General features: G+C 38.3%; 1 protein-coding gene across 7 annotated transcripts; it reads right to left on the bottom strand.

The window, feature by feature from the left end:
* Window positions 1-267: 267 nt before the first annotated feature.
* Window positions 268-30,715, bottom strand: CHODL (chondrolectin). 7 transcript variants are annotated; one of them, XM_065063574.1, is made up of 8 exons: window positions 30,494-30,709; window positions 12,498-12,810; window positions 11,529-11,686; window positions 8,184-8,231; window positions 7,735-7,818; window positions 4,970-5,072; window positions 2,495-2,573; window positions 268-807 (listed from the first exon to the last, which is right to left on the bottom strand). In XM_065063574.1, the coding sequence occupies exons 1-8, from the start codon at window positions 30,588-30,590 to the stop codon at window positions 805-807; spliced, it is 885 nt and encodes a 294-aa protein (XP_064919646.1). In that variant the 5' UTR covers window positions 30,591-30,709; the 3' UTR covers window positions 268-804. The 7 variants fall into 7 exon arrangements, with proteins under 7 accessions (XP_064919646.1, XP_064919667.1, XP_064919670.1 ...); XM_065063595.1 differs by lacking the exon at window positions 8,184-8,231 and having other exon boundaries at window positions 30,494-30,714; XM_065063598.1 differs by lacking the exon at window positions 4,970-5,072 and having other exon boundaries at window positions 30,494-30,710.
* Window positions 30,716-72,089: the final 41,374 nt, after the last annotated feature.

The raw sequence follows: 72,089 nt of genomic DNA on the forward strand, positions 1-72,089 counted from the left end.
ACACCCATTAATGAGGTACCACTTGCCAAGTGATTTATGCTGACCTTGGACCAATATGTCAAAAAGTTATGGTCCTTCCCTGGCAAAGTGGATTCATTATATGACATCAAATGACTTTTATGCATCCTTGAATTTTGCCACATCAGATTGATGTCACAACACGGTGGCTGTCTCTGCTAGTGACCATGTTAGTCAGTAATACAATAATTTGTGTGCTTGAGGATCAAAAACTCTTAGGTGTACAAATAAATACTAAACAAATATTTTGTATCAAACATTTATGCAAAGATAAATAATTGTTACATTGTAAAATTGTCAGTTCCATTTACAGTACATCAACTACATTACAATGCATGAGAGACTAAAGGAAACAAAGAGGGTGTGTTTAACTACAAACAATTGTAAAACTGATATACATTGTAGATATTTTCCCATAAAAACTTCAAATGCTCTGTTCATTTCATTGCTCACAACCAGCTAACTTACATCTCTTAGCAAAATAAACACATACCCTTTATTTAGCATGGCATATTTTGTTACTGAATTAATAATCAAACACTATATAAAAACGATCTGAACATTTGCCTCAAGGGGGAGCTTACAGTTCATTCTTGTAGATCCTTTGCATTTTCAAGCCATTCCAAGCTAATGTTCTTTGATGACATTATAATACATCCTGACTGCAAAATGTTATTTTTGCTTTGTTTTCAGTCAGTAAACTGTTATACCTCCATGCTACTGTCCTTCCTAGGCGTCTTTGAAATCCATAGTGTGGACTGGTTTGGACTGGTTTTTGTTCTTCCTTTACTGAAAAATAAAAATATAAACTATTTTCAGTGCATGTGTGCCTTTGCAATCCTGATTTAAGTTTGTGATCAGACCAGGTATTTCATCCCGTGTTTGAAGGCCATCTTTGTTGCTTTCATAGCATCGGTTCCCCCTCCACAAAAGGGTCATGCCCACTCTGCACCAAGCATAGCACTGCAGTGGCAGGTCGAGGTAAGCAACTGTTACCAAAATTACCAGACCACCCTGCTTAACAGCGCTCCTCCCAAGAATTAAAATTACTTGGCCTGATTTTTTGTTTTGTTTTTTTTTGTTTTCAGTTCACATTTATCTAATCCACACCTACTCATACAGAGTGGCCTTTTCAGAGATGGGTGCAGACCCCATTTGACGAGGGTGGTGGGATGGTGGGTGCTTCCCTTGTCTGAGGGGACATATGGGGGACAAGAGCGCACATGCCCCTGAACCCACATCCAAGGTGGTCAGGGTGCAGCCCGCCCACCCCAGGGGGCTACTGCAACCCTGCTCACGTGCACCCCGGAACTGCACCCCTGTGACCATGGTACACCAACAGGTGCCAGCATGTACTGGCATGCCAGAAAGTCTCTCCCCTTCAAGGCTTGACCTAACTTCAAATGAAATAATGGCACATGAATCAGACTCCTAGCAATGAATGACTGGTAGAAAGCTTCCTTAGGCCTAGTTTTCATTCAAAACTGTCAATAGTAGTTTTCATGTCTGCTTTTATTTTTTTAAATTAAAAAGAGAAAACTGGTTCCAAAAGCACTTGCTCTGCAACACTGCAAAAATTTTCACTCTGATCTTCACAGGGAGCCCTGAGGTATCCAGCAAGTTGACACCAGTCCTTCCACATAAGTAGCACCTCTGCCATGACTGCCACAACACACCACCTTCCCTCCCTTAGTTGGTAGATGACAGTGCACTCAAGTCTACTGAAAAGGCACTTCATGAGCCACTGCAGCTGCATTTCAATCAAAATGTTTTATACTCTGGCTAGGATTTTTCCACTGCTTTGTTTTGTTTTGTTTTTCCAATTAAGTAAAAACCAAAGGAGAAGAAGTGGCTGTACAAAATTCTGCAAGGTGGAAACCTGAGAGCCAAGATCCCAACAGTCCTATGCATTCAGTTTTATTCTTTCCCTGGTGTGTAAATGTGAGCCTGAGTTGATTTAAAATGTACTTTGAGGGAGCTGGACGGTACAGTAGTTTTTAGTTCCTCCAGACTTACCTCTGAAGTCCTACCAAGTAATGCATTATGTACCTGAGCCCATTGGAGTAATTTAAGAGACTCCCAGTGGTTTCAGTGGACTTTAGATCAGGCCACAATGCTATAAACAAAGCAATTGCAATGGATCAAGTAGTTTCAGCACTTCTTTCTTTAAGAAATTGTTTCACTACTTACTTCCAGATTAATACAGCAAAATTAGGTATATTTTATAAATTAATGATGAAATGCTTTGAATGGAGACTGCTTGCCACACAGCAGGAACAATTTCTAAATACCTTGGATCAGAACTATAGCTGTATAAAATGAGCTTATCTCCAGCGAACCCATGCTGATTTTCAACAGCTATACATTCAGTTCAGGAAATAGGGTTTAGTAAGAGGGGTAAGGAAGATACAGGAAATAGCTTGAGCATATCACTGTTTTGACCATCAAATGCAATCATAGAAACTGAGACATATACCAGGTTGGAATTTAAACTTTCTGCAAGGCATTCAGATGATAATGGAGATGGGTCTTTGAAGCAGTTTCTCCTTGCTTCCCTGGAAGAAATGAAAGGGAGAGCATCTAAGCATGAATGAGCTGACCATTTCTGCTAGCTACAGGGAAGATGTTTTGCTTTGCCTTATTGCTACCCTTTAAGAGCCCAACGCCAGGCAAAATTAGTCATGACCTTTCAAGCTAGGCATGTCCTGGTTGGCCATGGATTGTGGCTTTCAGAGGAAAGGTCACCATGCTGTGGAAGCCTAAAAAAGAATGAGAAGTCAGGTTCACTTGGAAAGCTGGGGATCCCTCCTTCCCCAGAAGGACATAATACTTTTCCTAAAGCTCTACAATGTCCAGATGACCAGTTCAAGTAGTTGCCTTTGTTTGTTTTTTTTTCTAATTTGCTTTTTACCCAAGAAGTGTGAATTTGAGATGGACCAAAATGATTTGCAAGTTAGGTCATATGTGGAAATATAACTGAAACATATGGAGAAACATTTTTTTAAAAACAAAGTTCTGTTTCAACAGATAAAAAATAAAATACTTCATTTTTGGTGATACCAAAATGAATTTGAGAAAATTTGTTTTATTTTCTTTAAATAAAAGCTTTGGTGCAACCCAAAATGAAGGTTCTGGGGGAAAAAAAAAAAAAAAAAAGCTTTGATTCAAATCCATTTCTTCCTAATTTTTGTATCATTTAATCTACCAAACTAATCAGTTAACAGAAAAATACAATCTTCCAAGCTGAATTTCCAGTATCTGTGTCATACAATTTTTAAGTCTTGGAAGATCAGATGAATTACTTCTGGATGAACTGCTATAGCATCAAAGGCCTGATCAAAGCCCACTGAAGTCAACAAGGCTATTTCTATTGATTTCAGTGGGCCATGATTCTCTCATTTTTTCCCCAGGAGTTTTTGAGAGCTAAACCTTTTCTGGGGAGTGAAAGAGCTGCCAGAAAATGTATGAGCATGTATATCATACTTACCAAGAAATCCAGGTCCATTGTAGTAAGGGTTCCAGAGTTAGATTACCTTTATAATTGCTATATGGTTCCTTTATTACTCTTTTTGCTTTGTTTCCAACATTCTACAGCCCCAGCACTTAGGTTTGGATACAACCTTCCACAACAATGAATTTGCCTGCCATAAGACAGGTTGGAAAGTGCACATTTTCCTTTTCTTTATAGAAAAATATATAACATAAAGACACAATCTAGTTTATGATGCAGAGCTAAAAAGATCTTCTCCTTATGTTCACTTGTTTCAATGAGAGATCACTAAATAGTGCTGCAAATAGTGTACACTCACTCATAGAGCCATATGTAGACTTGACACTTGGAGTGTTTTCTCGCTTGAAATAAGTTATTTCAGCTATTTTCAGAAAGTGCTAAATAAAACCCAGAAAGAAAAAATAAAGACTAAAAGTAAGGAGGAATTTTTTTTTTCTGATTTCCTAAAATAGTGCTGTCATATTCCTTACTAGTATTCCTGCTCTTCAAGAGAGTTAACAGCTTGTGAATCTGTTTATTACTCTTGTTATTTTACCAAAATAGTGTTTATCTATAAAACACATTTTGGTTTAAACTTTTCTGGATTACATTAACTTGAGAATGCTTCCTGAAAAAAACCTGCAGTATGAAAAGCATCCTTGAAATTTTCAGAAAGATTAGTTCAGAAAAAAAAATAAAAATTACATGTTGTCATGTCTCGGTAAATCACATTTTGAGAAAGATAAAAAGTTCAAAGAATTTTAAAACATGAATGAAAACATATCCTGTATCACAGATTGAAATGTTTCCTATTTGCATAATAATATGTTTTATGCTACATCTGTGTGCACACGTGTATTTACTTTATGCATCTTCTTTGACAAATACATGATGTACAAAGGATTTGCACTGGTGTGTGGCTAAAGACATGTTTTTCCTTCTTTGTTTTCAATTTGTCTGCTCCAGTGGCCCATCTGTTGCTCATATGGGACATGCACTGAAACAGCATTAAACAGCTGCTGGCCCCTTAGATTTGTCCTGGGGAAAAAATACACTTTTGGTCAGAAACTGGGGGGACTCCTTGAGTTCACACTGTATCAGTGAGAACCCCACTGTTATGCCCCGAAGCCCACATTCTGTATAGGTGGTAATCATGATGGAAGAGGTAAAGTTAAAGTGCTGACAGGACCTCAGTATAAAAAATGGTCAGCAAAGATACCTTCTTCAGAAACAGGTGAAGTCCTAATGGCAATGTACTTTGTGAGACATGGAACTATTTCATTGTATTGTGGAAAAACCTAATGGTGAATGTTCAGCTGTAAACTACTTGGATTTTAATAGATGAAGAGATGCTTATTTGCATATTTAGAGACAGATGTAAGCAGTCTTTCAATATGAATAGCTTGCCAATGGAAACAAGAATTCTGCCTTATAAAACCATTCTGGATTAGAATATTTTACCTTTTATGAAGCATCTGGAAACAGCAAGTCCCAAAAGCCACCAGTATCAACAACAGTAGTGGTATAGTAGGTATTATGACGTAAATTAGGTTTGGAATTATACCTATAAAACAGAAAGTTCTCATTAATGTCTTCCATGTTGAAATACTCTTAACCACATGAGTAAACATCTGGAGTAAAATGTCAGAAATACATTAAATTACAAAAAAGAACATTTACACATTCCTTCTATAAGAAGAGCTCCAAAAAGATGACACAGCAATATCAAGAATGAAATAGTACTTCTTCAGCAGTGTGCAAAACATATCTTAAGGACTTTAAGTCTGATATTTTCTATGTGTGTCAATGCAAGCTTTCCAATTTTATAATAGAAAATTCAAATATTTAAAGACAGTGAATTTCACAGCCTATTATTTTTACGGTCCATATAACCTGTCTAGTCAGTGGCCCTTACATCTGGGATTCCCAGCCATTCAGGACCACAAGAGGAACAAACCTTGCTCTTGTCTCCCTATTCCCCTTAAAATACAAATTTACACTGTCCTTGGCTAATGTGAAGAGAGCTAAAGGTGCTCCCCTGCAAGTCCTTAGGCAAAAGGAGTGGGAAGTGATAGAAGATGGCACTCTATTATCTGCCCAGACTAGAGGGCAGGGTCTACCACTTCCAGAAAGTGACTTTTTCAGTAACCACGTGCCCATTTTATAAAAATATACTTTTATATGTACAAATTGTAGAGACTTTAACTGTTGTCCTCTTTTGAACAAATTTTCACTAGCAAGAATAAATGTGAATATTTGAGTTTGGTTTGTTATGAGTTTCAGGTAGAGAGTCTTTGCATTTTTTGTCAAAACAGTATTATCTGTTTTAAAATACAGTTCATCAGTATATCCATTTCTCTTGAGTTACAACAATGGGAACATCAGTTAGGAAAATGGCTCAAATCCAGCCAAGCATGGAAAGGGAACACCAGCTTTTCATAGTCCCATGTGGTAATCCTGTAAAATCCTGAGTTCCTCCTCAGAGATGTTCGAAAGAGTTATGGTAAACGGAGCCAAGTCCAGTTGGCAGTCAGTCACGAGTGGTGTTCCCCAGGGCTTAGTGTTGGGGCCGGTTCTGTTTAACCTCTTTATCAGTGATCTGGATTAGGGGATTGAGTGCACCCTTAGTAGTTTGCAGATGACACCAAGTTGGGTGGGAGTGTTGATCTGCTGAAGGGTAGGAAGGCCAGAGAGATCTGGACTGGCAGGATCATTGGGCTAAACCCAATTGTATGAGGTTTAACAAGGCCACTTGGGTAACAACAACCCCAGGCAGCACTACAGGGTCAGGAAAGAGTGGCTGGAAAGCTGCCTGGCAGAAAGGGATCTGGGGGTGTTGCTTGACAGCCAGCTGAACATGAGCCAGCAGTGTGCCCAGGTGGCCAAAAAGGCCAACAGCATTCTGGCTTGTATAAGGAATAGTGTGGCCAGCAGGACTAGAGAAGTTATCATCCCCTTGTACTCAGTACTGGTGAGGCCCCACCTGGAATCCTGTTTTGGGCCCCTCATCATAAGGAGGACATTGAGGTGCTGGAGAGAGTGCAGAGAAGGGCAATGAAGCTGGTGAGGTGCCTGGAGCACAAGTCTGATGATGAGCAGCTGAGGGAACTGGGGCTGTTTAGCCTGGAGAAAAGGAGGCTGAGGGGAGACCTTATTGCTGTCTACAAGTACCTGACAGCAAGTGGTAGCATGGAGGGTGTTGGTCTCTTCTCCTGAGTAGCATGTTATAGGGCAAGAAGAAATGGTCTCAAGTTGTGCCAGGAGAGATTTAGATTGAAAATTAGAAAAAAATTCTTCACAGAAAGGATTGTCAGGCATTGGAACAGGCTGCCCAGGGAAGTGGTGGAGTCACCATCCCTGAAGGTACTTAAAAGGAATTTAGACAAGATTCATAGGGACTTAGTTTAGTGCTTGAGTTTGTTTATGGTTGGACTCAATGATCCTGAGGGTTTCTTCCAAACAAAATGTTTCTATGATTCTATGAATCCTTTGAATTAAGGCTATGCTACATCTCTTCTTGAACCACAGGACTCTGTTCAGGACACGAGTTGCTCAATTAAGGAGCTGGGAGAACAACAGCAGGCTCCTAGGATGTAGGTATCCATTTTCAAAATATCAAGTGCCACCTCTGCTAGAAATCTCAGCAAAGCATTTAACTCCTCCTAGCATGTGATACTCCTTGAAACACAGGGTACGTATGGGAGGTATGGCACAGTGCTTATTCTGCAGAGAACTGAAAACTTCGCTCCCTGTCTGTTTTAGGAGTTATTTGTGCCTTTTGTTGTGGGCCCCAGTTATCTGATATAGTATAGTGTATACACCATGTGTTTGTTACATTGGTTGGGGAAGAGGTGGGTAGGAGATACAGAGAGGCAAGGCATGCAGTATAACAGCACAAGAGACCCTCCACAGATGGGCGAACACAAGCGAAATCCTGACAGACTCACTGGGGTCAGAGACATGGTGCAGATTGCAATGACTGCTAAAGTGTAGGTTTGGATTGAAGTTTGAGAGATGTGCAAATAATGTGTTCCCACAGTTAAGAGGACTGACTAAAACATGTGAAATGTTACTCAAAGCTATACTTTTTCAGGGCACTTCCTGGGGAAATAGACTGACAACAATGGAAACTGTTAAAGATTAATTTAACTGAGTCTACTGCTGATATTTTTTACTAGAACTGCTAATACTTTTACCAGAACACTTGATTCATATGAACACATTACCTGTTTCAGTAGCAATAACATGATACTGATCTTCTGGTTTGCTTGTGTCATAAGGATTTCCTGCTGGGACTGTTGGAAAAACACCTGTAAAGGAAACAGTGCATACAAAGTGTGGCTGTTATGTTGTTAAATAAATCAATAGTAATTACATCTTAATTTATATCGGAAAAGTGAACTTTTTCAGGGTTGATTAAACTGTTAGATATAAGCATTTAAACAGGATTTTATTGCAAAATTAGGATTACATCTGGAACAAGAATTATGAGCAGTGCTATTATGATCTACAGCCATCTATTCGTACCCATTGCTCTCTAAAGGGTTCATTTTTCCTATGTCCCAGTTTTAAACTATGGCTGTTAAACTTGAGTGATTTTGGGCCTTCTTGTAAGCTATCCTTAGAGTTATGTATTCACCGTTAAAACCCAATTTAATATTTTGAAATCTCTTACCATAATCTGGCTCTGCTCTGTCTCCTAATTCTTTTTCAAAGATGTTATCTGTTAAATCAATATTTGAAATCAATTGTTGAAGAATGAAAAGTGTGTGTAGTAAAACAGATGTTTTCATTATTTTTCATGCAGTATACATTCTCCAAAGCAATAATCGTTTAATTCTTCAGCATTAAATGTTTTTACTAGACTATTTGCAAACTAGTGTCAAATCGCTTCTAGTTTGTACTTTTTTTTCTCCTTAGGAAAGGGCTATAGTTTATTCTAGTTCCAGTGCTTGGTGGCTTCTGCTAGGTTACTGGATAAATCACTGAATCCCTTAATTTCCTGTGCTGAATAAAACTCCTAACATATTCAAAGATTCATTAGGGCAGATGACCCTAAGACAATAGAAAAGAAGTGTTCTTGATTAATACTTGAATCTTATTAACATTTTCAAAATAATGCTTACAGAATTTTGGCTATGGAGCAAAACAAAGCAGCACAAGTTTGTGAGGCTGGATGTCAGCTTCATATAGTTCAGTTTTCCAACCGGCAAATCATGGACAATGGGTTCTAACACAGCACATCAGGAAGTGAAGTTACCAACAGAGGAATGATAGTTTCATATTTCTTGTAATGCATCAGAAACTGGAGAACCACTTCACGGCTTTGAGCTGTACTGCAGAGGCTTGCAAGTTTACTTATTGTTACAACTAAGTGTTTGCAAAGATTATAGAAATAATTATCTCATATTGAAAGGATGGGCACAGGAGTGGAATCTGCATGACTGATAGAATACCATGCCTTTATCATAAGATTACATTAATATAGTGCTATTAGCCTGCAGTTCTGAGTCTCCTGATAAACACAAACTGCTGTAAATCAAAGGAGCAATAAAGCCTACTAGAACAAAGGCAATTATTTCATTTGCTCTGGTTAAAAGTGGCTACATTTGGCCATATATAAAGAAAGATATTAAAATACCAAAAAGAACTGAGTTCTGGCTCTAGACAGCAGAAGAGGAGATGAGTTTTTAATTTCATTGTACAATCAAACCTCCAGGAGTTGGACAGGAACTAAATGTGGTTGCAATTACCAACCTATAATTAAATTTAAGATCATTGAATGATCAATATCATGTAAAGCCAGACTGAACATTGCAACAGTAAATGCTGTCAAGGGAGGTACTATAAAAAGGGGTTACAAAAATGGAAGTGACTACCAGAACTGTAAATCCTGTTTGAGTAAGACTGCCTAATAAACACTGATACAATTTTATGCAAACTCAGCATGGTCACCTACAACCTCTGTGTTTCGGTCTATGACTGGTATCACATACCCTGTATTCAAAACATCCAGGAAAATTGTGAAAAACCGTATACTCAAATAACAATGTGAAATTCAATATGCATGTGGCACTTTAATACTCTTGGTAAAATGGATGGGTTTTGTATTGCAAATGGCTGATGTTGAAGTGATTGCAGTGATTTGGTGAGGGGGGAAGGTCATTTGCAAGTCTCACTAGGTTTTAGATAATAAATGTAATTTTCTTACAAACACTGTGGTACTTTCTTCAGGCAGTGAAAGAAATGTCATATACCTGTTTATATACATTTATGCATCTACTTTTCTCCATGTGATAGAAAAATGTATTTCTTGAAGAATAGCCTCTTTTCCTAAAGAGCACAATTCCAACAGCTTGAAAAGTAAATATCTACAATTCAACAACACTGCATTTAGCTGCATAACAATGTCAGTCCCAATAATAATCTATCTACATATTGTTTGCCTTATTATATACTAGCAATCTATTTCTACATAGTGAAAGAAATATAAATTAATTTTCATTGTTACTGTTATTTTGTTTTCCGCCCATCCAAAATACTCAGCATTTTTTCAGTGTGTGAAAGAAACAGGAAAAAAACAGTTATCACATCACATCTAGAATGGTAAGTCATTCACTATTACAAAATAATTATTTCATTTATATTTGTTTGCTTTTAAAGATATGAAATATACATCAAACAAAGTCTTCTTAATCAAACCTACATTTTCTGACATAAAAATGTTTTTAACAACTTAAAATATTTTTATTATGTTCTCTTATTTCAAAATAATTGTGATCAATTGGAAGAGTAACAAAATTTTATACATCACAGTTCCTTTAATGGCTTGTGTGACCAAGATGATAACAGATCACCATAAGACAATGATAGTCACTAATAATTTTAGGAGCAAGAACAGATTTGAAGAGAGGGATTAAATGTGTGAGTATAGCATGTGTGGGTATATCAAGGCTTCCAAGTATTTAATGCCTGCTTGAAGTATTAATTGCCATTAATACCTCCATTAAGATATTAAACAGTGAGAAAGCTGTCTACCCACCAAAACAGGAGGGAGAAAATAGCCTGGATCTGTACAGACAAATAGATGCCTACAAAGAGAGTCATTATTGCTAGATCATGAGGATAGGGAAAGCAGGTAGGAAACTGCAGAATTAGGTAGGCCAAATAGCTGCTAAGAGTAGGATTTCATATTCATTCTCTCAATTTATTTTTTTGAAAAGCAGGCACATCATTAATTATTTGAAAGCATTTGCATGATAGTGCTGAAAAACATGTTTGCATCTAATGTAAGTACCAGCAGAGGTAGAAACTGTTACAGACTCAGCTTGAAGGTTTACTTTTCACATTCTTTTTCTGTTTGCACCAAGTTCTAGTTTACAGTTCATGTTTCCTCTACTGACATATGCAGAACCTATGTCATGTCTGGAAGTACAGCCAAATTGCTTAAGATCTGGATTTTTCTGTCACCATATGAACTAGCGTGCATCTGCTTTTCACATCTATAAATCCACATGCACGAATGCAGGATTTTCTTCCTGCTGTTCTGGACTTTTTTTCTTTCTTCAAGTCAAAACTTTTAGAAACAGACATCACACAGAAGTTGGTATGAAATGTCAGAGGTTTGAAAGTGTAATGACATAGTAATTTTTTTTATAACAGGACCAAGAGATGTCTTGGTCATTCACTTGATAGCAAGAAGGGAAGAAGTAAATAGCCACTTGAAACACCTTGCGGAGAATAAAGTAACTAGTGAATGAGTTAAAGTATAGTAAACCTGGGGATGCATGACAGTAACGTTAACCTTGAAAATATTCTTATTAGATACAAATAGGTTTACTTAAATTACCACTATATTTGATATATTACAGCCCCTGTTAAGGTCAGCTCGGAGACTCACACATCAAAGGAATGAGGATCACGGGCCACAAGACATTTGCTGATTCCTTCACAAAACAAAAGGCAATTGTTTTTCTAAGGAAGTGTCCCACCTGTGAAGTATAACTTTAGTTTCACATACCTGGGCCATACTTGCAGATAAAATTGTGCTTCATGTTGCATCTATCATCATTCCACTGATAAAGGTATGGCCCTCCCAGACCAGGGTTTGCAGTTGGCTGATGATACATCACAACACAGGCTTCACTTCCACAGGAAGGCTCATCTGTATACCAATTTCTAGTGGTACACATAAAGACAAACTTTAAGATTTTGAAGGTAAGGTTCATAAAGATGCCAAGGAAAGCAGTTTACATGAGAAAACATGTCAACCTCAATGGTCCCATTCCCATTCTCTTCAGAGATATGCTGCATTTCCCACAACTCTTCTGTGAAAGGAGTTTAGAGCCTGTGCTCCATATCTCTGGATCTTAAATAAAATTCTGACTAAAGTACCTCTGCAGAAATAACACACTACTGCTCTGCTACCTGTTTTCCTTCCTATCTGACTGTTACTTGTTCTGTTCTTCTCAGAAGAAGAGAACAAGCTGTTCTCTTTGGTCTTTTGTTGTTGCTGTTGCTACTTTGAGCTGTTGCTACTTTGGTCTTTTACATAACCAGGAAATTAAGGGCTTTTCAAAAGACAAGGCAGAAACAGAGCAATTTACACTAAGTAACATGGATTAAATTACTTGGTATCTGTCTCCCTGATTCAAAGTGGCCAGAATCTTGCAGAATTTGTCTGTCCGATTTCAGACCATATCCGAAATCCTCTGTGTGGGGTAGAAATCCTCCAAAAGCCATACAGAGGCAAACTCATGAGATATGAGCAAAGGTAATTGTAGGTTGAAACCACACTATGCCATCCTTTCACAGCTTCAAATTCAAACCCCTGGTTGCCATCTTCCCGTTATCTGGGGAATTTAAGGAAGGATGCTACTAACTTAGTGTGGCTGCAAGCCTTCAAGCTTCTTTCTAGAAGACTTGCTGTGCATTTCACTCTCAATTTTTTTGCATGAAACCTTCTCAATAAGCAGTCTCATAGACTTACCTGAATGATGAAATACTTCCATCAGCCCATTGATAGAGGTCAGGACAGGCACTTGAGGTGGCTAGTCCATCACCACTTCTCCACAAGCCGATCCAGAAATCACCATCCGAAATCCCAGAGCCTGATTTAGTGAGGTTTTGCAACATGTTTTCTATTAGTTGCTGCTCAGCTTCACTTTCCAGGCTCAGTAAAGCCCCACCATCAATTTCACAAGCTTGGCGGGCCTCCTGAAAGCCCACACGTCTAGACAAGTCCTGGAAATACGCTAACTTGTAACAAGAACGCTTCAGTTCACCGTAGCACACCTTTTGACCTGAAAAACATATATGAGAGTGTTTACCATATGCTAATGAAGATCACAACTGAAACTAAAATACAGCACAGTATGCTTACAGTGACAGAGGACAGTACCTTTTTTCTTGTGCCTCTCTATGAAAGGACTCACAGTAATACAGTGACACTGTTGAAAACTTTAGCTGTAATTTAAATTGAAAATATCATACAGTTCATAGGAATCTATGGCTTTCTTCCCAAGGCCTGTGAAACTCTCACTAACTTGAAGAACGTTCCCTACTTTAATGACTGTACCACCAGGCCCGTCTCAAAGCCAGAATCTATTTGGAGAGTATTTTCTTAACTGTTTCATACTAATGGACCAACTTCACTTTATTTGGTAATCAAAGTTATTCTATCAGGAAAATGAAAAAAAAATAATAAGTGAAAAAGTGTCTAAAATTCTCAATTTTAGTGGCAAGAAGCAGCTAGCATTTTCTTGATTCTGCTATCTAACCTCGGAAAAGTGTATTCACAAGGACCTTGTAGCTACTCTTTGCTGTAATGTGTTTGAATACAACCTGTAAGGGTGTGGGGAAGGAGAGTGTCTGCTTCTTTAAGGGTATCTGGTCAATGACTTTTTCAGTACAAAAAGGGATAGTAAGAAAAGGAGGAAGCCATAAACAAAATATAGAGACACAACAGAAAAACTTAATGGAGAAAAAGACAAGAAATAAACCTCATCAGACACGCTAATTGGTGGGATATCAAGAAACTGCAGGTGAACCTGACTTCACAACTTCAGAAGGATGTACACCTGGGGAGCCAGGATGTTGGGGGGTTGGTGAGACTGTGCCATCTGATGAGGGACCATGCAGGGTTCGGGAATGGTAAGGAACAAAGAGGGAACAGACAGAAAGGGGCATTAAAGGGGCCAGTTGTGTAAAACAAGGGGAGTGTGTGTGGGTCTGGATGTGTGCCTTCCCTAGTGACCTTTTATCTCTACCAGTTGATGATGAGGGTCTTGGCTTTCGATGTTTATGTTTTATGTGGGTCCTGTTGAAAGCAGTGCCTTGTCCGTGCTAATCTGTGTGATGGACGTGTCATTGTCCTGTCTGTGTGACGCTGGGAAACCTGTTCAGCTTTGCTGCTGGTTGAACCAGCAAAGGAGAAAGTGGCAGCTACATCCCTCAGCTCAAAGAGAGAGGCCTTGCATACCGGGGCGGGCAACAGCGTTCAGGAAGGGGGAGACCTGGGACTGGAGGTGCTGGAGGAGGCAGTCACATCTTAACATCCCTTAGCACAGCCAACAGAAACTAGAGATATGAGCAGATATCACAGTGCTATCCAGATGCCAAAAAGAAGCCCTGTGAATCTTTCAGAAAGCACTAGATCTACTGCAGTCAAACAGTTTTTTACTTGCTCTTCAGAGTTATGTCTGCGGAAAGAATCAAAAGCTAAACGACAAAATAATGCTTTTTTCCTTCCAGTTCTTTGGCTAAGACACATGCCCTTTCTCTAAAACGGAAAAATAATTATCACGTCCTTCAGCTAGTGAAATTCTCTAGAGTTTACTCAACATATGCAAGATGTGGAATGAACAAACTTACTTATCAGGTGCAAGTGAACTCCAGTGTTTATGGGGAGAATGGAAAAGTGTTATATGTATATATACATACATATAAGAAAATAAGATTGCCACCTCTTAAAAGATCAAGGTTTTTTTCCCTATGTAATTTCATCATTGGAGATGAAAATGAGGATGGTTTCTTTTGCTATGTAAGAATTACCAAAGGATACCAAAATAATAAGAATTTCTAGGCATTATCTGGAATGTTTAGAAATCAACAGGTTTTATGATTTTGCTGAAAAATTTTGCAAGGAGAGTATTTTGTTGTACCATGTTAGTTTTGCATTTGAAAAACTTGGTTTTACTCCCAGTCTTAAGCAAATTTGGATACATGACTCACATAAATAACCCTTTGGCTTTACCTTTGAACAGGTTTTATCCTATTTTACCTTATAAAAACCTTGTCACTTGGAAACAGCAACATCATCTTATATCTTAAGCTGTAAGTTTTCTGAGGCAGTGTTTTTCTATACACAAAGAATAAACATAAAAGTGAACAAAGAAGCCTATAAGATACAAGAAAATTAGTTCTTTTCACTTCAGGGTTGCTCATTTTCATATTTAATGACAGAGTAACACACTTCCTATAGCATATTGCATACAGCACAAGATCTGACTGAAGACTTCTCTCTCTTTGTACAGAGCATAGTTCCAAGGTTTTCCAGAGAATAAGCAGACTGTATCAAAGCTGCACGAACACAGGAACATAAAATCAGGATCATCTCATACTTTTTGCTAAATCTGAAAACACCACTTATTTTGGGGATTTTTTTTTTATTGTGAAGAGCTATCTAAATTATAGGGTCAGTTGGGATAAATGGTGTCTAGTTTTCTAGTGTTTCGTATGGTTCTTATAACCTTCCTAAAACAACAACAAAAAAAATCTGAGACCTTTTCTTTATGACACCCAATTAAAGTTCATCTGGGAGAAATGCAGTCAGTAAAAGAAGTGTCTTTGTGGTCTCATTCTGATTTTGGCTTGGCAAACAGACTTCTGAAAAGCCACTTGTTTCAGTAATTAATCTGCCAAAATAATACAGGAATGAGAACAACTGAACATAAGGACAAGTTTGCGCCACAAATATCTGTGGAAAAAGCCAGGCTCTGAGATCAAGAAGAGACCACCCATTTGGACTTTCTCCAATAATGTCCTGATGACACTCTGTATGTTTCAACTCTTTTCCTGCCATTTCCTTTTATTCATATGGGCTAAGAGCTTTGCTATCAATGAACATAGTAAGAGCCATAGTCCTAGCTGGCAAATGATCCTGAAGAATCAAGAAGCAGACACTTTGCTACAGATGCCTATAAAATAATGGGTTTCTTCATAAGATTTCTTTGGACAAAAAGAAAAACTACTCCTATTATCAAAGTAACAAGTCATAACTCTAAATGCTCAAGAGCAGGGAGTGTAAGAATAAAAGTTGCATGTGAAATCGCAGCTTGTTTCCTTCATCTATAATATTGCGACTCAGATTTTGCAAATGTGATTGCAACCTTTTTATTTTCCCCAGGAGCTCTGTCTCATTGACAGGGTAGAGTGCACAGTGAAGGAGAAGCTGTTCAACATTTTAATCCTCACCATTAGGTGAGTGACTATGGCTTATTGCCAGAGTACACACATGTACATAGCAGTGCAAACACCCAAAGGCTAACACTGAATTATGTAGGACACTAATCACTTGCAAGGAAAAGGGACAACACCTCTCCCTGTAAGTAAAGGCTGGATCCAAAGCATTAATTCAGGATTAATCTGCAGATTTATGGATAGGCCTTTGTCCACTGTCTTGTTCTTTTTATTTCCCAGACAATTTTTAGAAATAAACTTTTCTGTGATTCCTTTCATTCTGTGCACATAATCCTCCTTGACACCAAGCAGTAAGTTATGAGCAAATTCAGGTATCAAAATATCCCTGTCGTTATTTCAGTCATGCAGGAACACTGAAGCCACTGAGATGAGCTGGCTGGTCACTACCAATCTCAGTTTCTGTGCTGCAACTCCCTTTCATGGGAAAATCACTTGCTTTCCGTCCATAACCCACGTATCTGCTCCCTGACCCTGTGTGTCTCTCAGGTGGCTGAAGCGACCCTCTCATTCTGTTCTCATTCACAGTCTCTGCTCTTCTGTGATTCTCCCAAAATCTCAATCAAATAACCTCTCCAATAGGACAAATTGGTTCTTGCTGGCTGACCAAGCTTCTTCAGTGTACTTATCTTCCAGTCAGCTCCTGCATGGAGACTCACTTCGAAAAATGGCACATGCTGTTTCCGAGCTGCCATAAGGCTCGTGGCCATAAGTTGCGCTTTATACTTGTTCAATGCAGAGATTTCATCAATGTCAAGGCTTGGCTTGATCCCCCACACCAAGCTGAGGAAACCAGGTAGAACTGTATGGAGCTGAGAGGGGAAGAACAGGCATCTGTGATGTACATCAGCAGCAGAGCTGCTAAATAGGTGCCACTGGAGCCCCTAATATGTGCTCATTTTGTGGAGTCCAGTAACAGCTTGTCATTGTTATGTACTCAGAGCAGGAAGCCTCCTTGGAGTTATCCAGAATACAGATGTGAAGGCCTAATCTATACCCAAGGGTTTATCTGAAAGGGTAAGTAAGTTAAAATGTTGAAACTTTGGGTGAAGGCTTTTCTTTTTTCTTCCCTTAAACTGATCTGAACCATTTATGACACTACTATTGTTATTGCAGATGTTTGTGCAGGATTAAATAACCCTAAAACTAAGTATTATAAAGTGAAATAATTGAACAAGTGAAAATTTGCATACAATCCAACTCCTAGATTACTACTTCATCTTTTGCTCAATACACCTGCAGCAAAAGAAATAATTTCCTTCTTACAGGCTGATCACTTTTGCAAGAATATACCTCTAGAAAACAACAGACAAAAAAGCAAGAAATTTATAAATATTTGGTGGTAAGACCCATGCGAATGAAGTATGCATTGCAGAGTAGAAAGCTTTCTGAAAGAAGCTGTGAATTTTTTTTGTTCTAGTTAATTTAGGTAATGACCTACTCCAAATCTTTTCTTTCTTCTTTTGAAGGGGACTTTTATCTGTTATAGCAGAGCTAGTTCAATGTGTTAATGGAAAACTGTAGTTGTGCCTGAAGACCTGGCAAATCAGTTGACGTTTTAGTGCTCTTCTTGGAGCACGCTGAGATGTCGAGTTTGAGCTTCATTTTTTTGCAGCTTTCTCTCACTACTAATTTCTGAACTACAAAGCAAAAATTTACCAGTGATAAAATGACAGAATAGACAACATTGTACAGCAGATGAGATAAGTATAGAAACTTTGACTACGGGCTATTTTACTGTCTCCTAACGTCTTCACAGCAGACAAGACTCCATTGTTAATTCTAAAGCAACATTTGCAATTTCAACTCTGTAAAATGAATTCTGATTTTTCTATCACAATTGAATAGAAACTTGATTTGTAAGCAAGTCTATTGGAATGAATCAGGCTAAGATACTATGCAATGTGAATAAATATAGGTAAGTTAGACCTTCACAACCTTCCCACAAAATCTGCCCTGTGCTGTTCGAGATATGAAAGAAAACGTTGTTCCATTATAGGGTATCCAGAAAGGTAAAAAGAAAAACATGTTATCGTATTTAGTCCTCCCTTCAGCATGAGACCAAAGATCTAGCTGATTAATTTAATAAGATCTAAGAACTCATTGTTTTCCATTACAAATGCTCAGACTGATTCAGGTTTCTATCAACCCTTTCTTACTATCTGAAGATGTGAAGGTGTCCTGATTGAAGCTGGGATAGAGTTAATTTTCTCCCTAGTAGCTGGTATAGTGCTGTGTTTTGGATTTAGTATGAGAACATTGATAACACACTGATGTTTTGTTTGTTGCCAGGCAACGTTTATACCAAGTCAAGAACTTTTCAGGGAGAACGCTGCAGGTGCACAAGGAGCTGGGAGGGAACAAAGCCAGGACAACAGACCCAAGCTGGCCAAAGGGGTGTTCCTTACCATATGATGTCATGCTCAGTATATAAACCGGAGTTGGCCTGGGAGCAAATATCATTGCTCAGGAACTGACAGGCAGTGTCATGGGCCACAAGCAATTGTATTGTTCACCACTTGTTTTGCATACTCTATTATTATTATTATTATTATTTTCTCTTCCTCTTTGCTGTCCTATTATACTGTTCTTATCTTAACTGACGAGGTTTTCTTCCTTCTCCCCTTTTCAATTCTCTCCCACATCCCACTTATGGACAGTAAGCAAGCAGCTGCATGGTCCTAGTTGCCAGCTGGGATTAAACCACGATACCTTCCTTTCACAGAGTGTTTCAGCTCCTTAATCCTTAACCCACCTTTCCTCATCCAATCAGAACAGTCCAGGCCCTTGTCAGAAGTAGGCACAGAAATAAAACATGCACTTGGCTTGGTGTCATGAACTCACACCTCACCTTTTCATCAACAATTGCGTTCTTGCCTGTTGAGGGAAGAGTGCTGTGTTGAAGCAACAACTAACTGACAGACAAAGACTCTTCTCTTTTTTGCCCCACTTGCAAAACTGAAAGATTAGGTTTCCCCAGATTCCTTAATGGAAAGGTCTCCAGGTCTTTTCTTTCTGACTCTCCTGTGTACACCAGTCATACAACCTAGCTCTGACCCTGTTCCCTCAGCCTTAGCAGCTCTAGCTGCCTGCTGAAGAGAACCTGAACTGGCTGAAACTCCCTTGCACTCACTTTGTCTCACCATCCTGCTAGCTGAAGAAAACAGGTGTACAGTACTTGCTATAAGAAGTGCTAGCTACCATTTCCATCCGTATGGATCTGTTTTTATTCTTGGGTATCACACAGTAGCTCCATAGTAGAATGTTTTGATATCAACATTAAAACAAAGATAGGTTTTAGTTGAAAGAGTTGATACTTGGCTAAAAGTTTTCTGCAGATAATTCTGTAGGAAAAAAAGAATCTCATTCAGGAAAAGGAGAAAAAAGCAAATTCTCTGCTGGTATTTCAATCAATTATATCTCCATTATATTTTCATAATGATGCCTCATTAAACAGAAATAATAGGTTCCTTTAGGTCTGTCATGACAGAAGTTGCAGCAAAATGTCATTTAGAAGCAAAATTACTGAGTACCCAACTCAAAGACTCATCTCCCCAAGAGCACAGGCTCAGCCCTAACTACACCCCCATGGGCCAAGAGGGGCACAAAAGTTGTCCTGAGTAACAAATGTGACGGAGCTGGAGGTTTTGAAGATGTCAGGTAGAAGATAACCTCCCTGATGGTAAATCCCATCCCTCTTGTTCTTGAACCTCATAAACTGACCTACAATCCAATGCCCACTACCATTAGTAACCACCTAAATTAGTGGGGAAGAGCAGCTGCATGTACATAGCGTGTGCAAGGAGAGGACAAAAGAAAGCACAAGGCATGCCATAGAAAAGTCTATTATGTTTGCATACTGTGACTTTTTTACTTCCCAAAATAATGGGTTCAGCAGAAAACACAGAGGAGCATTTGGTAAAAAGGAATGTGAAATATTTAATGCTAACCAGAGTCCCAGAGGTCAGCATGAGGCTGATGGAGGTTTCTGAAAAAATAAATTTACAAAATAAAGACACAAGAACTTAAATGACAGTGATCACAAAAGAATAGCAAGACAGAAATCTATGTAATTTAACCAAAATATTCCACTGGCTAGATAATATTTCCTTGCTTGTGTTATAAACACTAGTCTGGTTGTGAGCTTGTGTGAGCACATTGACTGCAGGGGCTATGTAACCGACACGCGAGACACTAGGCACAATTTGTTTTCACCCACCCCTGTGTCATAGGATGCTCCATGCCAAGTCTCAGTAATGCATTTCAGAATGTGGCCAGTAAGAGGCTAAATGGTATTGAATTAAAATGTAATGAGAAAATTTAAAGCTGATGCATCTTGTCAACTGACTTTTGTATAATCCAGTCAAATTTTGATTGGGTTCAGCTGCTGGTCATGTTTTGATATATTATTGCTGTTGATGTTTTACTGCATCATATTTGTGTCCATCTACTGAATTTAATTTGTTCTTTTGATGATTCATATTACTTTTTAAAAAAATACTGCTGTGATAAGATTTTGTAATTACATTCTGTCTTTTTTATGATAAAAGCAAATTGCCATATTTTCTCTCAAACTTTGTAATACTGAAGACAAATCGTTCTCTAGTTGAGTCATTATTCAAATCACAGATGTTGCTCAGCTCACACGCCTGAGCAGCTTAAGCAATTCCATGTGCTAACAAACTTGCCATTCAAATACAAACTGCTATGCAGATCACATGCCAGTCTGTATCTGTATTAATATCCTCATAGCTAACTCTTCCATACCTTAATAGGTACTTTTTCCTCCCACCCTCCTAATAAACAAGTCTGCAGAGAGAAGAAACATTCATTACTGATTTATACTTTTTTTCTGGATTAGGGGTTATGCCTAATTGTCATAACACAGACTTTCTAAAGTGATTTTTTCTTTTGTGAAAAACTTTCAAAGGTTTCAAGTCCATTTTAAGGGCTTATATAAGATAAGTGAGGGCCACATTCGCCTATTAAGTAGATGTACTTCAGATAGACAGATGTACAGGCAAGCAGTTTGTATACATCATAACAAATAGTCATTACCATGTAGAAAACGTGTAAGATGGCTTAATAGAGGCTGGCCTCAACCTCTCTTAAGCAAAACTCATCTATTAGTCAGACTCCTTACAATACCTGTTGTAATGGAGTCCCTTTCTTCCTAAATTCTTATGTATTGGCATGTGAAAGTTTAGATAGCATGAAGAAAATGATAGGTAAAAGGCATTTTTTCCTGTTCTCTCTCAAATACAGGTCAGATACCCTATCTTTAGCCATTAACTGTCCCATATCTTGTGAATTAGCAAATATGATGATAGAGGTCCTCAGACACTAGCCAAACAGCCATCTGTAGGATTAATGCAACTTTTGCAGACAGAGAAAACAGGTGACTATGGAAGTTGTAAGTAAAAAGAAAATGCTGTAATATAGCATTCACACAGAGATTTAGTACAGGTACACAGAATATGAAGCTACAAGAGAAGCATTTGTCCCAGTCCAGTCTCTGTTTTTATTTTCTCTTTCACCATGTGAAGTGTTTTTCAGTTCATTTATCTCTGAAATTGATTTTTCACCCCATATCAGCCTTTACTAGTTATGCTATTGTGTTTCCAAGTGCTTTTGAGGACAAGAAGTTGACTTGGTTGTTTCTAAACAACAGTTGTTCTCAGTAGACTCATAATAGCTACACTTTTAAAAACAGAGCAATCAGAACGGAGACTGTTTGTACAGGAGCATAGGGCAGTGCTGATTTGAATATTAAAGAATATTACTTATCACTAACATCTGGATTTTGCCATCTGGCTAAATACAAATGCCATTAATATGAAATCTGATAGCTTCTCTGCATATTGCAGCAAGATAGCTGGCTAGTAAAATAGGTGGTTAAAAAATACACATGTGAACACTGATGACAAGCACTCATCTACACAGATTATTTTGGGGGAGTTTTGTTAAAGCCTCAATGTGCTCAGAGCCTACACTGTTCCAGGTCTTAGGAAGACACAAGCAAAGATTGCTTGCTCTTCAAAACACAGATAAATTCATTATTTTGTTGAATAAGGCACTGGGAGGATTTATGTTGCACACGGCAGACTACAAATTTGAATTTTCAAAATCAGAGATGCGGTGTTTCAGAAACTGGTTTGTTCTTGATGTACAGGGAACTAGAGTACTTGCCCTCATGAAGACTGCCATCTTCACCAAGCAACAATAGGTTTATTCACTCATTTCACAAAGAAAATAATGGAATCATAGAATCATTTCAGTTGGAAGAGATCACTTAATCCAACAATTAACCTAACTCTGATACTAAACCATGTCCCTAAGAGCCTCGTCTATGCATCTTTTAAACACCTCCAGGGATGGTGACTCCACTGCTCCCCTGGGCAGCCTGTTCCAGTGTTTTACAACCCTTTCCATGGAGAAAATTTTCCTAATATTGAACCTAACCTCCCCTGGCATAACTTGAGGAATTCCTCTTGTCCTATTGCTTGCTACATGGGAGAAGAGACCAACACCCTCCATGCTACAACCTCCTCTCAGGTAGTTGTAGACAGCGATAAGGTCTCCCCTCAGTCTCCTTTTCTCCAGGTTAAACAGCCCCAGCTCCCTCAGTCGTTCCTTATCAGACCTGTGCTCCAGGCCCCTCACCAGCCTCATCACCCTCCTCTGCACCCTCTCCAGAACCTCAGTGTGTTTCCTGTAGTGAGGGGCCCAAAAGTGAACACAGGATTCAAGGTGGGGCTTCTCTAGTGCTGAGTACAGGGGGACAATCACTTCTCTAGTCCTGCTGGCTACACTATTTCTGATACAAGCCAGAATGCTGTTGGCCTTTTTGGACACCTGGACACACTGCTGGCTCATGTTCAGCTAGCTGTTGATCAACACCCCCAGGTCCTTTTCTGCCAGGCAGCTTTCCAACCACTTTTCCCCAAGCCTGGGGTTGTTGTGATCCAAGGGCAGGTCCCAGCACTTGTCCTTGTTGAACCTCATACCCTTCATCAGATCAACACTCCTGGCCAATAATGCACACATTAGTTTTGTATAGTTAGCTTCTCAGCCCTGGCACACATGGCAGGGATCTCAGGCCACTGATAACAGAGTTGTAAAGAAATAGCTTGATGTCTAAATCTCATTAGAAGCCAATCAACACTTCCCCATCCATAATTACTCTTGCAGGAAAACATACAATTACAATTATGTAAATCAATACAGGGTGTCTTCAACTGGAAAATAATAATCCATTTTTATGAAACAGTTTTAGTTACTGATTCAAGTAATGTGTCAGTGTCAAACAAAACAAAACAAAAAACAACAACAACAAAAAACAAACAAACAAAAAATATACAGTATTTCTCAAGTACTTCTTTTCCTCCCCAGCTCAAAACATTAAAGCCTTGGGAGTTTTGCTCTCTAAGTGAAACATACCTACTTTTTGGCATTGGCTCTGTTTCAGATATCCAGCACATCATAAATTTAAAGCCTGAGATCTATTTAGCTTTTCCTGTAATAACGGTTTTTCTGTCTCCTGACCATGTGAACTTTATGGGTATATATCACAGGGCTGATCATGGCAGACAGCCACTTGCTTCTGTAAGGGGTCCGCGCAAAACTGCACTGCCCCAGGGTCATGCAAAGTACCAACATAGTTGCCAAGACAATCCCCTAAAAATTTCAAGTTGCCTTCCCTTTTCCCATGTTAAGAAGGAACTGAGACTGGTTTGGGGTCTATATTTTTCCCCATTTGCCTTTCAGAGTTCTAGTGACATCACTGAGCATGGTGAGGACAATGCACTTAGATACTTAGCACTGGCATCCACAGAGAGGACACACTTGCATTTCAACATGGCACAATAAGCGCCTTCTCAATTAGCAGTAAGAAAAAACTCATCATGAGCATAAGACATGGAGCACAAACATTTTCTTTTGCAATATATGCTTAGGACTTCAGTTTCTCTCACAGTGAACTATGTTTGTTGAGAAAAAATGCAAAATTACAGAAAATATAACACTCTTCATAGGTATAAACAACCCTACTCATTTCAACAGGCACAAGCAGGGAGGTCAATAACAGCCAAATGTCAATGGAATATATCAGAACCTATTCAAAGAAAGAGGAAACATGATGTGTTACAAAGATCTACACAAATCTCCTCCAGGATGTGGATTATTTAGCCAGAACTTTAAAACAAAACAAACAAAACACCAAACAAACAAAACACCAAACAAACAAAACACCAAACAAACAAAACACCAAACAAACAAAACACCAAACAAACAAAACACCAAACAAACAAAACACCAAACAAACAAAACACCAAACAAACAAAACACCAAACAAACAAAACACCAAACAAACAAAACACCAAACAAACAAAACACCAAACAAACAAAACACCAAACAAACAAAACACCAAACAAACAAAACACCAAACAAACAAAACACCAAACAAACAAAACACCAAACAAACAAAACACCAAACAAACAAAACACCAAACAAACAAAACACCAAACAAACAAAACACCAAACAAACACACTTACTGCTGAAGCTGCTGGCAGTGTAAACACTGCCAAAGTGGTTAGCAGCATTTTTGCTTGATCATTTTCATTTTTCTGAAGTCTTATACACACATACACCCCAACATAATAAATTTTTTATATATCACAGTCTAAAGACACACCAAGTGTGTTCCATCATTTCAGCTGCTTAACAAAAAAAGAAAAGGCTGACACATACTAACAAGACTGGCAAATTAAGTCTTCTCATCAATAGTTTTCTGGGTAGCTGTGGAGACCAGAACAGATTTCCCAGATACTTTTAAGACAGACATAATATGGCAGCTAGTAAGTTGTTAGCATGTTTGGGAATAGACTTGACAAAAACTGTACAGTCTGAATGGCTTAAGTATAATGTGTGCTGGCCTAGGGGATCAGGGAGTATGCTTATTGTCCTGTCCCAAACCAGGAAACATTTTCACACATAACTGTCCTATGGAAGTTTCCTAGGGTGGAACACCCTTTATGCGTCTCAGTGAAGAGTGCAATGGACTGCTCATGTTTTTGCAGTTGTTCCACAATTAAAAGAAAAAACAACAGGTAAGTCCCTATACATTCATCTTCTACTAAAAAAGGAGGAAAAGTCAATCCACATGGGATCTTAGAACTCATGACAGCTCACTTAAGGCAAAAATAGAAGGGACCTTTGAGGGAAGGAGAAATAAAATGTTTTTCTCTTAGGCTGAATTATCCTTTCAAATGGAGTTAAAGCATGACTGGTTAATTCATATGACATACATACAACCCCGCATGGGAAGAAACCATTGAGATATACAGAGTGGGATTAATCTCATCAAAATTTAGCCTTTCATAAAGTACCTGTCCATATCTGAGCTGGCTCATGTCTACCTCATGTCTACCTCACTCTGTAGACAACTGAAAGAATCAAGCATTTTAGGGTGTATTGCAGTATTTTCAAGATCTATGTTAAAATGCAAAGAAACACTTTAAGACTATTGTTTTTTTTCCTTCATTGCTTATAAAGTGAGTCTAGAATGATTACCTGTACACTACAGCAACATTTAGATTTACTTAGAGCCCTGCCAGCTGTTTAGTTAGGACTCACAACAAAATTTCATAAGATTGCTTGGAAGTGAAGATCCTACTGTCTGTAAGTGATGGGAGTCAGAACTGCTTCAACAAGAGACTCTATTTCCAACTAGTGAGTGACAGGTATGAGTATGGCATTACAGTATGGAAATTACTATCAAGTCATTGTTTCATTTTACTTATTTCACATTAGTACTATACATTCTTTTCTGATCCAAGAGAGATTTGCAAAGAGAAGGTTATTATGAGAATTAGTATTAAAAAAATGGTGCTGTATGGAGCACTTTTTGAACCAAAGCAAAGAAGAAGTGCCATCTACACAGAATCAGACCTGAACTATGGAGAAGTAAAGTCAAGATACAGAACATGACCTCAACAAGGCAAGAGTCTTTTTTTGCACCTACCTGCTGCACTGGGACAGCGCATCAGCCTTGTCTCACTGCGAGCAAGAAAAACCATGTGAAAGATACACAGACTATCCATACTGTCCCACATACTATGTATCATAGCTCCCTCCATGCTAGGTATTGTCTGTTTGGCCCATTAGCCAAGTGGGGTACCAAGGCCTGGCAATCATGAGTTTGATAATTCCAATGCCTTTTTCTATCTTTGAAAAAGATACTGAGAAGGAGAAGTTGTATTCCTGGAAAAGTAGCATGCTCCTCCAAGACAAAATGCTAGAAATTTTCATCACTTTTTTCTTAGCCCCTGAGTAGAGCTGCAGTCTGGCCAACCAGCACAGATCTCCCTTATAGGCAAGGAAAGCTTTACAGGATTGATAAACAGGGATTGCCTCTAGTCTAGATGTCTGATTCCGGAAACTGATTTAAGTACTTTCATATTTCGACTCTGCTGTAGAAGGACTCATTCACCATCACACATCTCGGATTATCAAAACTCGGTCCTTGTCTATGAGCCATAGCAGTTTACCTAATATAAAGTGTCTTCCCACAAGATGTAATGGAATTTCTTGGTTAGGAGCAAGAAATATTTAGTAGAAACATGCATTATATCCAAGTCATCAGCTCATTTCACATTAAGAACCCAGACAATTGACTGTTCCCCAATGACATTGCTAAGACCAGGTGTGCAAGAAGGGGAATTAATAAAGGAGTCTAGGGGAGTTAAGTGCCCAACTTCCCTTGCAGTTCTCAGTGTCTCAGTTTTAGTGATTACCAAGACCTACAGCTGAATGAAAAGATCTTGTACCATGTTGGGCATGTATATCCATTGACAGTATGGAACCAAATGCTGGGCATTCACAACAAAATTTTGTGTTCAGTAAACAGCTGTTGCATGTGTATCCTCTAGACAAGGCTGTCAGTGATTTTTCAAATTATAGTTTCTCAAATTCTGAGCTACAAATGCAGCATAAAATTAACAGTCCATACCCCCCAAGCACACACACACAAAAAAAGCACACACACACAAAAAAAGCACACACACACAAAAAAACAACAAACCACCACACCACAACAACAAAAACCCCACAAACCACCAAACAAACCCCAAACCACTAAAAAAAAAAAACAAAGCCACCACAAAAAAAAAAAAAACCAAAATCCCAAAAGCCAACTAAACAAAAACCACACACAATATAAGTTTTCTGTAGATGAAACTTTCAAGTCTGGCAGACAAAACTCAGGTGTAATAAGCAGGCCAAGCCTATTGAACTAAATTAAATTGTGCCATTTGAGAAAGAGTTTGTTATCTCTATTCAATTCATTACCCCTGAAGATACTTCTTTAATTATCTTACTTTACAATATTTTATGACCAACTCAAATCCGGTCATAAGCTGTGTGAATGAATATATCCTTCAAGGCATCTGAAGAAATAAGCCTACAGTTTAGGGGCAACCCTTGTTGTTTCAGAACCCACCAAATGTTTTTCTTCATTTAGTATTTCATATATCCAAATACTTTTATGCCAAAAGAGATACATGTTGCTTTAAAATACTGTATCAATATTTAATCTGCACTTGATGCATAGTAATAGCAAAAAACCCACAAAATTTTAAAAGCCATAGAAATACAAAAAGATGGCAAACAGCAGCCATTAAACTATAACGTCTATGATTAATACATAGGCTGTTAAATGATTAGTAATAAGATTAGCTTGCATCTTTCCTGCCCAATAGATACTTAAAGTAATTGCATCTTTGCAAACTGCATTATCATCACTTCATGTTCTTTGTGATGTCATGGGACAGCAAGGCAGACTCAGCAGTTTCTCCTGAGCCTGCTTTGATTTTTTTTCTTTAAGAATCAATTCTCTGGCAACACTAGATATTCTGATATGGAGGCTGTGAGCACTGCTCACAAAACATCCCTCTGACTACATTAAAAATTACAAAGCATCTTTATTACTTCTCTTTAACAATTTCCAAACTAAAGATGACAAAGAACACCTCAATAAGAATTGTTTGATACAGATAATAGTTTTTATTATATTCTAGGAAAATTATCATACTTAGAAAAAGAAAGAGAAAACCTTTACCTAAGGAAGTGGCATTTTGGAAAAATAGGCCCTTCCTTCTCTATCTTCTTGACACTGTGGTGAAAATGGTTGCAATTTTGCAATTACCGCCAGGTCTGCTGCAAATTTGCTGCAGTAAATGAGAATCTTTCCACAAGTTCCAATCAGCACTCAAGTCAATTTCAGGAACATTTTCTACTTGAGGAACAGGGATTATATATTTAACTTATTTGGAATGAGAGCAGTGAGATTTCCATTTTTTCTAGATTATGATGACTGAAGCATAAATTAGCAATTTTTCGGAAACAGGTCTGTTTAAGATGTAGACTTATGATTTTAAATGAAAGCCTGTTTCAGCCTATAGAACTGTTTGTTCTTACATGCATTTAAGCTAAATGGAAGCCAGGTGGACAGCACACATGGATCAGTAATTCCATAGTACTATTTTTTGTTTCAAGAGCGCAAAGTACTACTAGTACTAGACCTACCCATGTGCATGTGGCAAGATAGGAGTGTGGTCCTCATGAGAAGAGTTCACCTGACAGTATTTCAGAATATTCTGACGCAAGCATGCTAAGTATCTTTGGCTGTTATTGCCTAGTATGGATTCCCTTTACCTAATGAATACAACTTCAGCTTATAAACCTGATAGTACACAAATGGTTCCTTCTGTAAGTCACTTCAAACCCTTCCTGTATTCTACCAGCCAAGTATTAGCCACACAATACAGTGGCATGAGACCCATCACAGGCTTTGAAATGCCTCAGTGAAATATGGGGTAGAGCCTGTATTGTTTCAAAGCCCCAAAGCCCTACTTGCATCTAGGAGCAGTCTGAGTAAGCAGTATCCACATATTACACATTGTTTTAAAAGCTGGACCTTTAGTCAGTTTGTTACATATGCCACTTAAATGCAAAAGCTTGAGCTAGAAGATGAAGGGACAGGGTTTCCTCAGCCACACATGGACTCCTGCACTGAGAATACTAATGCAAAATGCATCTCATGGATGAGTAATCTTCACTATTCCTTAAAATGAAAGTGTTACATAGTTTTCATATAAATTGTTAAGCTAAGAGCTTTGCTGCATTGTGTATTACTGTACAATTTACATTATAACAGAGGCAGATGAGGCATTTCAGGGTACAGTTCAGGCAGGCAAGCATCATCACAATGCTGGAGTACTGCTGCTTCAGTGTGGTTTCCTGGAAGATACAGCTTCACCAGAAGCCCAACAACACATCTCTATTCTGCACATGAAGTTGCTTCAAATAAGACATCACTGAAACGGTTTAGTGATTGTATTCTATCAGCAATTATGAAAATTACCTGAATTCAGCAACTCAATGTTTGCTACAAAAAAAAACTACAGGAAAGTTTTCTTGACATGCTACAGCCTCTGAAACAATTGACTAAAAATAATTTGCATTGCTCTGAAATAATTTTGTAAAGACACGTTCTTACATATGTATACAGAGATTTACACATAATTGGTCAACAAGTGCAGTCAAGTGTGTAAATCTTTGTTTCAAGACAAATGAATCGGTGTGCTTGCACACCCAACATGTCTCTGAGAGCCTGTTAGCTTTAGCTTAGAGGGTTTGATCCAAAGTGCAATTTAAAATAACCTTTCTTTAGCCTTAAATTTAGCAGCTTCTGAGCATAGGTACCTGTGTGCTGGAAATAAAATGTGATCCTACAGCTCTTAAATTAAGTCTAAGCTCAGATGTTAGATACAGATTTCTGAAACATTGTCTTCCTCTTCCGTTAGCAATTTGTAGATATATCCACACATAACAAAACTATTTATGCTGTATGTTCTTAAAAGTTTGCTTTTTTTCTCTCCTATTACAAATAGGAACATTCCTGTATAGATGCAAACAAATCTTAATGTACGTGTATGTTCCTTAAGAAGACATTGTAGCAAGTACATGCACTACCTTTTTAAACAATTAAAACAGAACTACATCATGCAGGCAGGCGATCAAATCTAAAAATTTATCTGTACAAGACAACTCCGTATTGGCAGGAACTGACTTAGGACCTTTGCAGAAGTCTGCCCACCTGGCTTTCTCCCTCTCAAGACCGAAACCTATAGCTGCCTCCGACTCTGACGGATGCGCTAATCCCAGTTTATCCTCATCGGGCAGGACAGGTTTATTAAAGCCAAGGCTGCAGCGAGAGCTTCTCGAAATCCGCCGGGGCAGGAATGCTCCAGGTGAGCTCTGGCGGCGCGCTCAGAAGTAGGTTTCACAGCTCGCCTCTAACACGTGGGTCATTTGACGAGTGGGTTTGGTCCCTGTTCTTCCCCTCGGGGGTTCCCTGCTCCTGTTAGCGCTGAAGTCCCACAACGGCCCCCGCACCGACGCCGGACACGATCCGCCCCCCCGCCTCTCCCGTCTCCGCGCACTCACCGCTGAGGACGCGTCCGGCGAGCCCCCCTGTTCCGCACAGCACAGCGGCCGCCAGCACCGCCGCCAGCCCCAGCCCCAGCCCGTCTCCGATCCCCATGGCGGCGGACCCGCTGCCGGCTCCCCTCCGAGACGCGTCCCGGGCGCTCAGGGCAGGCCGATGCCCGCCAGCAGGGAAGGGGCACCCGGCCGGCTCCGCGCCGCTGCCCACCACTGTCTCTCCTCTGCGCTGCGGTCCTGCCTATATCTGCTCCCCCCGCCGAGGGCCGGCCCAGGCGGGCGGCCGCGACCGCCCCCGCACCGCCCCCCGCCGCCCCCCGGCAGGCCCCGACGGCAGCCGGACCCTGCCCGTGTTCCTGCCCCGCCAGGGGAGCGGGGTGGCTGCGGGGGCAGCGCCTGGCGGTCGTTCGGCTGAGCGGGGGGCGCGAAGGGTCCCGCTCGTGGCAGGGGGCGCGGGGATGGCCACTCGTGGATGTGGGGCGTAGGTCCCCCGTCGCAGCAAGGCGATTTCGGGCGGGCGGGGGACCGGTGCCCGACGAGCAAAGGTACCGGGTGTGCGGCCCCAAGCTCGCTGCCTTCGGGGCTATCACCTCTGCTCCCGGCCTGGGCTCTGGGAGGGGCAGCTGCAGCCAAGCCCCACGGTGACGGGTCATCCGGGGTCCGTAACTGTCTTACCGGCTGGTGAATGTGATGAAGACCCCAGTCCGTGTGGATTTCATGTCTGTTAAAGGCTTTATAGGTTTTCCTTGTCTGTGTTTTCCCTAGCAAGAATAGAAACGTACTATTGCCAATTTAAAAATGTACAAATATTTATGCATATACACAGGTGTACATTCTGGCAAGTCCCCTTTTCTCACTGTCCTAGAAGATAGTATAGTTAAATTCACATTATTGTCACTCTGAAAATATGCTGCGGTAATTCTTTTGGATCTCTTCAAAGGACCACTTTCAAGAGTTTGTTCTCCAGAGTCATGTTTCTCAGATTTTTCTTGCGAACAGAGTTTGCAGATTTCTTTTATTACTGGTGTACTTGTTAATTATTTGTTTTTAGATGGGATAGATAATTATAGATAGGTTTAAAGGACATCTTGTATTTAAATTATTTCATGGTTTGCCAGTCAACTTCATCTTTCCCAGAACTGAGTTAGACATGACATATATATGGCACGTTGGTAAGTCATTTTCCCTTTGGTTGTTTATAGCCAGGTTTTGAGTCAATACATCTCAGATTACTATGGATTTTAAAACACTTGATGGATTTCCTAGCTGCCTTAAAGCTACTTGAGATCAGTTTCATACTAAAAAAAAAAATGATTGAAGTTTATAAGTACCAATGGAAAATTATTTCAAGCATTGCTGTGTTTTGCTACCAACTTTTGTGATTTAATAGCAGAGTTTTTTATGTGACTGATACAGATTTTTTTTCCATGTGGCTTCAAAACCATTAAATATTTTTTCTGACTCCATAGGTAAGTTCTTCTTACTGAAGAATACTTTCTGAAAAGGAGAAGTTACCTGGAATCTTCACGGCATCTCAGGTTCCACCTTCTCTTCATGTAAAGCTGATAATATGCAGAAATAAAAGAGCATGAACAAAAACTGTAATGAATACAATGACAATTTTAAAACATGTTTGGTAATCAAACTCTTTCATCCCTATGTGTTTTTAACCTACTTTTATGTGGCAAATATGAGGGAGTTCAAGTTGTTCTGAATTATCCTGAATCTCAAATGATGCTCAGCCAAAGGATGTGGTGAAAATTAGAAAGATCTCACAAGTTTTCCAGAATATAAAGTCTCCCGCTGTCTCAGAAATGACACCCTCCAAATTGGTGGGGATCTTATGTTGAATACCAGCCACAGCCACTGAGAAGGTCTTCTTTCTTTTTCTTACTCCTTTGAGAAGCTTTGTTATCTTTCCAGTTTCTAAAGCCACATTGAAATTAAATTGTTGTGTACTCGCACAGCTAAAGAACTCTCTAGACATCCACACCACCATCTCTTTTCCAGTGGAATGAACAGCATGCAGAACGAAACAAAACAAATTCTGTTTTGATTGAATTATGCAGCACTTTTTTGACATGCTTTATGCTGGTTTATTAGCCAAAATTGTATATACAGTGACTGTTCCTGGAATTCTGCTGATCCTTGCTGCACTTCTCATCACACAAGAGTCTTGGTGGGGAAAAAAAAAAAAAACAAAAACAAAAAAAAGGGAAAAAAAGAATAAGTGCAATTGTGTTGAGACCAAACTGCATTTTCATAATGATCTGCAGAAACTTTCCAGGCTTGTCTTCATCTTCCTTGCAGCCACCTGCTGCTTGCTTTCCTGCAGAAAGAAAACACAGAGCCCTGTGACACTGCATCAGAGGAGCTTTCCTTACCAGTGCCAATTCACACCAGCTGAGAAGGTTCCTATTGATGTGCCCACTTCTCCCTGTCCCTTTCATAGCTGAAGTATATTTATTTTTTTCAAGAAATGGTGATTTCACTTTCAGTCAAAAATAATCACTTCCCAGACCTGGCAACTGCATAATTTGCGGTAGTTCATCTGGGCCTTATAAACAATGGAAACACGGTTTCCTGCTGGGACCAGATGTATGGTCTTTATAATATATTCACTCTGTTGATACTGTAGTTTCACCTGCAATATGTGTCCTATCTCAGAACTGCACATAAGGTACAGTAGCATTGTGAAGTGACTGTGCAACCTAGAATTTTAACAAGCTACAATAATTGCATTGCAACTCAAGAAACTAGCAATGCATATTTCAAAGTTTTGGTATCCAGAATACAAAAAAATTTGGGTTAATTAAAAGTTTGCAATAATTATTTCAAAATCCTAATATCTTGTATGCTTCCAAAGCAACTCTTTGAAAGGTGGACTATCTTTTCTCTGACATCAGAGAAAAAAGAAGGAAGGAAACAAGGAAGGAAAGAAAGAGAGAAAGACAGAAAGAAAGAGGGAAAGAAAGAGAGGAAGAGAGGAAGGAAGGAAGAGAGGAAGAGAGGAAGGAAGGAAGGAAGGAAGGAAGTAAAGAAAGGAAGAAGAGAAAGAAAAAAAGAAAGAAAGAAAGAAAGAAAGAAAGAAAGAAAGAAAGAAAGAAAGAAAGAAAGAAAGAAAGAAATATAAGAAAGAGGACAGTTTAGCTGAACAAAAGCTTCCAAAATATTGCTATCTTCAAATCGGTGCTAGGTACTTTCCTAAGGTAATTTTTAGTCTGAGTCAAATTGTTTGCCATATCACAGAAGAAAATGGGTAAACTTGAGTGCTTTCATTCCATAAGGTTGTCAAATCATTGGAAAACGTAATGGTATTTATCCTATGAATTTGTGAACTAGTATAATCTCTAAATGTTTCTCCTTACGGCTTTTTAAACACTTTAAAGACCAGGTTTGGCCAATCTTAAAATAAGATCACTACTTAAAATAAGATCCTATTTAGTATCTCTAATAAATTCTCAAACAAGCCTAGAAGGGGAAAAAAAAAAATAATTTAGAATAGCTGCCTTTTGGTGTGGCTTAAGAGTACGTCTGTTTTACCATTCACCAAAGTGGTAGCACTATATGCTTCACATTCATGAAGTACTGCTTAAAATCTAAGTTACAGCTGTTTGCTCAGTTCATTTCTCAGCAATGAGTATTTTTATTTTCTTTTTAGTTTTCTCACTCATATTTCAAATCCTTCTTTCATTTGCCCATGAGCATACGTGATGCAGTCTCTAAAGCTGGCCCAGTTTATAACTGAAAGTAAGAGGAGAAAATAATTTTGTACTTTTACCATGTGCAATGGCTTGCCTGGGATAATCTATTAAATAGCTTTGCTAGAGCTCTATCAATTTGATATCTCATTTGCTTCCAAAAAAGGGCTTAAGCTACTTAGCTTCCACTGCCAATTTTCTTGGGACGATAATAGCATTATATTTTTAATGCAGGTTTTTTGTTATTATTATTATTATTCTGTAGTTATGGAAAAGAATTCAGTAGATGCTAAAAACATTTGAGAAGATGTAAGATGTACTGGAGAAGGGAAAGGATTAGAGAACTTTTAAGCTTTCTTCATCCCCTTTAGCAGCATCAGAGGTACCATCCACCCACAAAGTTAGTACCGGTCCAAAGAAAAAGAGGAGCAGGAGAGAGGAGAAAAGAAAGGAAACATACTATCATTCTTGAAGTGCCTAAAAATGTATTCCTAGCCTGCACAATACAGTGCTGCTTAGAAATTCCCAAACTGCTTGTGAATTAGTGGTTTGCATAGCTGGGGCCAGCAAGGCGCACTGGCTTGGATTGTGATATCCCAGTCAGAATGGCTCTGTTCCCACTTTAATTTGTCCCAGCTCTGAAGCCAGCTAATTCAGTGCTAACTCAGGTATTTCTGCACAGTGCTGCATTGCACAGCACAAAATGCTGTTGTGGCTGTACGTGCAATGCAGTGTGACTGACAGTTACACCAAGTTCTGCCAAGGAGGACCAAAGTAATTTAATTTCCTTCGATTATAATCCATTTAGATGTAACATATAGCAGAAGTAGCTTTAAAAAAAATGAACAAAACCTTTTAGATAAACAGGGTTTCTTAAAGGCCACAGGATGTTTTTTTAAAATATTAGCACAAAATCTCTAAGTTCACAGATTTTTTAAGCATTCTTAAACCATGATATCTTATACCTACTAAAATAAATCTCTTCCCCACTCCCTTCCCCCTGCCACCCCTCTTGAAATCCCATTAAAACTAGTTCTTCAGCAAAATCTTCATGACTACAGAGCCAATTCATTAATATTTCTTGGGTTTGGATCAGACTAATCAGTAGAATGAAACTCTGTGCATGTTAATTAAGCCTGATCCTAAAAGCAGATGCAAAATACTAACTTTCTGGACAGTAAGTTTGTTCAGAAATTTCATGAGAGTCACTCAGCAAATTTTTCAGATCTTGTTTTCACTGCTTACTCTCAATTACTATTGTAAGAACAGTCAAGCAGGACAGGTTTGCTAGGAGGGTCGATCAAGCACATTTGTGAATCAGTAGCCACATGAGAGGGAGTACAGATTTTATCTTGTACTTCTTTAGTCGCAGTGTTATTTTCTCCTAAAAACTGTGTCTGGTTTTTAAGGCATGATGACCAGGCCAACACACCTATTCTTCCCTTCTCAGCTACTTTCAGGCATTTGAAAAGAAAATGGGATTCAAAGATGTGGTCACCAATCAAGGTTGACGACCATTTGGTCTGCTTAGCAGTAGACATTGCCTGACTGTCCCGGGATCCTTCCTTTCCCTGTGGAACATGAGCTGTGAGTTGTGTCTCCGCTTTCCTCTTACCATTGAAAGTATTTGTACCTAGCAACAGAAGGTGTTCCTCCAGGCTGCTGGAGATGAAGTGAGGATCACATATTATTTTTGAGGATGTAGTGATGTTTCCTTTTAAGCACTTTATTGCAATGCATTTCTCAGTTTTTCTCATCTCTACCAATGCTTGTTTTGTTCCTCTACTTCTTAACCCATTATCTTAATTTGATAATTCTGTGAGTGTTTCTGCAAGTACCCTGCAATGTTACCCTGTCTCGACCCTGTTCGTGGAGAACCAGGATTCCCTACTTGCAGATACTGAGGCCTGAAGCTCATTCTTGCACCTCCTAATCAATCTGAATCACGTTTGGTAAGCCCTGTAATACTGTGAAAGCAACTTGGTCCTGATCTCTTCCTAACAGCACTGATATGGACATATGCAGAACCTTCTTTTTTCCCTGTCATACCATTCTTTTTCATCCCAGTTCACCAATAAGCCTATTTTCCTTTTCAGATTCTGCCGTCTCCTAATGCTGAGACATGAGATCTATATGTCAGCTGAAGAGGTGATTGTACTCAGCCATCTGTGCGTGTTAGGGCTGTCCTCTCTCTGCTTCTCTGGGAAGGACCTAGTGTTGCTTAAGTAGGAGTCCTGCTTAAGTCACTCAGTGTTTGCTTTTGTCAATGTCTCAACTTTTTAATTACCTAAATAACTCTAATGTAAATCAGTGTTTGAGTAGAAGAAAAACAAAACAAAACAAACAAAACAACAAAACAAAACCACAAAAAAACCCCAAACCCTACCAACCTACTTTTATTTCACAGTCTTGTTCTGTTTCCTAATGTGTTCTGATCAAATCCTGCAATTCAAATCCTGCAATTTGTTAACAAGAGCTAAAAAAGACCTAATCAAGCTTACAGCTTTATGTATGAAGTTTGTAGAGCATCTGCTTCTGTCTCTTCCAAGAAGAAGAAGAAAGAAGAGGGAATATTGATCCTGGCAATTTGTTATTCAAATTCTTCCTCATATAGGTAACTGTTTGAGCCTGTTCCTCATGGCCTGGATAGTCAGATCACATCCCTTAGCCAGCCCACCTGATGTGTTTGCCTACAATATAGAGGGAGTGAAAGAAGATATCTTGCATTTTTTTGTCGAAGCAGACCAAACTATGCTTAATGTCAGGCTGGATACACTCACAGTGCGAGACATGAGTGTTTCCTGCACCTCTGCTGGCTGAACTGTGTGGACTGTAAGTTATTGGAGTCATGACCAACTGAATTAGAAATGCGAGAGCAAAGGGAAAGAGACATCAGAAATACACAGGAGCAAGATTGTCTTGTGTTGCTCCAGAGGCTGTCACACTTCTTTGTCAGCAGCTGACATTTCAAGATTTTCCCGCTGCCCTTCTGACCCTTTCTTGCCAGCAATAAAAATATTACTTAGAAAACCTCGAAATAGAAATACACTCCCAGGGAGTTTATCCTTCTTTAAGAGCCACAGTTCCTTAGAAGTGGTCTAACACAAGGAGGTTGTCTTACTCTGGTACTATGTAGTCAGTGTTTCTCAATCTTGCTTGAACTTTCAAGTTGGCAAGGCCTGTCTCCCTGGGACAGAAACTGAAGTGAGACATCCCTGCATCTCTGACCTGCATTTCCCTGTTGGCCTTGCAAAGGCCCATGGCTCGACATTTTTACATTGTCTCCCAGCTCATGAAGTCCTCATGTACAGGAACTAGATCTGATCAACCTCTGTCACTTAAAACCAAGTTTCCTCTAAGAAAGCATTCCATTTAGTCCTCAGAGAGGACAACCTAGATGATATTCTGGAGTATGAATTCTCTGGCCCGGCTATGAGGAGAAAGAGGCCAAGGTTTCAGACCCTGCAGGCTGTAGTCTAACAGTGGGCTAGAGCTGCAGAAAACTGAAGGATAATGACTAAGGACTTCCTTCACATTCAGTGCTTTAGATCTTTAATTCCTCTATATGAGAAATGTCTCTTCATCCAAATTCTCAGGCTTCAATACTGAGTGTTAAATGTTAGGTGCTGCTGCCCTTGCTACCTCTGTCTTCCCTTTTATTCCATCCCCACCTTCCAGCCCCCCGCCTCCCAATTCTTGTACAAAATAGTCCTTCACAGGCCTGTCTCTGTTCCAACCAGAAGTCCTGCAAATATCAAAATCTGCCCCTTGCTGGAAGCAGAAGGGGTGGGTAAACAGTGGTGTTCCTGCAAAATTCCAGATTTCTGACCTACAGTATTTCTGGTTCAACTGCTGGCAACTAGAACCCAGGGAAGGTGGATCTCAGCCTTTCTGCCTGAGCATCGAGTGTTTGAGATGTGTGTACACTTGCGCTTTTTATGTATAGATACAGTATAAAATTGAAAGGTTTCTGTGATTAAGGTGGGTTGCTTGTATAAATACAGCTTGAGATGGAGGAAAAACTGCAGTCCGGGTGGTAGCTAACTGCAAATAAGGCAAATACAGCTAGCCTTTGGTGTTTCAGTTAAGGAAAATGCTCAGTATTTGCACAGGAAGGTAATCACCTTTCACTCTTATCCTACTTTGCTATACCTATGGTGTCCCCTGCCTTGTTTACTGGGCTTTTAGCATTTCATTTGAAAGACAGCATGGCTTGTTAGCATGATCTAGTTCTCTGCCTGGATCAAATGAGCTGTGATGCTAAAGCTCTGAAAGAAGCTAAAGCAAATGTCATACTGCTATTCTAACCTAATGTGTAGCACTAAAACAGTGCTCCTCATGGAGCTGTTCTCTTGAACTATAGGTGGTAGCATTTTCCAGATGCAAAGTCTATTAAGGCTACGTACACCTTGAGGGGTTGCTTCTCTAATACAGGGTAGCTTTGTCATAAATCTCTCTTCAATAAAGACAACTACCGTGGTCTCATAACTTTCACTAATTCAGGTGGCAGTAACAGGGTGTCAGTGACTCCGGTCAGTTTCATGATTCTAATTCCTGGAGAGCTGGGATTAATTTACTTGCAGTTGTTGATTGGTACTAATTCAGCTCTACAGCGAGAAGGTAGCTGATTCAGCAGAAAACAAAGCTCATTTTCTTCTAGACACATTGTGGTATCTCTTTTCATAAGCTATTTGTGATCCTCCCTGCCTTGCAGAAGCAGGAATGCCAGTTTTAAATACTGTTCATGCATTCCCAATGAGGACTGATTAATGCTGGGGACACCAGGAACTCCGAAGGCTTGGCTCTCATACTTCTGTCCAAAACTGAGCTTTGGCAACTGATACCGTCTAAACATGCTACTAATCCTAAATTATTCTGTGTTCCTCCTTTCCTTTCGTCCTCTTTTCCCTGCAACTTTCTGAAGTGAACCATTTGCCAGGGGGCAGGATGGAAAAGTCAATCCACACACAGAACACCCTGCAGGAGTGAGTTTAATGGATGGCATGCATGAAATAAAAAATCATCCTCTCTACAAAGTCTAATCAGTAGATCTTACTTGGTCTTTACAGAGAAGACTGAATAATCTTGTGAGACTCTCATTGAATTAAAGCTTCAGTTGTTTCAAGGGTAGAAGGTTTTACTCAGGGAGGAAGGAAGGAGAGCTGCTGACATCTGCAGCACAAAAAGAAATCTAGGAATTCAAGAAATAAGAATTCCTATATGAAAAGTTTGATTAGTAAAAGCTTGAAAATTAGTGTTTAACTTTATAGAAGGAGAAAAGAGATTATTCTGTTCCTGGAGAACATTTGGCAAAGGTTATTTTTGTTGCAAGAGTGTGTACTATCCAGGACACTACTTCAAAAACAAACATCTGGAGGATTTTGTCTTAGCTAAACCTAAGGAAAAACAAATACCAGCATGCCAAGAATGCTGGTCATACTTGCTACAATGAAAGTTCTATGTAATAAGCTTATGCAATACATACTGTGATTTAAAATATGTGGAATACCTTAAGGATATCTGCTCGTTAAAATGATTCTTGTCAAATGTTATATTGCACAAGTTGACCTATGGCTTCATGAGTTTCCAAACTTGGAATGCCTTCAGCTATCTAGAATTGAACATCAAATGACAGGCTGTATTTATGAGGGGATGGGATGGAAAATGCTTCATGTCCTCTTGGAGGAAATTCACAGCAGAAAACTCATTTGAATGTTTAATGTTCCTTTTGAAGTCACCTGTCCATTCTTCTGTATGTAGTGTAAACTTATATGTTTAGTTTTGTAAACAGGCTTTAAAACAACTCAGGTATTAGGGAATGAGTGCAGTGAAAATGGTGGAGTTAGTCTAACTGGCTAAGCTTCCACCATGTTGCTAATGTTGTCATGGTGAACTAATTAAGGATTGTTCTTTACCTTTAAGGATTATCTTCCTAAGGCTACTTAACTAGTCTCTGAGTGTGTTTGGATTCTCTTCTTTCACACAATCCTGCCAACAGGAAGTTTGGTGAGGTAAATATGCTACTTACCCAAAAATAAAAGCTAGTTACTTTCCATAGTTCAATGAAAGAAAATTAAATGTACAATTATATTAAAATAGAACAAAAATGGCTAAAAGTTGCAATCAAATCAGTCTTTGGTGTCCATTAGCTTTGTACAGATTAACAATTTGCAAAACATCACTCTAGTAGAAGTGGTCATGCAAACTGAAGTTATACCTCAAAGTAGCAAGAGAAAACCTTATAATTCATTTTTGAAAGATCACATTATGGGCAAAATCTCTGTTCTCTTGGAGTTGTGTTTAATTGTGATTGATTCAATAGGAAAAAAAAAAAAACCTTTTTGTTTACTCCTTAGTTTCAGGGAGACTCAAGCTTCATCAAGAGTTAGAGAAAATATATTATGTACACATATATATATTCTACATTTATATATATATTCTACATTTATATATATATTACATATTGGAGTATAATATTCCTTGCTAAGTACAGTGATGATAGATATAAAATAATCAAGTGCTGCAAGCATGAGTTATCTCCCTCAAAACAATGTAAAACCTACTAATTCATATGTTCTCTATAAGCTGCTGCAGTCATAAAACTGAAAAAAGAATGATAATTTCATTTGGTGCATGTATCATTCTTTTTGCTGGAATTCGAAGAGTTTTAGTGACATACCTGATACAATCAGGCACGTTAGATTGCCATATCTTCCTAACTTAACTTTAGCCAAATGATTAATGCTAGGTAGCTGTGCCTTTTAAAAGTGTTTGAAATTTTTTGTTTGGGTTGGATTGGGGTTTCCTTGGGAAGATAAAACGTTATCACACATATAACTAATCAAATTACTAAAGGATCAGGTGGGTGGCTGTTTGGGAGCAGAATATGGTGATAGGAAAGTACCTTCATACTTGTAAATGCATAATTGCTTTCTTATTACTATCTCTTATTATTTCCCCCAAAATATGAATATCTGGCTATTTTCCTCTCCTTACTTTGTGGATTCTTGTTTTCCTAGTCTTCAAAGATTTTTACATGAGATCAGTCTGTTCTCCTGTCTTGCACTGAAGTTGAGCAATCCCACCCCCAAAAGAATCATCCAGTTTTATCCAGGGATTTGTTAATCTTTCTCTCTTTCTCTCTTTCTCCCATTCTTTCTTCCTTTCCTTCATCTTGTCTAAACATTTAGTGTTCTTCAGGTTAGAACTAAATTTCCCACTCATGAAGCCAAGTCCCCTTCAATACATCATAACCTCTCACTAGTTGAATCTTTTGCTTTGGATACTGCTTTAGCTTCATTTAACCTTTCTTCACTGTCACAGCTTCTATTCCACTAATATTTGTTGCATACAGTTCTCTACATATGGTCCCATTTCTTCTCTGTAGAGGGAGAATACTAATAACATAACTGTCCTTTAGAAAAGCACTTGAATATATATATATATATATACTTTTTTTTTTTTTTTTTTTTTTGCCGTTGATGAAATAATGTAATTCCACATACACAAGGTGATTGTTTCTGTTCTCTGAGCAGGGAGTAAAATTGATTAAATCATTAAATGCAAAACATCTTAGTGTTTCTGGTCATTCCAGCTGCCTAATATGGAAAATCTGAGAGTGTTTCTTAGTAAGATGGAATAATAAACTGCAGCCAAGTGACTGCGTGGGATATGTCCTAGAAATAGTGGTCCCAGTCGGCAGAATTTGGTATTGGTATGTTGTGGTGCTGAATTAGATCAGGAAAATATTAGTTCTGTCCAATTGTTAAAAGCATAAGAAAAACATATCTAGTAAGGTACTGTATATCAAACTATTTCCTAAGCATGTTAATGAAAATAAAATAGTGGCAAGTTAACTTTATAATCGCAAAAAAATTGCAAATAGTGCTGTAGCAATACCTGAGTAGAAATGGATTTTTAATTTAAAGTTTGTCCCTATTGTCTCTCCTTTAGTATTCTTCCCCAATTGTTTATTCTCATCAACACTGTCTCCTTCTTTAAATCACAAAGTCTAGGAATAAATGATTCTGGTATCTGATATAGGAGAAGCTGTATTTGGAAATTTTTCAGTATATAAATATCTTAAAGATAATTTTGTTTATCTAGATGTCATAAAAAACCCTTGAAAAAATCACAAAGTATCCTGTTCTGATCCCACATGTGTTGCAGATCTTGCGCTAGTTGCCTTGAGGCGCATGAGATACTTGCTGCCATCTTGGATAACCCAAGACTTGGAAATCGTATTTCTACAAACAATAAAAACTCAGAATCTTTTCAGGGTCTTTTTTGGTCTTGAATTGATGCCTTTCCCAAATATCTAAGATACTTTCCCAGGCTACCATGACTTCATACAGCTACAACCCCATGTAGCCATGACCTCACGTAGCCATATCTAAGATTGTTCTAAGCCACATAATCTCTCCAAAATTGTTATTGATCTTGCAGGGAAACCAGGACTGCTTTAATTTGGGGTGAGCATCTGGGATATGTGAAGTACTGAAAGTCATATTCCACAAATAACTTCACTGATGCTCCCACTATGTGCATGCACATTGCTTGTTAGGGTAGCTGAAACGTCCAAGATTTTGGGCAATGGAAGGAAGCTTTCTGGAAAGGGATTAATTCCTCTGTAGTGAATGTGAATAAATTCATTGCACAAATTTTATTTAAAAAAAAAAATGGTGATGGAAATTCTATAAAAATGTTACTCTTCTACTGAATATTCCGTAGAGAGTCCTACACTGCCATCTTCTAGGGGCAGGAAGTGAAGAGAACTGAGAGAGTGACAAATGAGGAATGCAGAGCTTAAGGAGAGCATACTTTGTTTTCAAAGGCTGAAAAAGCTTCTTATTGACTTCTCAAACCAGTTCAGGAAATAAGGGGACTGTTGAACTCCATTTTTGCATCTTCTTGACCTTTGAATAACCTATTCACTTACATTTCTGATGGTTGAATACTCTGCCCTGTTTAAGTTTTTTGATCTGTGTGGCATATGGCCAAATAACAAAGAGGATTTGCTTGCATCTTCGGACTTCTATCAATACATCCTCATGGGAGTTATGATAGAAGTTGACCAAAGTAACTTTGGAAAAGTTGTTAATTTTCAGTTAAGAAAATTATTTGAGTTAGAAGTTTGAAAGGTTTCACTTTTGCTTTATAAAAAGAATATTGATTTTATAGAAACAAATCTTTTTTAGAAACATCAGTCTGTGGAGGCATATTGGTCGAAAACCCCCCACAAAGTAAACTCAAAGGAAACAATTATGTAGGAAATATATTTTGGTAAAATCATTTTTCACCTAATGATTGTAATTGCAATGAATCTGGAAGCTGATTGTCAAGTTAGAAATTGACAGTGCTAGTTTAATGGTTGGTCTTGATGATCTTAAAGGTCTTTTCCAACCAAAATGATTCTATGATTCTAAGTGCTCCTTTGAAAACAAATAGTTTTTCTCTTATATTTCTTCATTCTGTGGCACTGACTGAAGTTGCCCCTTTCATATTTGTGCTTCCACACTGACGCTTTTCACTTTATGACAAATTTGATATTCCCCATTAGAGCTTTCTGTGGTTAGAGACAAGGCTTCAGAGAATCCTCATGGCACAAGAAGAAGTTCACCAACTGATATTTAACTGAAAAAAATCCTTCTTGTGACAGTGTGTTAAAATAAACTTTTGCAGTTTACAGTACCTTCTCCAAGTAATGGACTTTTCACCCTGTTATGAGATCATCACACATGGTCCATATTCCGTAATTTATATTTCATCGAATTTTCAGATTTCAGAGCTGCTTGCTTGTCCATGAAAATCAATATAATTTCTGTGTCCATTTATTAAGTTGTGATGGAAAGGACATGACTCATCACTAGATAACTTTACTTTGTTCAATATGATACAGCATCAGCTTAATAGCCTCTGAACATCTTGTCACATTCAGCTATACACCACTATTGTAGCAACCACTTCTCCTTTAATAGTGATTTGTATGCCCTACCCCTTCCAATGGCATTAATGTGTTTCAGTCTTTAATATTACTAGATGCAAGATAGGAAACAAAAGTGGTAAAGGAATAGAAATGTTGATTTACTTCAGTGCTTGCTTTATCTGTATTTGTAGCCAAGAAGAAGACTGTGAGACTGCTTTCTCCAAAAGTCACCCTGATATCATCTTCAGATATTTGTTCAGTGAAACAAAAGAAAATATTGCAATGACAGTTACAAGGTCTGTGAAAGGATAAGTATGATCACCTGTCTGTTTAAGAAATGGCGAAGTAAGCAATTGTTTTAGTTTTGGAAGAAGATCTACGAAAAGGTTTCCAAAGCTTCTAGCTTAAGCTCTAGAGAAGTTTACCTCTGCAACTGCAGGACTGAAGAGGTTCTCTGAATTCCTTAAGTTCGTCCTTTGACAGATCATCCTGACAAATCATCCTTAGCAATGCCTTGGGTGCCACATTCAGAATTTTTGTACTTCTTATATGCCATTTTGACCCACTGATAAACTTGAGAGGCTTAGTGAAGCTGTTATAGTAAAAAGGACTTGGATCATCACTGGGGAACTTTCAGGGCTTGGAGTGATGAATTTAATCATCACAAAGACATTTTGGGTGTGCTATTAATTTCTTTATGGAACCTGTTTTGTGTCTGCACATTAATAAGATCTGAGGTTTTCCTCTTCCTTACTTGAGGGACAGACCAGACAAAAGTGCAGTATTAAAAGTAAGCTGAACAAGACAATCAGGAAACCCCAGTTTTGCAGTCTGTAAGTGCAACTATAAAGTTTCTTCAGTTGTGGATGCTGAGAACTTCTTAGTAAACAGCAAATGAGCTGCCAAAGAGGTCTCCAGAAACATACATTTTCATGCGCTGTTTTATGAACTTTGGATTATTTGAGGCACAAGAATCAGATCAAAACTGTCTTAGGTCTTCTGCAAAGGATCATGTTGAAAGCCAGACACAAGGTGTTATGAAGCCAGTGGAAATGCTGTTCTTTCAGTGGGCTGAGATCCATTCTGTAGCTATTTAACCTCATCTGCACTCATTAGCATAACACTGATACTTGCAGCCAGGGCCAGTGGAATCTGATCCAATGGGGTAGAAAAATCGTGATGTGACAATCTCATACAGAACCACACATTCCACCAAATGGCATTACTGGATAACTCTTCACCTGCTAACTATCTTGCCCTTTTGCAATATGCAAGCATCCGTCCCCATAACTATTGGGAATTATACTATGTGGATGGCATCCTTGAAAATTATCACATAATGAGTATTCTGCTTTTTAAAACATACTTCCTGAATAGTATTATGTGAACAGTAATTAATTCTGGTAGGCTCAGAACAGGATTATGAAACTACTGTCTAGTCTATCTAATCAATTTATTACATCAAAACACCAAATAAAGAAACAGAAATTGGAGAAAATATTCTGTCCACAAACTAGGTTTTCTTGTGCTGTGAATAAAAATATAAACTCCCTAAGGAGGAAGAGAATTATGCTGTGAGTCTGCTGTAGCGTTCATGGTACCAGAGCTAATGTAATAAACATTACTCACGTCATCTTTGTGAAATAGAGGAAGAGAACAAAGGTTAACTAAGTGGTCGTAAAAAGTACTTGAGTTAGGGAAGGTGCTTTTCTGGAATACAGACTTCTCTGCCTGCTGTGGTTTTAATTTTGATGATTTGAAATAGACTTGATCAGAAAGCAGAATTTTCCCTCTGGAGGAATAGGCTAATTTTTCCACATGGAGGTCCTAAAATCAAATATGAATTAGAAGATTCAAGACCAGTAATTACAATAACAACATTGTAAATGTGTAAATACAGAGGTTTGTTTTCATTTCAGATCTGATCAATAATACCTTACTTCTAGTTCATAATGAAAGTGAAGTATTTAACCTGAAAATGAACACTGCATTGGAGTCACCTACTAAGAAAATCAAAACAAGTGAACTTTTTCCTCCCAGGAGTGAATGACCAATTTTGATCCTCTGCTCTTGCCATTGACCAAATTCAGAGACAGCATTATTACAAAGATTAAGTTCAAAGACAACAATTGTAGGACGGTGGGAAGGGACAGATCCTATAAGAAAATAAAATTGCCTTGGGATTGATATTTATTGTAAATAGCCATTTCTGGAAAACTTTTAGTCTAAGGGAACACAGTCTGGAATATGAGGGTTGAAACGTGGATTAGGAATGTGCTCTCTTTAGCCTGTCTCTCTCCTTATCAGAAACTGGTGCCCCAGCATTTCAAATGCATCCCAGCCTGCAGGGCAGAATGTCCTGTTGCTGATGTTGGGATGGACTACCCTACACATTTCCTTTCCAAGTACATCCTGCACACTGCCGAGGTCCTGAAGGTCTGTTGCACATCTGTGATGTGCTCAGCAGAGACATTTGATTTTTGCTTTTCTTTCTTGTTTTAAATTTGCCTAGAGATAATGTCCAAAGTGTGTATTTCATTTCAGGCCACCATAATTACTGAAAACCTGACCCTAATTAGTTCCTGTTTTGGTTATCCCCTTCTGTCTTTCTCTCTGTTATCTTTCATCTTCCTTGCTTGCTTATCTCTGCATATTTACTTCTCTGAAGTTCATTCACACAGTGTCAGCTCACAAAGCTGAGTGTTATTACTTGCATTTAAGTTCAGAATCCAGGAACAGTTGTCAAGATGGGTGTCAAATTTTGCAAATAATCATGTGTCTATTTCAAAGCTTGAACATCTTATATGCACTAAGGAAGGCTATTTCCCCAAGTCAGGAGGGCTGCTGTTTGTCTGTAAGCTAGTGTCATCAGATGGAAGTTTTAAGGCAGTATGTGCAATCAGTAGGAACTCAGTAGCACTAAGTAAACTCTATTCTGTTCTGATCACTCATGAAAGTAACACCTTAGTAATACCAGAAACTCCCCTTTACTGCTCTGAAGGCTTATAAAGTGAGCTCATATGGGATCAAATAATTTGAAATGTGTAACCAGCCAACTAGATACCCAGCTCCCCAGGGTGTAATAACAGTATGTTAACATTCAGAAGAAGATCAGATACAGCTTTCAGATCAGTTTCAGTTGTCAGTCTCTTTCTATCAATAGTTAACTGAAAAGCTAAGAAAGGGTAGTTTTGTTTCCAAGGACAAGATTTGAGAGGGGCTTCATTTCTAGTTCTTCCAACATACTGGAATCTATCTAGCAGTACTTCAGATCCCAGTCAGCAAAGTAAGGTTAACAGTACTTATATTGGTTACCTATGTTTTCTATTTGAAGTACTCTGCTATTTAAGGAAAGCGTGATTTTCTTTAGATCATACAATAATCATCAGAGCTTCTGGGCAACTGAGCAGCACAAGTAATAATAATGTTGAGCACAAATCATTCCAGCAAAGAGCTGAAGAGTATCTGCTTGTATAGAGATTCTGAGGATCTACTAGCTTCTCTTTTATCACTTGCAATTTGTGTCTAATTCTCTTTCCTAGTGCGTTGTGCTTCCCTGTCATAGTTGAAGCAGAAAATTAGAGCAGAATACTGTCTTTTGATAAATTTCATCTGCAAATTAATCAGCCTCCTTCCTCCTAAAAGAAGAAAATGTATGTTTTCTTCTGCCATTTGAGTTTGGTCGTCTTCTGGCCTGTTTGTCACTGGGACATCAGCAGGCAATTGAAAGTCTTGCAACCTATTCAGCTGATAGATAAGGCAGTAAAACCAGTTTTGTTTTTCTATTGTTTTTAATGTTGAAAAATCTCAATATTTACAATATTTGTAAGTTAGATGCTCAGGATTCACATATCCCTACCTCAGTTCTTACCATAATGCTAACCAGTGAAAAAATATATATTTTTTTAAGAATCATGTTCCGTACTTATCAGCCTTGGGCAGCATGTCATTTGCACAAATAAGCTCAATATAAAAACCCCGAAGAGTTCAGAAAGACTAAAAATCATAACAGCGTAAAGTATGTCCTTTCTATAATAAAAGTGGCACTACGTTAAACAACCTACAGAAAAAAAAAAGACCTGATTAAGCTGCACAGATCACTATCAAACTACACAAAGCATTACTATGAACTTACCTGAAAAGTGATTGGGGAAAAAAGCTTCTGATTTTGCTTTAAGTGGTCCTGTTGCATATCTAAAGAGAGCAAGTAAGTGTTACAAGGTGTGGTTTCTTTTTTTCTGATCTTCCTAACAATCCAAAAGGAGGGTTGTTCACATCTAGTTGTCAGTTGTTACTTTCTCATGAGCTGCTTCCAGAGTTTTGAAGTTCATTTTTATTTTGTCATACTGTTGCAACTGTGGAAATCCCGTGCCATAAAGTATTTGGCCTAGTGTCTGTAATCTCCTCATTTCTCTCACCTTCTGTAGAATTGCACAGGTTGAAGCCATTATCAGGGATAAGACCGATACCAATTGAAGCAGGGATGTAATTAGGTCATCAAAAACTTCATTTTTAATGGAAAATGCATGAGCTGGGGAAAAAAGAAAAATAAATTAAAAAAAGTAGCTTGGCTTTCAGATTTAAGGATGGTCTGACAGAACTGGTAGTAATAAAATCCAAATGAAACACCACTTTGCATGTGAACTGAGCAAGTTTGATTTGAAAGTTACTGGTTCACAGTGTTCACAGAAACCTGAAATCAGTGTGGTGTGGCATAGACATACGGCCTTGTCTGATGGAAGCTATTTGAAATACCCAAGTCTTGCATACTATTCCTTATGTACTATTTTAAAGCAAACTCTCAGAGGTTCTGTATGAAAAATGAACAGAAAATGCCTGCCTGACAAAGGAAACAAATTGAGATGAATCTGCCCAATCATAATAATACTTCGTAAATATATATGTACACCTAATAATCTGCCTGTTTTTTAATACACTTGTAATGCCTGCTACAGATGGTATTGTGTTCCCATGTACAACTTGATGGTTCCATCAAAATTTTTGACAAGCCAGCCTGAAGGTTGTCTAGCAAACTGCTCAGCCTACACACTGAGAGCTAAGTCCACCAAATGGATCCCTTTGCTGTTTGGGCTTTTTAATTTACGAGCAAAATGTTTGAAAAAAAAAAACCACAATACTGTAAACCTTCCTGCCAACTGCATTAGGTAATCAAAGGATCGCTCTGATAAGGTAAGGTTCTGTCCTGAATGCAGATCATTCTGGCTTATGGCAGGCCATCCAGATAAGTAGGAAAGGATATGCTGCATAATCAACTGTGGGTATCTATTTTACTTCTGCATCTGCCTTTCAGACAATTGTTTTATATAACCACACAGTTTCAGTAAGTCTGAGGCTGTCAGGAGCTAGAGGTCTTCAGTACAGATCTCCTGCAGAAGCTCTACTAACCATACAGACTTTTTTTTTTCCTTTATTTTTTAAGGAAAAATAGATTAAACGTATTTCCTACTGAATTCAAAGGAGCAATGCCATAGGGATTAGGTTAAAAAAGGCTAAGGCGTCTCAGGGTATTTAAAAACTGACCTTTATTAGAGCATAAAAGTATGCTTTTACTGGCTCACTGCAGAATTTACAGTTACAGTTAAGAACATTACCTTACAGTATATTTCAAAGAATTCTATTTTCTGTACCATACTACCTTAGCTGGTAAAAATTTTGCTTGATGTATGTACATTACTTTATTGACTTGCACTTTACTCCATGATAGATTTATTCTTTAAAGTAACACTGAAAGCAATAAATATAAGACTTCAAATGAGAAACATTTTTATTGGCACAGTGGAGAGAGAAAGAAAAAGCAGAGCATAAAATCTTGGCATGAGACATTTACGCTTGTGAAATGAAGCCAAATTAGTCAGGAAAAACAGTTAGAACAGAGCTTCAGCAGGCTGTTCATTTTCCAATAGTTTTAAAAAAATAAAAAAAGAAAGACTGAAGGCCTGGTTGTGAATTTTTCACCAAAGTGCAAGCAGTGTTATATTTTATTGCATTATGGAAAATGGTGGATTTTTCCTGTTTCCAAAAATATTGCACTACAGTATTTGCCACAGTTCAGTATTACTGTGTGTGCTGCTCAGAAGTATATTATGGATGTGCAATTCATTGTAAGAGTTCATTATACTGTGTAGGAGGGTTGAAAAAAATGCCATGGCAGTAGGTTTTAGTCATAACTTTGACACAGCATATACCCTGAATGGTTTGCAGTTAAGTTTGTTTGGCTTGCTAACCCAGAGACAGAGGTCAGGCCTTCCTTGTATGCATAATGAGAAGCTCAAGAGCTGTTTTGCACTGAGAAGGTGCCAGGTCTTCCCACATCCCATAAGAAATGCACAAGCACTTGCAAAGCAAATAATGATTAATTAGTAACCCAGAAAAGGTGACAGCCAGTTACAAAATTCTATTTCTGATGCAGGAGCCCCAAGATGATATGGTATTGGTTGGACTTATGCTCAAGGCACAGCACACTGCACAAGTCCCATCTATGGAGAGGTTCATCAGCTTTAAGATCACCAGTATTCTTATAGAGTCTTGGTAAAAACACAGATTTCTCAATCAATGGTGACAGCAGTCAGGACTGAAATATGGGCTTAGCTTTGAAGAGTCCCTTGGACAATGCACTCTAATATTTTTGTCTTATTAAAAAAGTCTCCGTTCCTGAATAGGTGCATGTAATATTTCAATTGAACAAGATAATGCATTATACCTATACTCAAGATCAATACTCTTTGACTACATGTACATCTACTAACTATACACTGGCTGCATATATGTTGACTAAATAGCAGTCATACAATATCCATGATACAGAGACATACACCTAGATTAACTGTTATGTGGATCACAGACTCCTTGTAAAATATTTTTCCAGGCTAACCACTGCAAGGGCACTTCGATCTTTGTCGTTGAGAAATAAAGACAAGCTACTGTGTATGGACAGGAAGATTGACAGGTTTTGAGGAACTAGGATTTCCAGTGAAAGTTAATATGAGCTAACATTACAGTTTTTAATTTCTAGCCATTAGTGAATTAGTATAATGAACATCAAATTCAGTTTTACCTGGGGATATCTATATTAATGATACCTATATCATTCAGCAAATCCATGAAGTGTCTTGAATTTTCTGCTTTGAACTTGATTGCTATCTCCATTTCTTACGCACTGTCCTTATTTGACTCCTACCCTTCGTTGTTGTGTTAGAAGTCTACCATGCAGACCCCCTGAAATCAGTAGAAATTAGTCAATAGTAATTAGTGAAGAGATGTCCATGTCAAATGACGGTGAGATGATGTCTGAAATACTGACTTTCGACATTTACCTCTCTTCCATTCTTTTTTTCCACTCATGGCTTCCTCCTGTTGCTTTGTCACCACCTTACACTTGAGTACTGGCAGTGTGGTGTCATTCTACTTTCTTCTTATCACTTCTAGCTCCGTTCCCATCCTCAAGTCCATCCTTTTATTCCTATTGTTCTAGGGATATCCTATTAAACATTTCTAGTTTGACATTATATGAATCAGCCAATGAAAGGCTTCAGATGAGCAAACAGCTATTAACAAGACAATGTATTTTGGCCCAAACGCACAGATAGGCATCTTCTAGAGAACAATCATGATTCAACATTCCTGATGTACAACACTCTGCACTTTCACTTCTCTTCCAATGGTCATTTGTCTTTCATTAGCCTCGCATGTGACACTGGGGGGATGGTCAAGAAGGAAGTGTAGATCTTCTCTGTCTAATGATCATCTATTGGAATCTAATACAAACTGCCTTTATGTTTAGAGGGATAATAAAAAAAAAGTATATTCAAAATAATATATCCTTTCCTCAAGCAGATCAAACCAAACCCATTTAGTAACAACACATAAATCTATGATTCCTTTGAATATTTGCTAGCAAAGTAATTAGTACAGTTCTTTGTTATCCTGGCTTTAAGGTTGTGGGATTTTTGTTAATTGAGGCTCCTCTGACCACTTGAAAGGGTGTTATTTTGGGTCATCTGAAATACAGATGTTTGCAGCGATGTTTCATGAGGGTCTTTGTGCAAGTTTGGCTACATAAATTGACCAGTGCCACATGTCAATTTTTGTTTCTACATGGCTAATTGGTCCATGCCAAATTTCTTGCTTTAGCTAGGTAGTTTCTAGCTTTACGATCAGCTTGTTTTAATGCTAATTTAAGTATCTCTGCTACTATAAAACCTGTGCTCTGCACACACGGTTGAAGAGGCCTAACAGAATTCACGAATCTGAATTAAATAAACAGTAGAAGAAAAACCCTCTTACCCATTCCAGCAACCCAACAATCATATTGATTTTATTGCCTAATCAAATATTTTAGTATTTCTAATCTTGTCTATTCTTTTGTACTGAAAATAGTGATGACAATTATCAACTGTCATCAGTGATGACAATTGCCAATTTCTTTTTCTGTTTGTGGATGATACTCATTTAAGGCTTCTATCTCGTTGTTTTTTCATTGGCTTTTAATCCTGAATCAGTTTAAATAGTGAACATAATGATATTCTTATCTTATGAGCCAGATATTTTATGACAGTTTTCTGTGGGAATATTGAATTGTGCTATTTAAATATTTCTCATTAAAATCACTCAGATTTGAGATTTGGAGATGTTTTGTGGCTGAGATGGCAAAACCAGACAACCTGGCATTTAGAAGCATTCTTCTCCTATTGACTTTTACATAAACTCCCTGTCTAACCTAGATCAGACATGATGCCCCAGTCAGTGTCATTGGGAGAGTAAGATGCATTATGGCTGATGCAGTCTAGCATCCTAGCAGCAACTCTCCATTAGAAGATCCTGGCTCATGGGACAATGGTTATGCAGCTGAATTGCTTTACCCATGAGGTCATGTAGTAAGTATCCCAGAAGACATTGGGATGGGTAGTGTTTGCATTGTTGGGGTTTTTCTGTGAAATAGTTTCTAGTGCTTATTACAGCCATGAGTAAATAACTTTTTCAGAGTCCAAAGAGATGGGAATGCATTGGTCAGAGAACCTTCTTCCTGTTGACATCTCTGAGTACATTTGTATTTTCATCATTCTTCATGGACTTTCCTCCCGCTCATATGTCATTAGTTCAAGTGCATCTAACCAGAAGTTCACAAGTGCGATGCGCATCTAATACTGACTTCTATATATATTACATGCTTTTGCTGGAGAGTCATAGCCATAGTCAGCAGTTAACATATCTGCAATGAGGAAGGCAGGAATTTATGTTTATTGAATTGGAATTAAGCTTTGCAGGTGCCAGCTCATAGAAGTTCACTGAAATACATGGCCAGCAGCCACAGAAACTGAATATCTGCTGAATAGGGTGTTAAGTTAGCAGGGCTGCTGAAGCGGGCTTGCTGATACAACGTTGTCGTATTTTAGTCTGTCAGAACTGTTTTGTGCAAGTTCTTGACAAAAAGAAAAAAAAAAAAAGATTAATTTCACATGACAGGTCTTTTGTTTGGATAGATGCGGGATGATTAAGCTGTTAATACAGTTTTTTATTATTCTTTTAGAAGTATTCAGAGAGTATTTCTTTAAATACAGCTCAACGCTATGTGGCAAAGGTTGAGGCACCTGTGCAGCAGTGAATGGAGGTTATCTAAATATGAATGACTAATTATCAGGGAACAGGAAAACACTAGTTTTCTTTCATAACTGAGATGGCTTCATCCTATTGAGAATAATCTGTTGGGAAAATAATTAGCATAAAGAAGATGGAGGTTTGATAAGTAACTTTGATGTTCATAATTATAGTAATTTTTGTATAATTTCTTTCATTTATGCTCATGTTTTATTTCAGTTTTCCCTTTCAATCATGAAAGATGATATTAAATTTTAGATTAAACCTATTTCAATGTAGACAGCCTCCATAGGAAAAACTGTTATCTTTGTATGATAACAGTGGACTTAGCACAAATTTTCTGCTAGAATTTCTTTCCGTGTCTCTGAATTTGACTTCCCTACAATAATAAATCACATAGATTAGTGTGTCAGGAAGTGTCTAGAACTATGAAATTTAACACAGCATAAAAAGAAACCTTTCACTTTGTTTGTGTAATTTATTATTATTATTATTATTATTATTATTATTATTATTATAGACAAAAATGCATCATCCAAAGTGTAGAGCAAAGTGTGGAAATATTTGAACTTTTGTGTTACCCAGACTAAAAAGGAGAACCTTCTGGACTGAACTTCTGAGTCGGAAGGAGTAGCATTTGTCAGAGGGCTCTGAAGGTTGCCAGCCTGTACTGTGCTTGTTCTTGTGCTTAGTGGTATAAAAATGTTCTTATTCTCTCCTAACTTTCTGTAAGGCTCTATAATGAATCTCAGTCAGCTGAGAAATCTAATTTCCTACACAAAATTTCTTTACACAAAAAGGAAAAAATAATTTAGACATCAGTAATGCTTTTCAGATCCACTTAAATATGCCTCCATTGAATAATTGCCACATCCCTCCTCTCATTTGCTGTCTAAGGAATTAACTACTAGGTTCTCCTAGTAGCTAATTTGGTGTTCAATTGCTCAAATTGTTCCTCCTATGAGGGAACAGTACTGATAGGGAGGTTTATTCCTCTTCTTTTCCACTTATTCTAGTGTTTGTGTGCACACAGTTTAGTAAGAATACTTGGAATTTGGGGCGTTTACTTTCTGAAACACTATTTTCTGAAACACTGTATTGTTGTGAAGTACATGTTATCATTTTTTTCCCCACAAATTCTATTATGTATGAAAGGTTAACAGGGTTCTTATAGATTGTGTAGGTAAACTATACTTCTGGCTGATCACAGTTGAATGATTCTGGACTTACCTTTTCAGATGGCTCACTATGTTACAAGAGGAAGACAAACGAAATACAGGAATGTTGAAGGATGAATTGTTGTATATGTCCTATTGAAATCCAGAGAGACTTTTGTGCAATACAATTATTGTCCTGCAAGAATTCTGGTCTGCAGCTGTGCAACTTGGCTACAAACTGTTGAGCTAGGCAGGGAACTCATGACAGAGCCCTGGTGCAAACAGGCTGTATATTTGAGGATGCAAACAGGGACAGACTACGAAGGAGGAATTTAGAAAAGCTGTCCAGGGTTGAAGAAATAGTGTCAGAAAACCAAAGTTCAACTAGAGTCAAGACCTGTGAGGGGCATGAAGGACAACGTGAACTGTCTCTATCACTATACTACAATGTCCTCAAGGCTCCTGTGCTTAGTGTCAGGGTTCAAGGAGGAGAGGTACCAGCATTGAGTGAAGATTGAGTCAGGGATAATTTGACCAATACAAGTCCACAGGGTCATCCAAAGGTGATGAGACTACTGAATGATGTCATTGTAAATCCACTACCGTATTTGAAAGGGTGTGGAAGTCACAGGGACCTCTCTGTTGGATGGAGAAAGGTAAATGTCACACTCATTTTGAAAAATGGTCAAGTAATCAACCCAGGGAATGGCAGAGTGGTCAGCTGCTCTTCAGTCCCATGGAGCAATATACTTTAGAACACATTTTGGGCATATAAAGGAGAAGGTGGTAATGGGGAACAACCATCATGCATTTAGCAAGGCTAAATCGTGCCTAACAGTCTGATTACCTTCTTAAATGAAATGTCTAGGTCTGTGGATTAGGGAAGAGTAGCAGATGTCATTTACCTTGACTTTATCAGAGGTTTTGACAGTGTTCTCCACAGTATTTTTGTATTCAAATTACAGTGTTATTGTTCAAATGATCAGACAAAACTGAGTGGATGGTTAGACTCAGAGAGTGATATAATAAATCCTACTCTAACTGCAGGCCAGTAACAAGTAGAATACAAGTGGGGTTATCCTGAGCTCTATCCTTTTTGACATCTTTGTCCATGACCTAGAGGAGGTAATGGAGCACATGTTTAATTTTTCAGCTGACATAAAGTTGGGATGAGCACTTAATGCTCTTGAGGATGGAGTTGTCATCTAGAGACATCTAGACAGGCTTGAGGAATGGTCCAAAAGGAATCTTATGAAAATCAAGGACAGATGAGACATCTTGCCCCTTGGCAGGAAGAATCGCTGGTAACAATACAGGATGGTGACTGCCAGACTGGGGAGCAGCTATGCTAGAAAAGCCCTGGGGCTCTTGCCAGTAGCAAGCTGAGCATGTGCCACCAGCCTGCCCTGGCAGCAGAAATGGCCAGCAGCATTCTGGACTATATGAACAGAAGCACAGCTGGTAGATCAAAGGAAAGGATAATTCATCTCTACTTGCACTTGACAGATCAAATCTAGCCTGCATACAGTTTTGGACCCACCAATACAAGACAGATTCCAATAAACGGGAGAATGTTCGGCAGTGGGCCACGAAAATGGCCAAGAGCTGAAGCACTTGCCCTGAGAGGAGAGGCTGATGGGTCAGGGTTTCTTCAGCCTGAAAAGGTAAAAAGACAGCTGTAGGGACTTGCTGCTACCCACTATCACTTCCCAGTTTGCAACTGGCTTCTCAGCAAATTTTATTGTCCATTAAAATAGGAATATCCTATATCCATTTCTATGAAAAATGCAGTTTTAACTTTCACTTGAGGTGCACTTGCTCAGAATATAATATTTTTCCTGAACATTCAGTTCCAGTTTGGTATTTTTGGTGTGTTTGAGACCTCTGTACAAGAATGCTTTGGTAGCACAGCTGCTTCCTAGTAGTTCTAGATTCTGTCTGTGGGGGATAAAGTGAGAACTATGGAGAATATAATCAGTGAACTCGTTTTTATTTTGGGGTCTGTTTAGTAAGAAATAATAGGAGGTGTCCACACTTGTTTTCCAGTAGTGGAGGATAATTTCCCATTTATTTGGTTTAGTGATAGGATGAAATATCAAAATAAAACAGATTTCTATCTGACTACAATTCTAACAATTGCATTTGACAATTTGATAATTTTTAATAAGAAAATTAATAAGAAATCATCAAGCACACTGCTCTGTAATTCCAGCTGATGAAGTTACTGAGACGAGTACGAAAGAAATTCTATGAAAAGAGTGAAGATTAAGAATTCTGCTTGTTTTCAATGAAAAATGTAAATGTATGATAAACTGGTGTTTGTGTAAAGCAAGGGCATATTTAAAGCATCCGATTAGTGAGTCTGACAATGATATTAAATAAACAAAGATGAAATAAAATGTTTGAAGTGTTGGGTAAATTATAGCAGTGAGAATTAGAAACTGATGTGGCAAATAGATTCAAGCATTCATTGAAAGCTACTTCACCACAGTGATAAGAATCAGTTTGATTACTATCTATAAGTTAACCATAATCCATTGTCTTAATTGACTGCACACACTGAACCAGCACCAATAATTGCGACACAGCTGCGATTTGTCTTCAGGCACATAGTGTTGCAGTTGTCAGGAAATCCTACAGGCAGAAAAAGGACCTATAATGTCTCTGTTCATTTTCATTTTTCAGATTATTTACTTTTTCTCAGTATCCTAGCACTTCATTCTCCTAAGTAGTTCCTATTTATCCCTTTGTGTCATCTCTAAATCCATGTGTCCATTTTTCTTTTCTCCATTTCTCTGCCTAAAAAGTCCAAGTCATCTTAAGACACTTGCTAAAAGAGTGCTTTACCACCTGGTTTCTCCTTTCTCCTAAATCCCATATATTAACATTACTCCATCAAAATTACCTCTTTCATTCAATTCCTCCTCCTCATGTGCAACCTATGGTAATGCTTGTTTCCACCAGTATCATCCCAACATTTAAAATAAAAGCATTATAGTCCTTTAACCTACATTGGTCAATCTTAATAGTATTTGATTTTTTGAAAGGTTTATTATACATGCCTTTTAATGACATTGTGTAAGCAGGATAATGTCACTTTGAGACCCCAAGGTGCTCACGGTCTTCTATCTGACAGGAAAAATAAAGAACTAAAAAGGCTATATAATGTAACTAGTCAATATAATATATATTAGTCTTTGAGTTTGGCTGCAATTTTGGATCTTTCTGTACATTGTTTTCACTATGTAAAAAGCAAAAGAATAAAAAGTTCAAATGTTTTAGGATTATGTGGGAAAAAATTGGCATGCATGTTGCATGATTTAAAAATAAATAATGTGACAAAGCAAATACTGTAATATTTCAGGTTTAGATTTACCCTTCAGGTATTATTTACTGGTACAAAACACCAGCACACAGTTCTGGTACAGAGAAAGATACTTGGGGAATAAATAGAGCAAGTTTGAAGAGAAGCTCGAATGCAGACAAATACATACACAGGCTGGAAAGACACTGTCCTTGACGAGTTGGTGCTGAGAGGATTACCAGTCAAGAATACTCCGTAATTATCCATGCTGAATTTGTGACGTATTAAAATTTTGCACAATGTAACCACTACTTTAGTCTTACAGCAAGCCATTATTTGTTCAGATAACAAAAGATAAGAGATTCTTCTGCCATGAGTATGAATGAAGATAATTTGTCACACTAAAATATCATTGATATTGCATCCTTAATATACCTTCTCTAAAAAAAATAAAAAAGGGTTTAAGCTATCATAAAAAATGTATTTGTATCTTTATTATAAGACTGAGAGAACTCTTCCCTTAAAAGCAGCAATATTTTTCAGTCTAAACAGCTGCCAAAAAGCCACTCCGTTTTGATTCGTTTATGTAAGATTACAAAGCCTGCATGCCTACCTACTTGGTGAAATGTGGATATCTTTTTTGTTGGTGAGTGTCCTCTTTCTGAAAAAAACATAGAATGCTTCTATTTGAAACTTAAGGGTATTAGTTTAGGTAAAACAGTTTTCTGTTATTCTGTATGTATATTCTATTTCTCTCAAATCACAGTTAGATGTCATATTCATGATGCACCATGAGTCAAATTATGTTGCTCTAACTTGAACAATCCACAAATGGCATCAACCAGGCAAAACTGGAGGTGTAAACTCCAAACTCACATTATACACTTTGGTTCAGAAAATTCATCAAGACACTATTGCTGTGACTTGTCTCTAAACAGAAACAGCAAGGGCACTTAGAGATTAATTTCATATAAGAATTTGACTCTACAGTGAATCATACCTATCATTCAAACTAATTCTGAATACCATGTTGTCAGACTAAACAATCACTTCAAAATACAGGATTTATTGTTCAGCTGTCTTCCTTGATACAAAACAGGGAACACATTGATTTTTGTGAAACCAATTTTTATTGTGGTCTGAGGTATCACAATTGCTATTAACTATAATATTGTATGGGCAGTGAAATAGTCAGTGCTATTAGTTAATGTGCACACAGATATTGACCAGTAATTTTCAACAATAAATGTAATTATATAAGACATGAGTGTTTATTCAGCATTTTATTTCGACAATCCAACAACTGAAGAAAATCTCAGAGTCGGAATCTAGTTACCATTAAAATTTATAGAATGATTTCTATCCATCTACGTTTGGCAAAGCTGACTGTGAGCCAAAGGTCTAATGACTTTAGCTTTAGAAGAAAATCAATGGTATGCAAATAATTATTGAATTGTCATAGACTAAGCAAAGCAGCTCAAAGATTTAAACAAAATGAGGGATTTTAATTCAAAGAATAAAGACTTGCTACTATTTCCCTTAAAATGTAGGCAGTGTTTGTGGTCTTTTTGTGGTTTTTAGGAATAAATACTGGGAATCTGAGAGGCAAGCACATTTAAAACAAAACATAGTTACCTCTTTTACCAGGACCTGTGTACATGCTCTGACAGGAACATAAATATTTTACTTTTTAGCATGTGAGAGTGTTTCTGCAATGATCCTTTGCCGTGCATCAGTGCAGCAATAGGCACTGTGGGACAGCGCCTTCCTCGTGCCTATTGGTTTCTGTGTTGCTACGTTCTCTTGCCTCAGGGGTGGTACCTCTTGAGCTGCACATCCACCGATGTCAGCATTGAAGGATGAATGCAGTTTTTAATTCAGTAAATATGATTTTACCATTGTTGTCAGAAAGCCACAGGTCTTGGTCTTGCCTTGGGCTAAGCTGGCTTTAATAGGTGTGTCATGGCCAAGTGAATGGGAATGGCTTGCTCTGGTGAAATAAGGCCTAAATTTACAATACAGAAAGGAAATTCATATTTCTCAGACCAAATAATTGTATAGCTAGGTGAATATTTAAAACTAGAGAGGTCATTTATTTGATGGTCTCCTTTCAGGCATAAGTAATGTACTTTTTCAGATCTGAGTGCTGGCATGAGACAGTGTTGCTGGAGATATGCAGAAAAGTGAGAAATATTTGTTACCTATTTTGTGTAATATGGTGAGATGAAGCAGAAGGGTAGCTGTGGAGGGGTTTTGATAGATAAAGATTTGTTGCTGAATTAGTCAGGCTCAAAGGAATCTCAAGGCCTCTTTGAGAAGCTGAGATCAGAGTCTGCTGTGAGAGAGAGGGGCATTCCTCAATCACCGGGGTCCTGGCATGGCGTGAATCATTGGACGTATCGTCAGTGAGACTCCAGCGCATGGACAGCCCACGATACTCATTTAGCGAATCCATGCTTGGAGCGTCGACGCGTGACTAGAATATAGTTACGTATATAAGGAGACTTGTTTCTGTAATAAATGGCTTTAGTGTGATTCACATTAAATCGACTTGTTTTGCTGAGTCCTTATTTCGTTCCTACAGGTAGCTGACCTCTTCATTGAAAACTAAATGACTTTTCTGTTAACTTTAGTCTATACCACTAAAAGATGAAAGATTTATTATCAAATAACTAGGAAACACAAAGCATTCAAATAAGATTCAAATCTGTGGTTGCATGCTTTTAATTCTTCATCACAGACAGGTCTTTCATGAATCACTCATCATTTTGAAATACATTATGAGAATATGCGTAATGTTCATTTTCTTAAAGAAGGAATTAGAAGGAAGAAATTATTTCAACAGACTCCATATTATTAAAAAAAATATTTCCCATCAGTTTTGTCAGTTTTCTTCAGTGTGAAATTAAATACAGAATAGTCATATTCAATATAGCTTCCCTTCATTTACTGTAAATTAACAACATTACATTGTAACCCAGTTAAGCATGGTTATATTTGTCACTGCTGGGGGCAGGTGTTGGGCTGGGTCAGGTCCCAGGGGTAGCTGAGCTGCCCTTGGCCTGAATGGGGCTGAGATGGGTTTACCAGATGCCCTGTGGCCAAGTGGCCTTTGCCCAGCCTGTCTGAGCTCCAGCTCCACAAGCATGGCTGAAGAAAAGCCTGACAGAACCAGGCTGTCCCTGAAGGACAGAAGGCTCCTGGAGACACTGGGGGGCTATGGGGCAGGTTTCACCCCTTTGCTGGGAGCAGGGGGAAGGGAGAAGGCTGGGGTGAGAAAATGGATGGTGAAGTGGAATGGGACACAAGACTAACGACACCATCACAGACAAACAGGTAAATACTAGGAAGGTGGTTTCGCACATGTAACGACTTTGACTATATTAATAGGGCTTTCTTACCTTGGATAATTTGAAGTAGTTGATTGTGAAAATGCTAATCAGACAAGCAATAAATGGCATGCTCCCTTTACCCATAACAGTATTTTGAATCTATTTACCACAGACAGTAGATCTGATTTACATTATGCTAATTAGTATAACTAATCATTAATTTGTTTTAAAAAATTACACTCATATTTCAGAAAGTTCATGAGTGATTAATTTTTCCCCTTGTACAATGAAGAATAGTTAAAGCAACTTGGTCCCTCAGTTAAATTATGCATTAAGGACACCTCAGACATAATTTGCTGCCTATGCTCTTGTTTTCTTTGAACTGCGTCAAGCCATGCTTCTTTTCAGCATCACAAATACCCAACTTTCTCACTGACTCTAGAGCGTGTATCCTTGCAAAATGCTCAAGAAACAGGAAAATTACTGCATTACTTAGCCCCTGAGGCACAGAAACAGTGATTTAACAGTGGTTCATAGAGATCTGTGGCAGAGTGGGGACTTAAACCTTGGCACTGTAAGGCTCAAGGCTCAGGTCCCTACTGCCACTAACAGCAAAGCTCATCCATAAAGTTATGCATTCCTGACAATATTAGTTGCCATAACACTAGCTAGTAGTTACGGAGGGGAATGGAGCCAGCTACAGATCTTGAATGGATCTTGCTCTCAGATTGCTTGTTGCTCAGGAGGAGCTCATGGTCTGGAACTGTATCTGGTCAATTACAAATGCAAGACCTTCCTTCAGGACCTCAGATGTGAGATGGTTCATGTCTGAAGAATCATCTGTCTCTGGGCAAGAGGAGATTTGTGCACTGAACAGGGGTAGGTTTTGTAGCTCCCTGGAGCTGAAAAAATGCCTAGCATGCACAGAAATATTTAGTCACTGTTGATAAGAAAATGCAATATCCTCTCCCTCAGGAGGTCTGTGGTGGTGGTGGTGCATGATTTCACAGCTGACATGATCAAACTTCATAGCTCCCACTACTACTCTTCATCCATTCTTTCACCATACTGCTTTCAGAATAGCTCAGAGAGAACTGAGTGTTTTCCTTTTCTTTCCCCTCAAAATGAGAGGTGTCCTGGCAGGGCTGTGAGCAGATTCCACAGGAACTACCAACTCTTTAGCACAATAACACAAGACTCTAGAGACACATTTGTAGGATAAAGACATCAAAGGTGAGTTTTTGTCAGATGCTGCAAGCAGAAGTGCAGATGGCAAGCAGAAATTATTTTCTAACAGAATATTCCTTCTCTTTCAGTTTGAAAGCTTTTAAGTGCAACAGATGGCAGTGCTATCAACATAATGTAAGATAAGGGACATCAGCTCATACTGGAACACCGCTGACCTGATGGATAATACTTATGCAATTGGAAACATTTTTTTTTTTAATAACTTGATTCCTATTGCAAGCTGCTTCCAAAGAGGTACTGTTGTCATCTGGAAGTCATCTGGAAACTATTCAAACATCACAAAGGTCAAATTAAATGACTAGTCTTATTTCCAATATGATATATTCCAAACTATAAGATCCCTTCACAACTGAAGAAATTCTAAACCTTTACTTACAGGAGGAGTGGATGTTTCATGAAGAGTAATCAGAACAGTTTTCTAAAATTGAATGAAAACAAGCCGATAATGTTGGAAGAACCCTATCAGTGTGGCTATCGATTCACATATTTTGCCAATCTTCATTTCAATACTTATCATACAAGTAATTGCAAATAAGACCCAGTCATTCAAAAATTTTGGAGTGTCCACTGGATCTGCAAGCCACGATTTTTTTAAACAGAACTATTATTGGACATTTGAAACAGTAGAGCACATAGACTAGTACTAACTAATACATGTAAAACCACTGAAAACATTAGACTAAAGGTATAATCCTAGTTGACCCCCACTTAATACATATTGCCAAAATTTTGTCTGGATTGTTATTGTTTAGTTTGATTTTTCTTATTAACCTATCTTATACATAATGATTGATGGAGCACTGTAATGTAAGATCTTTAACTTTTGACAAGCAAATCAAATATCTTTGCTACAGAATCCAATCTGGAATCTAAACCTATTAGCTTTTTAGGATATCTCGCCAGTAGGAAATTATTTAATCTATTTATTTTAATTCTGCCTGTAGGACATCTCTCTATGTCTTGGAAATAACATTTGACAAGGACTTCAAGATTATAATGTTAGGATTATAATAATAATTAGATCCATTTGCAGCATTTCCTAGTCATATTATAATATAATGGTACTGTAGTAAGAACTATTCAGTGTTTGGAAGAAAAAGCTCAATTGTCCTCTTACAGTCTGTGTCAGAGTCTCAGGTGGTGTAAATCAACATTGCTTCCAAGAGCTGAAGATCTTGGCTTCTATTTTTTATGCATACTTTGTTTACAACGTTATTTCAGAAGCATTGTGATAGTAATTCTTTCCCTGGCAATTATTTTTTCCATTTACAAGTTTTCTTTCTTCCATCCTGTTTTTATTGACGTTATAATGAAGGAGATTTTTTTACTTCAGCATTATTTTAGTGATGAGATACATGATGCTTATTTAGCATCAATTTTACTGACAAGAGGAGAGGCCTTTTTAATTCTATGTTGTCCCAGGATAAATGCTACAGACCCTTGATCAGTAGCAATGATTTCTAACTTCTTAGACAAACTAATAGGTGTTAGACATTACTTCCAGTTCCATATATATTGATATGGGCACTGTGTTAAAATGTCCTCCTGTCTGAGATCTGACCATCTGACCAAATATATATTTTTCTATATATTTATACATACAAAAGGACAGCTTCCACAAGAAGTAGTAATGCAAATCACTGAACTTTGATTCCCTGAGTTTCAACTGAACTCATTGACAAAATTCTCTTCTGATAAACCTTTTCTGTTCATAACTTTTGTGTTAACAGACCTGTTATTAGCTGGTAGTCTCCTGCGCAAAAACCAAGTTTCTTATCTCCCTCTTCATAGTCCTTACCAGCTTTTATGCTACTTACCATTCTACTTCTGTGTTTTGCGTTGCAGTAACACCTGTTCCCTATATGCCTTCCTTCATGAAGATCACTTATGACTTTTCTTTTTCTTTCTAAAGAGATATCTGTCTCCTGAGGTAACTGGTAGCTGTTTTGCTCCAGTCCTCCATTTTGCTCTGTTGCACTGATTTGCTCATGTGCTTCAAACTACCTGAAATTAATTGGCACATTCTGACCTCATGCATCTATTACTCCCTCTCTGTGATGCTGGTCTGCTCTTTGCTCAATCAGGAGAGTATTTTCTCCTTTATGCAGGGAAAATCTATAGAGATTAGCAACATTTGACCTAACATAACAAGTCTTAAAGACCCACTTTTTTTCCACAATCATTATTAAATTAATCCTAATCCCACAGCATGCCTTTTCAACATTGGGCTTCCAAAATTATGAACTGAGACTACCTAACAAGCAAGTCATGATGTTAACTGGAAAAAACAAACATGTGACATGACACATAGTCTGTTAATACTGCTAAATTGTGAAGACTGAAGAAAATACAGTTTCTTAAGTGCAGGAAGTAAGGTCTCCTTCTGCACATTGCCCTTGGACAGGATCATTTACAAGTTTTTTTGCTCTAGACAAGCTCTGAGCCTTGGAAGGTGTACCAAAGGCAGTATCTGCTCAGTGGGGTGGAGTGTGAGTAGAATTTTGTCTTGTACAGTGTGAACCCTGCTTGGGAAAGGGGGATTTTGGCTCTGAAATAGACTTCCACAAGAACAGCAGAACATTTCACCCAAGAGTGGAGTTCTTTTTACTTATCAAAGCACTACAGCAAACAATAGAGGTCAATGTCACTGTCAGGAGCAGGTTGCAAGAATATATTATAAGTGAAAGTGTTAGCTGGACTTGGCATAGTAACCTATATCCTTTCCAATCTAATTGCAGTCGCTTCATCTGGAACTTCTTAAGATGAGCAGTAGTTGAAGACAGTGAGTAGATGTTTGCTACTCTGAAGGTCTCATTTCTGGAGCACTACTATGTGCACTACCACCAGTCTCTCTGTAGATCAGATAAGAACCAAGATGTTAAGATTGCTTACTGCTCTCAGATAAGGAATGACCTCACTTAATGACAAACACTTTTTGTTAACTAAATTTTCTTAAGAGAACCAGCTCATTTCTTTGACCTTTCACCTTTGACACCACAAAGTTATTAGAAAAGAATACAATGCATGTACTTATCACTTTGTGCTTGCAAAATTTTAGGTGGTTATAGGAAGAAGTTCATAAATTCAGACACGCTGTATGTCAAATCTGAGTTTCTCATCTTAACTTGATGGAAAAATTGATGAATGGTTAGTCTGTATTTCTTTTTTTTTTTTTTAACATTTATATATATATATATATTTTATTTTTTTTTAATCCGTGTGATTTACAAAGCCCTACAAATCTTCATTATTTCAGTATACATGCTTGCTGTGCAATTTTGCTATTCAGTCACTTCAGAAATTGATTGTCAAGGCTCTTTGGTGCTTTGCTTGTATGAAATAGAAGCAGGTCACTTTGCTAATTATTAGGTATAAGCAAGCTGAGCCAGTTAGAGAATATTGCTAGACTGTAAAAATAAGAACAATGATGATGACAACAGCAACAACAAAATAATAATAAATTGCGTAAATTTGAACAGGTTTCTCTAGTACTAAAAAGCCTTTCTAATGAGTGAATTGTAATAACCCATAATGTAAGAGTAGAACTCTTTCCTGATCATGTTTTTATATAATTCAGTGCCTGATAGTCCATGGGAATGATGCTGCACAAAGTGACCATTAACCTAACTCATTTTTATACACAGTCTTCAGTTTGAAGCTTGCTTGTAATATCCTTAGACTTCTAATATGTCTTTTGTTTTCTTTCCAGAGGGAAAAATGCTGGAAATGTCATTCATTCACCCCTACAGATGCAGGAGTAAGTTAGTTGAATTCACAGAGCAAGATGATGATGTGTGTTTTCAGTCTCTTGAGATACTTGTCATGTTGAAATATATTTAACAAAATGCCTCCTGCTGAACGACAAAAGAGGCAGGCTGTTGTCTTTGGACGTCAGGTATGACTTGATTGAGGAACACTGGGATTGTATCCTCTGTCTCCCTTGTTTTTCGTATGTTGGCTGGGTGGTGGGCAGTAAAGGGCAGGCCAAATGGGCCACTGTGATGCCATTATTTTCCAGCATGTTGCACCATTTCCAGCTGACTTCTAAACAGTTTCTTAGAACTGCCAGAGCACAGATCGATAAAGCTTCTTTAAAAATACATGTAGATTTCCATTGGCATTTCTGTCTAAGAAATTGTACAGAAATGGAAAGGAAGTCTTTAACCACTAAGGTGCCTAAAAACAAACAAAAAGTATTGGATACAGAGTAGTAACAGCATAGTTTAGTTTGCTGGGTTTTTTTCTTCCCTGTTAGTGAAAGGAAGGATCAAACTGTGTGTTGGAAGACATCTAGAATATTGATGGCTCATGAAATACTTTCACTGAATAGAATTCATACTACTGTATTCATATAAGCTTTGACAATGGCAGATATCTTAGAAATGCTCACTCTGTATATTAAATTTGTAATAAGGTTTTGGTCTTTTGTGATTCCTAGAACACCTGTAGAAGGGGAAGAGAGTACAGGAGCTCCAAGTGTCACTCTCGTGGCTCTTTTCACACTTCACATCCCTTGCTTGTTTTCTGCAAATGTGACAAGCTCAGCCTGAAGGCCCCAACCATTCTTTTCAGGCTGATGAACTGCAAAGTCGATGAAAATGTTAACTAAAGTCTTGGGCACCTCTAGTTCAAATAAAAGTGTTGAAGATCTTAATTTAAAATCTATCTCCTTTCTTCACATGGTGTGGATTGTAACACAGCAAGAACAAGAGACAGAAAGCAACAGCTTATTTTAGCTGTGCTTGACCTTGGGAAAGCTTTTCCTCTGCACAGTTTCACTTCAAAGTAAGTAAGTAAATAAATAAATAAACAAACAAACAAAGCAATAAAAAGGTATCTTAAAGCCTGGGTAACCTGGTAATGATGCTGTGTATAGAGGGGAAGCTATTTTGGAGAGGGGCAGGGGAGAGAGACAGAAGATTCATGCAGAAGAAACTGCTCAGGACCCACAAGCAGAGGCCCCATGAGCTTGTGAAAAGAAACAGTTATCTAATAGTTTGGAAGGCAATATAATCACTGATTACTGTACCTTTTACTGTATATTATTGGGTAATCTTTCAGTGTTGATGGCACCGGATTGGTATTTCCCATAAGGGCGATACAGGAGATTGTCTTTTCCATAAATTGTAAGTAGTAAGGAAGTCATCAGCATCAGTAAAACAACTGAGAAAACAGGACATTTCTGTTTACAAAGCAGGGATATCATAACTAAGGCACACTCTAATGAAACACCTTGTATGTCCTTAGTTATGCATTGCAGATGGGCTATTGCATAAGCACACTAGGAGAAAGAACAACATAAAGGAAAATATGATACTATAAAAAATTATGGGAAAAATAGTAATGGGAAATTGAACTTTTCATTCACCCTATCACTAAAAACATTTTTTACACAATGGGACACCTGGTATTCCAGCAGTGTGAATTAGAATATTGGTATTGGTGGAATCCAAGAAAGAGAATAGGAAACCGTGTATTTAATCTGCATTCTACCAAAGCTGGTTAGAATAGCATGTTCTATGCAATGTTAATGATTTAAGCAGAAAGACAATATATTTTTTTAAAAAGAGAACAAATTCTTGACTCCCTGGCTGAATCAGTCATATGAGCTTTATCATAAATACGGCAAATACCAATAGGTCTGTGTCTTGCTTAATTTTACAACATTTACTTCTATTTTCAGAGAATCTTATCACATTTCAATTAAAAGAATTACTGTATCTTGCTTCTCATAAATGTTACTATTGATTCCCACAAGTCCTAGTTTCACTGTCTTTCACCAGAGATGAGGATAACAATTTCATAGACCAAGAAAGAGGCTGGCAGTTTGACAGAAATTAAAATGAAAGGAGGTGGGAGTATTTCCATCTTGCAGCAGAGCCAGAAGTAGTATATTTGAATCAGTAGAGCACTGAGCCATAGCTGTTAAGTCAGTCCAAGACCATAGCAATGTGGCAATGTGTTTGGGGAGGCATGTATCTCTGGATAGCATCAGTCTGCACTAGATGACTATCCCTGTCCCATTTGGTACCAATTAATGGGTTCTCTGAACTCTTCTTCTTTTCTCAGTACAGATGTCCCTATAAATCTTTAGAAGCATAAAGTCCGGAGTCCTCTTTTTCAGGTATTCAGCTCAGAAAAGTTGAATTTTGATTACACATTTAAATTCACCTTCAGAAACTTTATGGTGGTCATATCCTATAAGATAGCTCTATGCTTGATGGTAGATACCCAGGTGATCTTAAAGGTCATCTAGTGCCAACCTACCTGCCATGGGCAGGAATACCTTCCACTAGACCAAGTTGCTCAAATCAAAAAATTTTCAAAATAATTTTGATTATAAATTCTTAGGTAAAGAACAGAGTGTATTGACAATGGAAGAAACTCAGGATGTTAAGCCAATATTAATAGGGCTAAAATAAAACATTTTTCAGATGAAATGAAGTTTCACAAGATCAACCACAAGATACAGGAAGGTAAAAACACTATTTCAGAACAGAGACATTCAGGTTTAATCTGAGACTCCACCATGTTGAACATCCCATTTTAGGCACTTGATCCATACAGGCTACAGAATAAGTTAAGGAGAATATACAGAAAATGCTGTGATGTTAATTGCTTAGGAAGGTTTTCCTTTATTTAGGAGTTGCAAGATAGAATAGCAAGAGAATAGGTCACAGCTCAGACAACTCTCAAAGAGCACATAAAGTTACTTTTTGCATTATTTCACTCTTACTGATGGTCTTGAAAGAATTGTTTCATTTACTGCACATATGGGATGAGGACATGGACATATGTACAGCTTATTACCATTGCTTCACTGCATGCAATTTCAGAAGCAGTGAAGGAAAACTTCCCAGTCTTCAAAACAGTGTGTAACTTTTTCAAGGGCCAGGTCATCCCGAGAGGTGAAACACTGCACAAGGTGTATGTAGCTGAAGGAGAGATTCAGGGGGATTTGTCTTCTGCATATACCCTTGATTCTGCATCTCTGTACTCACTTGAACAGAGGCAGTGCACATCAGAGTAATCTGAAATTTTAAAACTCTAGGGTTTTGAACCTAAAATTAAAAAAGATGGTTCCTTTCCTGCTGTAGTCATTTATGAATTTGTGCAAAATATGTGAATGAACATTTTCTCTATGGTCTTCCACTACAAGCTCCACTTGCTTTGTTTAACCTGTCCAAAAAAAGAGCAGTTGAAACTTCCTGCCTTGGTTCCTCCAGCCAATTCTGCAATGGGTGTTACCCTCTGACACAGGAGTAGCAACCAGCTGGTAGCAACCAGCTAAAAGAAATTCATAGCTCCCATACCTACTTGGTTAGGGAATATATGTCAATACCACAGCAGATATGTAGTCAAAAAAAAAAGGTCAAGCAGATTATGCTGCTACAAGGAAAAAGGTAAGAACATTACTTTTGGTTTGGTGCTCAGGTCAGTTCACTAGCTGCATTTATACAATGGCCACTCAATGCAGTTGTCTGCGTGCACACCCAGGGAAGGCAGAGGGATAAGAGGCAAAGGATAGAGCTGTCAAAACAAGGACTTCTTGAGCTGACCTCATAGCTGAAGATAGGTTATCATGAAACACCAGAATGAAGCCATGGCTTGACATTCAATAAATCCTATCTGAGGACTTCCAGCCAGGATCAAAACACTGTGACCACATGCTGTAGAACACTTGACTTTATTTGAGCTCACTCTGCTGATTTGGTTTTCTTTAAAAAAATCAAATAGGTTAACTGATCAGTTAGCAGGCTTTACTGTAGTAGACCAAGTGCCAGTTCTCCTGCAGCTGGTGTAAAGCTGACAGAAAGCTCCATGTTTTGTGTGATCAAGCTGACTTCACAGAATCATAGACTCATAAAATAGTTTGGGTTGGAAGGGACCTTCAAATCTCATCCAGTCCCACCCCCTTGCCATAAGCAGGGACATCTTCAACTAGATCAGGTTGTTCAGAGCCCCATCCAGCATGGACCTGAGTGTTTCTAGGGATGGGGCATCTACCCCCTCTCTGGGCAACCTGTTCCAGTGTTTCACCACCCTCATTGTAAAAAATTTCTTCTTCGTGTCTAACCTGAATCTCCCCTCCTTTAGTTTAAAACCATTACACCTTGTCCTATCACAACAGACCCTACTAAAAAGTCTGTGCCTATCTTTTGTGTAGGCTCATTTTAAGTATTGAAAAGCCGCAATAAGGTCTCCCTGGAGCATTCTCTTCTCCAGACTGAAGAACCCCAACTCTCTCAGCCTGTTCTCATAGAAGAGCTGTTCCAGACCTCTGATAATTTCTGTGGCCTCCTCTGGCCCCTCTCCAACAGGTCCATGTCTTTCCTGTACTGAGGGCTCCAGAGCTGGACACAGAGCTCCAGGTGGGGTCTCACCAGAGCAGAGGGACAGAATCACCTCCCTTGACCTGCTGGCCACGCTCCTTTTGATGCAACCCAAGATATGTTTGGCCTTCTGGGCTGCAAGCGCACATTGCCAGCTCATGTTCAATTTTTCACCTACCAGTACCTTGCAAGTCCAATTGTGTGTCCATGCCTCATGTGGCCAAATTTTTCCTAGTGTTAGGCTTGCCAACAAACAGATTAGTTGTTCATCATGGTAAAGCTGTGCCTTTATCCTTATGTGCCCTACAGAACATGAGGTTTGACCTCAATCTAATGACAAGCAACATACTTAGTGAAAGAGTATATTTATATATACCAACTGAAGCCTTACTCAGTGCTAATTTGTATTTCTAAATGTGTGGCAGTTATGAAAGTCTTTTTTATGCAACTCACTGTTCTGAAAACTTCTGGGATGAACTAGGTATCAGACCTGAAGTCAAATGTCCCCCAAAAGAGAATTAAAGTTGAATGAAAGGAACATAAGTTTAAAGAATAAACTTTAACTCATCAAAGGATTTATGACAGGATACCATGTGAAGTATTTTTCACGTAAACTGCTTGAAAGCCCCTCTTGGTATAATGGAAGGAAGCTACTGAACCCAGACAAAAGTTTGCTTGATAATAACTACACAATCTTTTGTCTGGCAAGTTCTTAAATGTAGGTGTTTAGCACACATTTCCTTTCCAATTCTTTCCACACTGTGTGTTCAGTAAACAGACAAAACTGAAATGAGGATAGTGGATATTTTTCTAAATTACTCCACTTTCCCAAATGGATTCATATTGATTTTGTGAATGCGTCTTCCAAACAAATAATCTGTTTCTGCTGGCTAGATGTGCCAGTCTCTACTTCAACTTAATTACCACACAATGTTGCATAAGATGAAATAAAAACTTGCTAGTTGAAAATGAAGACAAGGAATT

The sequence above is a fragment of the Columba livia genome, chromosome 1 (genome assembly GCF_036013475.1).
Source record: "Columba livia isolate bColLiv1 breed racing homer chromosome 1, bColLiv1.pat.W.v2, whole genome shotgun sequence".
NCBI classification, from domain to species: Eukaryota; Metazoa; Chordata; class Aves; order Columbiformes; family Columbidae; genus Columba; species Columba livia.

Coding starts and splice junctions, on each gene's coding strand:
- CHODL (XM_065063570.1), bottom strand. CDS start 30,590: ATGGGGATCGGAGACGGGCTGGGGCTGGGGCTGGCGGCGGTGCTGGCG. Junction 8,232..11,528: donor TATCTGCAAGTATGGCCCAG/GTATGTGAAACT, acceptor TTGATTTAACAG/ATAACATCTTTGAAAAAGAA. Junction 808..4,969: donor TTCCAGATGCTTCATAAAAG/GTAAAATATTCT, acceptor TTTATTTTTCAG/TAAAGGAAGAACAAAAACCA.